Source organism: Notolepis coatsorum, assembly GCF_963971535.1.
Source record: "Notolepis coatsorum genome assembly, chromosome: 12".
Classification (NCBI taxonomy): domain Eukaryota; kingdom Metazoa; phylum Chordata; class Actinopteri; order Aulopiformes; family Paralepididae; genus Notolepis; species Notolepis coatsorum.
In genome coordinates this window covers 65,153,968-65,226,056 of record NC_140176.1, presented here as the reverse complement: position 1 = coordinate 65,226,056, position 72,089 = coordinate 65,153,968, and the positions used below count along the sequence as shown (strand labels likewise).

General features: G+C 44.7%; 1 protein-coding gene across 1 annotated transcript; it reads left to right on the top strand.

The window, feature by feature from the left end:
- Positions 1 to 40,228: 40,228 nt before the first annotated feature.
- Positions 40,229 to 66,825, top strand: aqp7 (aquaporin 7). Its single transcript, XM_084326088.1, has 6 exons — positions 40,229 to 40,421; positions 47,960 to 48,086; positions 55,530 to 55,667; positions 56,235 to 56,353; positions 60,739 to 60,956; positions 65,546 to 66,825. The coding sequence occupies exons 1-6, from the start codon at positions 40,284 to 40,286 to the stop codon at positions 65,739 to 65,741; spliced, it is 936 nt and encodes a 311-aa protein (XP_084182214.1). The 5' UTR covers positions 40,229 to 40,283; the 3' UTR covers positions 65,742 to 66,825.
- Positions 66,826 to 72,089: the final 5,264 nt, after the last annotated feature.

Here is a 72,089-nt window from a genome sequence, read left to right as displayed (position 1 = left end):
AAATACCGGTAATTACCGGCTAACGGAAACGCTGGTCTCTTCAGCTTGCTGGGCTTCAGGCTCGAGTTTGCCAACTTTTCTCCACAAATCACACACTCAGGTCGTTTGTCTGGTCCCTCAGTGAAGCCCATGGTGATGTAATTTTCGCGATTGCTGTAGGTCCTAACTTTTTTTGCAGATGAGCTGCCGTCATCTCCTTTTCGTTTGTCACACATTTTCGCCTCTGGCGGCTGACTGCAGACGAGCCGAGAAAGTTAACTAGCGTGCTAGGCTAGCTACAGAAAGTGATACAGTCAACTGATTCGCGTTTTAGCAGCTACCCGGTAGCCTACTGTTAACGTTCAAAAATCATGTCTAGATGTTTATTTATTTATCTTATTCTTTTATTGTAGTGGAGAGACTATTCATGCTTCTGATGATAAAAATATGCAAATTAAATATTTCTCTGAAAAAAAATTATAAAAAAAAAAAAAAAAAAACTCAAATCATCTGTGGTCTGGCGGACCCCCTGTGCCCACTGGCGGACCCCCATTTGGGTTCTACACACCTTCCCTCGCCACCCACCGTAACATCCTGCTTCAAGAACAGAACGGACCAATAGAGCCTGATCTGGATTTAAACATGGAATCCACTTCTGTATTTAAACATGAAATCCACTTCTGTATTTAAACATGGAATCCACTTCTGTATGTAAACATGGAATCCACTTCTGTATTTAAACATGGAATCCACTTCTGTATTTAAACATGAAATCCACTTGTGTATTTTAAACATGAAATCCACTTCTGTATCATGAAATCCACTTCTGTATTTAAACATGGAATCCACTTCTGTATTTAAACATAAAATCCACTTCTGTATTTAAACATGGAATCCACTTCTGTATTTAAACATGGAATCCACTTCTGTATTTAAACATGGAATCCACTTCTGTATTTAAACATGGAATCCACTTCTGTATTTAAACATGGAATCCACTTTTTTTTGATTTTTGAAAGAGAAAGAGAACGGAAAAAAGAGTGAAAATGGAGAGGAAAAAAAGTGGAAAAAATATTTTGTATAGTTGAATGTTGTATTAATGATTGTTTTGTGTTTCAGATGCTATGTTTTGTGGTGGTTGCCTCCTGGGCAACCATCTTTAAGGGTGGGCATTGGGCATGTTACGTGCCAGGCTGTTTACTGACCTGTGTTGCAGCAATTGGGAATTGGGAAGCTGCCTGTCTGGGCTCAAAAAGCCCTCCCCCGCCCCACACACTGCCACTCTACTGCTGGAAGACACTGTGGGAGCAGTTCAGTTCAGAGTAATGTGACTGTGGATATATTCATCTCAGTTAAGAAGAGTAATGTGACTGTGGATATATTCATCTCAGTTCAGAGTAATGTGACTGTGGACATATTCATCTCAGTTCAGAGTAATGTGACTGTGGATATATTCATCTCAGTTAAGAGTAATGTGACTGTGGATATATTCATCTCAGTTAAGAGTAATGTGACTGTGGATATATTCATCTCAGTTAACACATTCCCTGCCACGCAATTTGAGCATCTTATACCACTCTCTGCCACCACTTTAAGTCTATGGAGATGTTCACCTTCTTTGCAGGGCTATAACTTTTTTAATTGTATTGCTAAATTGACATTACTATGGCCCATTCAACATCGATTATCTATCGTTCAGGATGTGGGAACGTTATACTTTTTCATTCATACGAAAATACCGTCTAGAATATAAATATGTTTTTATCGTTTTCTGCAGTAATTCCTAGAACGTGAGATATAGGCATAAACGCATATATAGATCATCAACTGCCGTTTGTTGCCGATCCACGCTATATAAAAAATTTCAACTGTACATGATCTAAACGTTATGACTTATCATGCACGGATGAACCATTCGGATCCACTTCGGCCATTTTGGAAAGCAAGATGGCCGCCACTACCTTTCCTCTGCTCAGGGTTTCCTGAAATACTTTACAATCCTTTAGAAATCACCAAAATACAGTGCCATCCATACAGAATTAAATCACCACTGATGGCAAAGTAATGTTTATTTCCAGTTTTTGGGTAAATCTTTGCAAGTTGGTGTATTTTGAACAAGGACATTGTTAAAGGCCTGGGAGCAGCACATGGTGGTTTGAAACATAGTAGCATCTCAATAAGCCTTTTTCTTTGTCTACTTGTGACCGGCTGGAGCAAAGATGACTATGACGATAAAAAAACTGGCAGAGGAATTTGAAGAATTTAAAAAATCACTAAATTTTATGTCTGAGGAGATCAGCAAAGTGGTAAAACAACATGGTGACATCATGAAACTAATGAAGGAGGTTCGTGAGTTGAAGGCCACAATCAACAATCATGTAAAACCCAGATTCGGCTCAAACAAGGGACTAAACACGTTTCGCAATTATGCCACATCAATGTGGAACGCCCTACCTAAAGCTGTAAAGGAATGTGAATCACTACCCACTTTCAAAAACACTCTAAAAAAACACCTACGTGAGACTGCAATTCGAAACTGGCCCCTACAAATGTCCTAACCTAGTTGTACAGTAAATGACCAAGTAAGGCTTTGTCAATATTCCAATGTACAGTGTAAAATGTGTGTGTGTCCCCTACCCAACCCCCCCCCCACCTCCAATGTACAGCCCTCACCCAACCGACCCAACCCCACCCCACCCAACCAACCTCCTCCAATGTACAGTTTCTACGCCAAATGTATATACACTCCTTTTCTGGACACTTTTGTATCACAAACAGTACTGTATTTGCAAATCTGATATGTCATAAATGTATAGATGTAGCAGTACTGTCTATCTGTATGTCATGTATGTCATATATGTTATGATGAATTTATAAATGGGGGACCCTGATGTAAACAAGACGAAAGTCTTTCTCTGGTCTGCATCCCCTTAACAATTGTATGTATTGAGCTGTACTGTACTGTACCCATTCTGCAATCTGTTAATAAACTTTTCAATCAATTCAATCAATCAAACCAAAGGGACCAGAAGATCGAACTGATGGAACAAAGGATTGACGACTTGGAGCAGTACTCTCGTGCTGATGACCTTATCATCACTGGGCTGGAAATCAAACATCGCAGCTATGCCAGAGCAACAGCCGGTGACCGACAAGGTGAGGATGCACCACCTGAGGAACTGTATACAGTAGAGCAGCAAGTGGTTCAATACATGAGAAGTAAGAACATTCCCTTAGAGAGCCAGCACATCTCGGCTTGTCACATTCTCCCAAGCAAGGACAAAAAAAACACCAAGACCACGATTGTTGTCAAGCTTGCAAATCGAAAGCATAAGGTTGAAGTGTTGAGACAATCCAAAAACCTTAGAGATACTGGAGTGTATATAAACGAGCACCTAACAAAGAAGAATTCTGAAATAGCTTGGTATGGCCGTGCCCTCAGAAAGCAAAACAAGATCCAAGCAACCAGGGCCCTGTTTCTTGTACCTGGATAACTGAGTTAGCCGGATAACTTTAGCTGGATAACTGGGTTAGCCGGACTTTCCGGTTTCATGTACCTGGATTTTCCAAATCACCATGACAACATATCCAAAAGTTTGAGCCTGGTCGAAAGCAGAGTTCAAGTTCAAGTTAGCCTGAACTATCGCCACGCCCCCGCAAAGAAGTGACAGCCCGTTTCCTGAAACTATTCCCACAGTCTACGATCTGCATTATACCATTCTGAATTACGTTTTTGTGCTCCATTCTTCCAGAGGGGGCTTTTAAAATGTAAAATAGACCCAAAATGCTGATATTAAATTCACTTTGTCCTAAATAATGCACGTTATATATACCGTGGCGACGGTGGCGCTCGCTCGTGCGATGTACACATGATGTGGTTATTTTAATTGTAACTGGGATTAAGATGTCTGATGAGATGCGCTGTTTGACGGATTTGAGAAATTGAATGAGCCGTTGACGTCACATTAATGAATGAGGATAAAGAGATAAACTTCATTCAAAACAAAGGATATTCTAAACACGGGTCTCTCGTTCATTAATGTATAAACAATGAATTTATCCCATCTGGCCCAGTGGCCCAGCGGTAGTGCTCAAGCCTGCCAATCCAGCGACCGGGGTTCAAATCCCGGTGTTTCCAATATGATTTTTTTGAATATAATATTAATGATTATACGCCAAAGTAGCCTGGTTTTAAGTTAAAATATTATAAATCTACATGCATTGAGGATGTCATTCTTTATATAGCTCTCAACGTGCACCGAATTGAATTATTCCTATATTGCAAAAAGAAGGAAAAGACTAGGGTCTTGAACCCCGGTCGTCCGTGTGAAAGTCAAAAGAAGAACCCGTTACACCACAGAGAAGATAAGTAAAAGATTGACTATACATCAATCAATGGGAAGAGAGCCGTATCGTAATTCTGTATAACAGTTAACTAATAATTTTCGCTAGCAAGATCTCATTTGATTATTCAATCCAGCAGGCAAGTTTAAAGAAATATAATCTGATTGATTGAGGTAATGAGGGACTTAGAATTAGCCTATAGATAACGCATTTAACTTGTCGGCGAGGCGATTGAGCCGTATTGCAATCTGTCAATAAAGTCTTAAATCAATTAATCAATCAATGCCGTTGAGAATCAGGATCTCTGCCATCGATACGTGCTGGCTTTTCACCTAAAACGGCCGCGCGCATTTAGCCTGACTCGCAAGTCTGGCTTGAGTTAACGAGACTGAATCCACCTTTGTGAAACAGGAAAATCCCGGCTTCGAACATCGGGTTAACTGAAGCTGGATAATGGACATCTTGATCGACTTAGTTGAACCACGTACATGAAACAGGGCCCTGGTCAAGAAATGGAAAAGTATTTATAAAGTTAAACGGACCACCAGAGCAAGCCAGGGTGGTTGCGGTACGAAATCTGAATGATCTGGAGCAATACAAGTGACAATGCCTAAATATATATTTTTTGGGACCGATGACTTTGATTTCATTCATGCTGTTTACCTTATTGACTGAGTTTTTTCTGGTAGGCCTGTATGGCCAAGATGTTTTCTGTCTGGACATGTGGAAGATATGTTTTTTTTTATGTTTTTTTGTTCTTTGTTTTTTTGGCTTTTTCATTTTCAACTTTATGGCATTCTTTGGTTGGCATAGAACCTATGGTCTGAAAGAGATATCATGGATTATTTTTTATCGATACTGTCTATTGGGATTCCATTTTATTTTTTTTGACTGGGATTCTGTTTCCTACCGCATGTTGAATGCATGGATACTACAGACTGAAAGAGAGAACTTGAATTACTTTTTGCTCGACTATGGACAATCATGGACTATTGTTTTCAATTTTGGATCTGGGTGTGTATATATTTTCCACGGACAGTTATGGCATGGACTACTTTTGTGGAGAGGCATTGTGGACAACTACAGCATGGACTATGGAGATGTGTCTTGGGCAGCCAAGGGCTCATGTTGGCCAGCTGTATGGTATGGTCAACTTGGGTGGAATTGTATTTGGAGATACATACATGGGTGACTTTAAAAAAGTAGGCTCACTGGAGCCCGGAAATCAAGTACATAACCACAATGTCGGATACGGAAGAAATATATGATTTTGAATATGATGTTGATCCTGAGACCCATGTGTTTAATGCAATTAATAATACCTGTAAATATTATACAGATGAACAGCTTAATGACATTGTTAAACCAGAAAATAGGTTTTCGTTGATACACCTAAATTGTAGAAGCCTTTATGCGAATTTCACCAAGATTAATGAATACTTAAAAACATTTAATAATAGATTTTCAGTTATAGCATTATCTGAAACGTGGTTAAAGCAGGATAATTGTGCTGATTTTCACTTGGAGGGTTATGAGCTGTATCACCTGGATAGAAACAACAAAAGGGGAGGGGGCGTGGCCCTGTATGTGGACAGTGACTTGAAATGTAAACAAGTGCAAAGTATAGTAATCGATGACTTAATGGAAGGTATAACTGTGGAAATTGAAATGGATAAGGTGAAGAATATTGTTGTTACTTGTGTATACAGAACACCAGGGTCAAGCATAGAATCATTTAAAGACAGTTTGGAAGAGTTATTGAATGGGTTAAATGAGAGCAAAACATGTCTGATTTGTGGAGACTTTAACATTGATCTCTTAAAGCAATCTAATCACTGCACGTCAGATTTTGTGGATGCTCTATACGGCAGAGGGTTCTACCCACTGATCACAAAACCCAGTAGAGTAACCTCAACTTGTGCTACATTAATTGACAATATTTTTATAAACACTTTGGAGAACAATAGTAAAAGCGGACTTGTGATAAATGATATTAGTGACCACTTACCTATATTTGTAATATATGACTGTCAAATTAAGACAAAGAAGGAAGAAAACTCCCTTAGATACACAAGGGTAAGAACTGATGACACAATAGCCAAGTTCAGGAATGATCTGGTTAATGAGGAGTGGAAAGGGGTTTATGTGGAAGAAGTAAATGCTGCATATGAGGCATTTTTGGACATTTACTTGTCGCTGTATGAAGAACACTGTCCAATGGTAGTACGGAAGCAAAAATGTAATTATAAAATAAAACCCTGGATGACAAAGGGTTTACAAAATGCAAGTAAAAAGAAAAACAAACTATAGAGATTTTATCAAATTAAGAACAAAAAAGGCTGAAAATCAATATAAAGCTTACAAAAATAAATTAACTACTATAATTAGAAATGCAAAGAAAGAACACTATAATAATGTCTTAAAGGGAAATATAAATAATATCAAAGAAACTTGGAAGATTTTACGAAATGTCATTGGAAGCAAAGCTGTATCTGCAGATTTACCCAATTACTTCATTAATGACAACAATACGGTTATTAAAAACGTGAATGAAGTGGTAAATGAATTTAATTCATTTTTTGTAAATGTAGGCCCAAACCTTGCTAAGAATATCCAAAGTCATAATGAAGGGAAAGCAAATAAAGACTGGACAGGGGAAAGTAAAGTGTTGCAGTCTATGTTTCTAGGACATGTGAGTGAAAGACAAATTATAGAAATAGCATTAAATTCAAAAAATAAGACATCAACTGACAGTGATGGAATTGACATGATAATTGTGAAGAAGACCATTGATTGTATAATTAACCCCCTGTGTCATGTTTTTAATCTTTCCTTTCAAACAGGCACCTTTCCAGACAGAATGAAAATAGCAAAGGTTATTCCTCTATTTAAATCTGGGGACAAACACAGCTTTACCAACTACAGACCAGTGTCTTTGCTTTCACAATTTTCCAAGATTCTTGAAAAAGTGTTTGCTCATAAATTAGATAGTTTTATTGAAAAGAATAACCTGCTGAGTGAGAGTCAGTATGGATTCAGGGCAAATCGATCAACAGCCTTAGCCTTAATGAATATATATGAAGAAATAACCACAGCAGTAGATGAGAGGAATTACACAATAGGGGTGTTTATTGACTTAAAAAAAGCATTCGATACGATAGATCATCACATTTTAATTTCTAAATTACAAACATACGGTGTGAGAGGGGTGGCGATGAACTGGTTAAGTAGCTATCTTGAAAATAGACAACAATATGTACAACTCTCTGGTTACACATCTGAATGTATGAATATTGAATGTGGTGTCCCTCAAGGTTCGGTCCTGGGGCCCAAACTTTTTATTTTATATATTAATGATATATGTGAAGTGTCAAACATATTGCAATTTGTTTTATTTGCTGACGATACAAATTTCTTCAGTTCAGGAAAATACCTTAAAAAATTTGCAGATGACATTGTAAATGAAATGTGTAAACTTAAGATATGGTTTGATAACAATAAGCTATCCCTAAATTTGGAAAAAACGAAATTTCTGATATTTACTAATCGAAAGAAGGACAATGTGGCATTATGTATTGACGGAGTTAATATTGAAAGAGTATCTGAGTTAAAAATTTTGGGTGTTATGTTGGATGAGAAATTGACATGGAAGCCACATATAATGTACATAAAAAATAAGGTAGCCAAGAGTGTTTTTGTTTTGAACAAGGCAAAGAATGTGCTTGATTATAATTCTATGCGAATATTATATTGTTCACTCATCTTACCATATTTGAGTTACTGTGTGGAAGTGTGGGGTAACACGTATGAAAGCAACATAAAGCCATTATTTATATTACAGAAGAGAGCAGTAAGAATAGTTCACAATGTAGATTCAAGAGAACATACCAACGAATTATTTATTAAATCCAGACTATTGAAACTTAAAGAGTTAGCTGAAATACAGACTTTATTAGTTTTGTTTAGAGCAAAATGCAGAGTATTACCAGCAAATATACAGAGGTTGTTCGTTCCCTGTCCAGATGACAGCAGAAGGAAATTAAATTTTAAACACCAATTTGCACGAACAACCTTAAAACAAAGGTGCACCTCAGTTATAGGTATCAAACTATGGAACTCCTTGCAGAACGATGAAAAGAGTTCCAATAATATATTTCACTTCAAAAGGTTGTGCAAAGAAAAGATACATAGACAGTATAGCACAGTTTAGTATAATATTGCAGTTTAGCGTGTCAGGATGACGTAGCATAGAGTTGTAGTGTAGGCCAGTATGAGTATAGTAATATAGTATATAGCAGCGTAACATAGAATAATAATATATTAAAATATTGTATAATACTGTACCAATATGGTGTAGAATAAATAGTATGATTTAGTTATATTATAATAAAATAGAAATTAGATAGTATATAGAAGTATAATACATTATATAAGTGTGTGTGTGTGGGTGTGTGTGTGTGTGTGTGTGTGTAAATGAATGAACCTAAATATGTAGTTTGACTGATAGATAGACAAAATGGGTTTATTTATGTTGATTTAATTTGGTTGTGTTGATGTTAAATTTTTATTTTTTTTTGCAAATGGGTATATTCTGTTTGGTTTTACACAATATGTCTATCGGTGTGTTGTGTGTGTGTAGGGGCAGGTATATATAAGATTTTTTCTTCTTCCTGTTCCTTTCGGCCATGGTATTTTTGGTGAATTATATGAATATGTACTGTTGGACTGTGGTAATTCCATGTACGAATAAATAAATGATGATGATGATGATGATGATGATATATTGATCAGAGCGGTTTGCATTGATAATAATAAACAAACAGGCTGAAAGTAACGTCAGCGTCCTCTTACCGTTCGCCGATGAGACTGGACGAGAAAGATCCCACTTATTTGACGGCGATCTCCAAAATCCATTTCCGGTTTGTATCATCATAATAAACGGCCAAATCGTATCGATTATTGCGTTATGGCAGCGATCGCTACACACGGACGTGTGTCTACAGTCACGCAACAATATGCGAGTGCCGGACGCATTTGTCAGATGCACCGGGATCACAAGAGATCCAATTCCGGTTGCAACTCGCCGATCATCCACCAGGCGGCAGTATTGAAGCGTTGCAGAGTTGTGCATGCTCCCACTGCATCAGACCAGGCTCCGTGAGGGAATTATGAATAACATGGCGAAAAAATCAGCAGTGGTAAATACTCCAAGAGTTACGGTAAAGAGAAGCAGCAGAGGTAAATACTCCAAGAGTTACGGTAAAGAGAAGCAGCAGTGGTAAATACTCCAAGAGTTACGGTAAAGAGAAGCAGCAGTGGTAAATACTCCAAGAGTTACGGTAAAGAGAAGCAGCAGTGGTAAATACTCCAAGAGTTACGGTAAAGAGAAGCAGCAGTGGTAAATACTCCAAGAGTTACGGTAAAGAGAAGCAGCAGAGGTAAATGGGCTCCAGGAGGGGCCGATAGGCTTAAAATAGTTAATATATAAACCATCTGTAGTGTGGTAGTGAAAGGGTTTAAGAATTATGGTGATTCGTCTGTGATTATAATACGAATTAATGATGTCAACAACACTCCTAGACTGGCAGAGGTGAGGTGTCTCTGTCATGACCTCTCTCTCTCTCGGAGCGGTAACTAGGGCGAATTATGGGGCAGGTTGCTAGGCGACCTGGCTCTGGGAGTCATAATATGCATTCCTTAAGATAACGGATGGAGGAGAGCAGAGGGTGAATTGTCTCCAGTTGAATGAGCAACGGAACGAGAGAGAGAGCGAAGCAGGAGAATCTGATCAATGGACTTTTATTAATGGACTTTTATCAATGGACTTTATTGCACAAAACTGTCGAGACTGTCAAGGAACCCACATCATTCCTGTGAAACTCTCCTGTTTGGTTGAATAAACGTTCTTCCTGATAACTGTCAACTGCACCGTGTGAGAGGTGTTCATTCTGCCCGGGGATAACCAGATGTTTCTGTGAGCACGAAAGAGGGGTCATCAAATAAACACAATGCAGGACACTATCGGTGTAGCCATCACTCACTGGAATTATCGGAACATCTAACAGGGTTAACGTAAGGTTATGTATATAACCAAGTTCTATGAATTCTGGTGACGCTCAGCGTCAGTCTGCACGCACTTCACTTCGTGCACGAGCACTGAATAAAAAATTCCACAATGTACCTTTACATACCAACATTCGTCTGGCCACACCCCTATCCGCTTAACTTCATAAGCAGGTGTGTGGTCACCTACTCGCCTCCTTCCCAAACTTTCACCACAAGGCGAGATCAAGGGCCGCAGCGCCGTCCTGACGCTGAGCATCACCAGAATTCATAGAACTTGGTTATATACATAACCTTATGTTCTATTTCATTCTGGCCTCCGCTCAGCGTCAGTCTGCACAAGAGGAGCTGAGCGGAAGCCAGAAGCTCGACAAATGTACCCCGCTGAGGCCCCCCACAACCATCAGACCGGGGAGGACCGAGCCCCCCGACCCTCCCTAATGGAGGGATACCCTCCCTATTGGAGGACGGGAGGGAGACGGATCCGACCGTGCGAAGAGGAACTCAAGCAACTCAACGCACAGGGTGAGCAGATCGTGGCTTGACCCCACGACTACGCACAACCCGCATGCCACCAGGGAACGAACGGAAGGAACAACCCTTGTTACTGCCCCCAAAATCACAGGGTCAAGAGCAAACTCAACTCCGTGGCAAGGCCGTAGCAGCGGAGCGCGAAGGAAGACCCAGACCCACTGAAGGGACTGGATCCCCTGGAAAAAGGGGGCCCGGAGAGGTCAATGACGCCAGGCATCAAGACCCCACCAGGCGTTCACTTAGTGACACCGCCCCCCACATCGCCAGCGTATTCGGACAGGGCCCTCCAAGAACGGGCCCTTTCCCCCCAATAGTACACCGCCTGGCACACTGACCCTGCAACACAGGCAGTCAGCATGGCCGTAAAGCACTCAAAAGGTTAACCAACGGAAGCAGGCAGCGCACCGGGGAAACCAGGCAGCAGGCTGTAGACCCGAGCCTGGAGCACTGCGGACGAGACAGGCGCCAAAGGGGTCAACTGAAAACAGCCCCCCGGCGGAAGGGGCATATGCTGGCATTGTTGCGCACCATGACAAAGCCTCCATAAAAAAAAACCCACCCAGAGGGGTCGAGGCAGAGAAGGCTGACACGATTGGCAGACGGCATAAACGTGCAGGGGCACACTCAACCGGGTAACCCGGGAGTTGACTCTGCTCCAACACACCAGGGAATCAACCGCCCTCTTGGTACCACATACGGTGGTTGTTCCTATAACCCCTCAAGAAAAAAGGGTTATCCCAGGCCTACGGTTTCAACGAAACATTACTTCGGACCGGGCCCGGCGGCTCGGGAAGCACACAGGGTTACCAGAGGAGGTCCAGAAGACCACCCCAACAGCCCCCTCTTCGCCATGCGTGAGAGAGGAGCGAAAGAAAGGAGAACCAGCCCCTTAGGATAGTGCCAGGTACAACGTGTACCCAACAAAGGGTCTCCATAACGCCTAACCCTGTGACACCCGGGCCGACCCGGCATTTTTCCCCCCGAAAAAAGCACAAGTCCCTCAGGGTACCAGAACAGCAGATCTGCATCCCCAGCGGACAACGGGTTAACTGACCTGGACCAGCGCGACCAGAACCAGCCCTGTGCCCTAACCACGCCGACATGCCCACTCCAGAAGAGGGGGTAGGTATGCGTGTCGATCTAATGAAAAGAGGGCACCACCCAGACGGTCCCATTTGTACCGCGCTCAGTGGCCCACCCCAAGGGCGTGAGACCCCTCTACCTATGTTCTGATCTATTCCGTTAACATCCCCCAGATATGAACGAGAATTCATCGAGACAACCTAGTAAACTGGCGCTTGGAAGAGACAAAACTCCATCCCAGTTGCCCTATAAAAACGCTGTTTTAATAACGAGCAACCAAGGCGTACTTAGCCCCCTGCGTGATTCTTAACAGAAACACCCCGAGCCAGCACTATGTACGCGTCGAGACCCAAACACATCAATGGATAGTCTAGCAAGACACCAGACATTGTTCCTCCAAGTCGCCTGGGAGAACGACACGGAGCCGTCGTGCTTCATGTTCTTTCCTCTTTTTATTTAAAAAAGAAAGAAACACAGACTGACATAAATCCCACGTGACGCAGCTGAGGGTAAAAATTGATTACATTTTTACATCCCGCCACCCTCGCCACAGGGAGGAGACGGAAATCCCCAGAGAGACTTCCCACGCGAGCTGTATAGATTGAAAAGAATATATTGCAACATTGAGCTATGTAACACTTGGGTTAGAGCTCTCCGAGGAGGAGGCACTGAACCAATACACACTCAATAATCGAATTGAATCGAATACACACACAATAGAGCAGAACTCGTTGTTTGAAGTTCTACTCACCTTGACAATCTGAGGAGGAGGCTTTGAACTCTGAGGAGGCTCCCTCACTGGGAAGGAGAGTCCGAACTCACAGAAGCCACTTCTCCCTGAGGAGGAGCTTCGTGAGGAGGAGCTCTGACAACTCCCTGAAACAGATCCATAACATGGACCTGAACAACCCACGGAAATCTTACAAATAGAGACGCGCTCAGTGACGTACTCTATGGCGGGGGAATTTCCCCGGTGCTCACGCCCAATCTTCCAGGGCGTGGGACCAGGAAACTCCCCCCCCCCCCCCCCCTTACCCTGTAACGTGCCGAACAGCAACATGACAGGAACCTTGAAGGACAGGTGGTTTTAACCCCTGACCAATCAGAAAAGGGGAGGAAAGGATTACCAGTTCACCCCTTTACGACCCCTCACCCATGATACGATGTAATGACAAATAGAGCATGCCACAGTCATAGCATGCTACATGAAGCATCTAACAGCCTCACATAGCTCATGCTCTAACCTGCTACCTGAGTTTTACTACGGAAAAACACAGAACAGAGAGGGCCCCTTTAAGAGCCCCGGTCCAGACTTACACATGTGCTTCTGTGGGCCAAACCTAACCCAGTTGTAGATCACAAGACACACACAACCCTTCATCACAACAAAAAATGGCAAAAGTACACTCTTACTACAGAGGAACGCCGTTTTTCATAACGAGAGAAGACAGAAGTCCTCGATTATGCAATGGCCACAGACCTTGCTAAGCACACATGATAAGTGACCAAACAACCTTTTCTTTAGGAATAAATAGTTTCTCAAGCGGAAAGCACAACCCCAGCAATTAAGCTGAGGGTTACATCGTATCCCCACAAACACAGTGACACAATATATTGTAACCAAACATGTCTGAGAGGAGGGGGGGGAAGCCCCAGGGAAACCGGGGGGTCATGTAACAATAGGATTGTTCTATTTGCACGTAGGACGCTTTTAGAGGTGACACCGAGGGTTCGCTTAGGGTGGAACCAAGCTTATGTTGTAACCATAACAACTGTGAATAAAGTACAAGTAAGCAAGTCTGCTTTAACCCTTCATTGTGTACAGTCGGGACACAGACAGAACACAATGAAACAGGTCACCCCTCCTATCTTACCCTTGATACGACCAAGGCGAACATGCTGTTCATTGTCATCACAGGCTGAGAAAAAATATTAATTCCTCAATCACATGTCACTAAGCATAGCTTTACAGGTTTAATTAACCCTCTTAGTTGTGAGTTCACCCACGGTACAACGTTACATGAACACACATTGTGCTTAAGGGTCTGCAATTAGGTAAAATTAGACCTAAGATTATCCCCCTTTAAGTTCACCAACCTGTTTAATATGTGGGAGTTAAGTTATTTATTTACCACATAATGTTTACACTGTCTGCCTACTGATGGCATCTCAGGTTATATGACGGTGCTGCCATCTAGTGGGCCAGAGGTGGTAGTGTTCCCTCGTAAGTGCGTCACTTCCTCTAGGATACGTGGTATTGACGTTGTACTTGCCCCGACATGTTTAGAGAACCAGTCGGGAGAAAGGCATCCAGCGTTGGTCTCGTAACGTTATAGTTTGACAGTGACCAAGGATGTAAAGTTGCTTACCAAGCGGATATTATACCACCAAGAGAGAGTGAGTTTTTAGTAACCAGCTAATTCGATGTTTAGTAAACGTCTGGGATTAGCACATTACAGCGGACTATAGTATTCCCCATTTATCGTGAACAGTTAGCCGAAGCTAGCTAGCTCGGTGCTAATACCTAAAGTAGCTCCAGCCCATGGGTTGATAGCTGCTCTATACTGGGACATATCAGACGATAATAGCACAGACCAGAGGACATTTAGATAGGGTCTGTGTCGAAGGGACGCTGTAAAAGGACACAACTAGTCTTATGTAGTAGCCACTAGCAGTAGCCTGTGGTACAGAGGGACCAGCGTGTCTTCAGTAGCTGTCGGCGTGCGCCGTGCAGCACCACGGAGCGGAGCGAGACACTCGGATCCACCACAGCGGAGCATCTGGTCTGCAGGAGCAGACTGGTGGCGCCAATCGGACCGGGCAGCGTCTTCCCGCCCTCATCACCACGCAGCGGTCTACTACTCCTCGTTACAGAACCCATCCGGGTTCTTTCTCACCACCAGGATTACTAACTCTCTCCACCTCTCTCGTACTGTAGAGGGAATTGTTTCTCTGCTACAGTGGTAACCGCGGCAACGTTTGGCCAGAACACTTTAATAGAACCAATTGGGCGCCCATCTAAATTTAGTTATAGTATTTAATTAGGCATTGTGTAAAGTGATAATAATATTTGTATGTATGTTTTTTCCCCCTTTTTGCTTATATAAAAATGGCATTATGATTCAAACAGTTTCCTCGCTCTTTCTAGTTTAGGTGACTCCATTTTAAGTTATTCACTCAGTTGTGTATTTGGTACAATTAGTTTAAGAGTTAAGGCATCCTACCACACCCCCCTAAGGTGACAATTATATACAGTCCTCTAAGCTCCCGCACACACATGTTCTCATCACAACCAAACCAGTTCATTTTACACACGTAAAAAACAACAGCGATTTACTACAGAGAGAAAAGCTATACCAGTGACAAGACAATTCACACACAACACGCGTCGTATCCTCAATGTATTGCAGCAACACATGTTTTGGAAACATCGTTATTACAAAACATTTAGAAGGGAAGAAAAGAAGAAGTGTTTAAAGTCCGGAGGACTCCTACCTTCACCCTGAACGCAGGCAGAGAGAACAGCAACACTGGTTAACGGGACACCGAGTTGAACCCAGCATCTCCTGCGCCGGTGACGAGGGTATGTCCGCAACGCCACCCAGCCGCCGTTCTCCATGTTGACGAAGTCCTCGCTGGCACTGGCACCCGGGTGTAGGGTCGACTAACATCCTCTGTAAAAGATGACGTCGTAGTCAGAGTGTTTAAGGCATGTTATAGTCACAGTAACGTTTCAACAGTGTAGCATTAAAGGGGAACTATCTTATAAATGGCCTTTTTCAGTGTTTAGCATTGTTTCCTAGCTATGTGGACTTATATTAATATGATCTATGTCTCTAATTCTCATATTGGCGCATTCTTCCAATTCTCCTCTCACAATATTCACCCTCACTGAACTGAGTCATCTGAAAATGTGCTGATTTGTGATGTCAGAGAGACTCAGCTGCATGATAATGTGGCCCCATGTGCTGAGACTCACACCCACTCCACACAGTCAGCTCAAAACGGCTTAAGATCTTGAGGTAGAAAAATGCTGTTTTTGAGGACTTGATTAGAAATACAAAACAATGAATTAAAAAAAAAAAAAAATTACAGAGGTGTTCCATAAACTCACAAAAGTGCCCAAACAGTGAAAGAAATAGTAAAATAGTTCCCCTTTAAGCTAACAGCCGTCCGACTGATAGCAACAAGCTAACGTTTACTAGCCTGGTGAACACAACAAGCTAGCACCGCAGCTAACAGCTGACTGGCTAACAACAGTAGGCCACAACTAGCACGCCAGCTAAGCAGCTATCACCTGAACTGTACACAACGACATAACAAGCCACACTTCAGACAGGCCGCTGTCCAAGTCCCACCCCATCCTAAGAGGGAAGAAAAAAAGAAATGTCAAACACAGTTTTCAACTGTGATTTACCAGACATACAGCGGAGCCAGCACAATTCCCATCCGGGCTGCAGCCGACTTTGAGCATGGAACTCCCGATAAAGAAGATCCTATGCCCACATTTCCTCGTTAGGGTGTACTTCCACATTTATGTGAAAGATGGGGCCTGCACGGGACAGAAAAGCATCCGCTTGTCCAGAGAATCCTGGGTTCACCAGGTCCCGGTCGCGGCCCATTAGAATGACCATCATGGGCGTCAGACCAAGATCCTCCGTCCGCCGCTTAAGAAGCCAAGCAGAGGACCCAAGTCCGGGGTCGGCGTTCGTAAAATTGTCAGCTAACCCCCATAGCATAAACAGACAACCAGTGCTCGCAAGCAAAACAGTACTTACCCCACCCGGAAGCAACCGATTTCTCACAACAGCCGGTGCTTCCCACAGTCCAGCTGTATGACCGGAGGGCCAAACCCATCCAGCCGCAGCAAGGAGGACTGCAGTTGGGGAGTATGTCAGCGGCGCGAGCCCCTAATACGAAAAAGCCGGTGGAGGTCAGAATGATCATCATCTTCCAGACACTCCAGTGACAAAGACAATATCGCCGTATTTTCTCGAAATAGTGAGAGAGAAAATAAAGATATGATGTCAACGTATCTTCCCGTTCTTTTGTTTTCCAACTTTCTTCAACTAACAACCTCGTCAAGTGTGGGTATCTACCGAAGGCACTTCCTTGTGGTGAAAGTGAAGAAGGAGGCGAGTAGGTGACCACACACCTGCTTATGAAGGTTTTTGATTTTGATTTCTGAGGCCGCTGAAAGACACTAATTAGTGACGCTTGTTTGGTTCACCGTTTCACTGGGAATTGCGCGGAACGTGGACACTCTGGACCAAGACGCGCCAGCACCGTGTGGATGAGCGGACGGATCGGGAGCTGCCCACCACCGTCAAGGAGTGGACGGACCACCAGCTGTCCCAGCACCGTTTGGGCGAGCGGACGGACCAGGGAGCTGCCCACCACCGTCAAGGAGCGGACGGACCACCAGCTGCCCCAGCACCGTTTGGGCGAGCGGACGGACCAGGGAGCTGTCCTGTGCGCAAGCAGTTTGTTGAATAGCGCTCAGACAAGGAGCGCTGTTTGAAGTTGAATAGCACTCGGACAAGGAGCGCTGTTTGAAGGCTTTTCGAAGTTCAAAGAATAAAGTCAAACAGTCCCGACAGCGCTGCGCAACGAACAGGTATGTAGCGCGCTACTAGGTATACCTTATGGCCATATAAAAAATAAATGTGTGCACACAGGGTCAATTGAGAAAAATATAAAAAGGGAAAATTCCAATGCATTGGTGGTATATGGTTGCGCAACCCGTTTGTGTGTGTGTGTCTATTAAGGTTTGGTTAAACGTTTAACCATGTGATGATTAACTGTGGGTTTTGTTTATTGTGATTTAACCAAAGGTACCGTTTCATATTGAATCTGTTGGTCTTATATTGCTGATATGGATTCTGATAAAGGTGTTCAAAATCCAGAGTCTAGCGTTATGCCGGTTGAACAGCCCGCCACGGCTGAAACGCATTGTAAAGAACCTTCATTGGTTGAAAAGTCACAGCCCACACCCACAGTGGCTAAAATACAGTCCGAGGTGGACACAGGTTGTTATGGTTTGTAACCGACCTCAAACGCAACGGCACAGAGAGGAAGTTCAGAGTTAGCCAAAAGCTAGGGCGTATTTATTTACAGAGTCACAAGATGGATGAAGTACAGCAATCGAACAAACGGGGATCTGGCATGTGACGATGTAGCGGCTCTGCAGATACTCCCAGTAGGTAATGGTGAGGAATTGGCAAGTGACGTTGAAGCGGCTCTGCAGATACTCCCAGCTTTCACTCCCGGTGGAAACGGAGAGAGAGAGAAATCAGAGTTAGCCCAACGAACACACAGAGGCAGAGAGGTGACTGGTCCAGTATTAATCCAAGTGACTTGATCTTCGGTGTACCACACACAAGTTAGCTGAGTCCAGAGAAAAACAATACGGTAATCCTCAGTGTTAATCTAACACAAAAATAGGTGAGTCCAGTACAAACAAAAACGGGATTTCTTCGGTGTTCACCAAACACACAAAAAACTGATAATCCAAAAAGACTGTATCCAAAAACTCACCAGAGCGCAACGCGAAAACCGGGCAGATAACGAGGCGCAGCTCCGAACGGGGAACCAGGTTCTCCACAGCGGTTCTCCACAAAAGGTCCTGGAGAGCAAAAAACAGGAACAGCGACGGGGAAGGCAGGTATATGCAGGTGTATTTCAGAACGACCCAACATCGATAGTAAGGAGGTCTGTGTATATAAAGCCTTCAGGGGCGCTAATTACAAGCTGTGACAGCTGCGGGATGAGATTGATACTTGCTCCAAAAGCGTGTGGCGGGGAAAGCACCAATCAACACGGCACCTTAAAGGAACGGAGCGCGTGGCGGGGAATGCATTAATCAACATAGTACCTTAAAGGAACGGAGCGTGTGGCGGGGAGCGGACCAAACCTCACACAGGTCAAATCACACACAATGTTGATACCGGTCAGCAGGTCACAAAACGCAAGAGCAAATTAACACCAAAAGCCCTATTGGATAAAATTGACACATTACATAAATTACATAAATCTAAATTTAACAAGGCTTCTAACTTGCAAAAAACTATTTTGGGGTTAATGCAAAGTGGATGCAAACAGGAGGTGCAATGCGCATTTATGCAATATCTCCACATATGCAAGGAAGCAGCAGCAAACCAGGAGGCTCTGTTGCCAATAGTAGCCTACCTCCTGAGGAAAGGGGAAAACATGACATTTGGTTCAAAGCCAAAATGATCAATGTCAATGACTTTATTGATCACATGAATGCATGGACAAAAATGACCAAACCTGTGGAAAGTGTTAATGAGGATGAGGAGGACGTGCAAAATCTAATTAATCCAAATGACAGCATTTCTAATGTGGAAAGTGTTAATAAGGATGAGGAGGACGTGCACAATCTAATTCATCCAAATGACAGCATTTCTAATGTGGGAAGTAAAAAATCTGCTCACAAAGGTCACACAAGGTCTGGTACCAGCAGGTCCAGCAGGTCCAGCAGATCTTCTACCTCAGCAGCTCGCTTACAGGCCGAGGCAGATAGAGCTTCACTTGTGATTCGCGCTGCAGCGTTAAAGGATAAACACGCTCTGGAGGAGCAGGAACAGATCCTGAGAAAGGATAAACATGCTCTGGAAGAGCAGGAACAGATCCTGAAAAAGGATAAACACGCTCTGGAGGAGCAGGAACAGATCCTGAAAAAGAAAAAGGAAACGATGGAGCTTGATGCACAACTGGCAGCTAGCAACGCAAGACTAGCAGTATTACAATCCCCCAGTCATCAAGCTCTTTCACTCACACAGTCAGATGGAATGTACTCATACTACAGGAAAGGAACAAGGTTAAAGGAACCCTCAGTCACTCTCAATCCTCATGCAAAAGAATATACCGTCTATGCAACCGTCTATGCAACCACCAGAACTGCAGCAACCATCTGCACAGCAATCATATGTGCAACAACCATCACTATGGAAACCACAAGCTATGCAACAGCAACAAGCACCCATTCAACAACCACCACCCTGGCAAATACCACAAGCTATGCAACAGCAACAAGCACCCATTCAACAACCACCACCCTGGCAAATACCACAAGCTATGCAACAGCAACAAGCACCCATTCAACAACCACCACCCTGGCAAATACAACAACCTATGCACTTGATGCAGCCAACACCCATTCAACCGCCCCCATTTTGGCAAAGACAACAATCTATGCTGTTACAGCCAACCCTCATTCAAACACAACCGCCATCTTTACAAAGACAACATGTGTCTTGGGATGGAGAACAGGACAATACAACTCACATGGACCCTCCTGTGCAGCTAACGACCCCAACTGTAATTTCACCTCAAAGCAATGAAACCTCAGTTGTATGCAACCTATTAAAAAGGCAAAATTAGATAACAGCAATGCTAGTGGAGCAGCAAACCACTCACTTACTGCCACCAAGAGAGATTCCATATTTTGATGGGGATCCTCTGCAGTACAGAACCTTTGTCAGAGCCTTTGTTCATTGTGTGGAGAAGAACACAAGAAACAGAGGTGATTGTTTGTACTTCTTGGAGAAGTACACCAGGGGTCAGCCCAAAGAGCTTGTGCGTAGCTGTCAACACATGGCTCCAGACAGAGGCTATGATATGGCAAAGTACCTACTTGAACAACACTTTGGAGATGAATATAAAATCACAGCAGCTTACATGGAGAAGATGCTCAACTGGCCGCTAGTGAAGGCTGAAGACATAAAATCTCTTCAAGCCTATGCTCTTTTCCTTCGGGAGTGCTATAATGCTATGGAGAATGTCCAGTACATGAGGGAACTCGATATGCCAGCGAACATGAAAGTATTGATTTCAAAGCTTCCATACAAGCTCAGAGAGAATTGGAGAGTCTCTGTATGTTCGATAATGGAAAAACACCATCGCAGACCACAATTCATGGATATTGTCACATTCATTGAGCGCCAGGTAAAGATTGTATCAGACCCAGTCTTCGGAGACATTCAAAATACACCACCAAGTACTGGAAGTAAACCTATGAACATGAGCAGAATGAAGTCACAAATCAAACCCAAATTCACAGGAGACAGTTTTGCAACCACAGTTACTATCGAAACCCCTGCAAAGCAAAGAAATGCATGTGCTCACAACACCAACACTTGTGTATGTTGCTCTAAAAACCACACTCTGGATCAATGTCCTCAGATGGAGGAGAAGACACACAGGGACAAGATTACTTTTATAAGGCAAAAAGGAATCTGTTTTGGCTGCCTTCGCATTGGACATCTTAGCAGGAATTGCGAGAAGCGCTTGACTTGCAAGGTGTGCAGCCAAAACCATCCCAGTGTTCTTCATATAAATCAGAAGGAGAGAGCAAGCAACACAAACCAGCCAAAGAAACCTTCGGTGAGTAACGCACAGATCTCTTTGCAGACATGTGGACAAACAGGGGCCGGGGCAGCAATGGGGCTCTGTCAATCTTGCCTGTACAGGTGAAGTCCAGCAAGGGAGACAACATCATTACAACATATGCATTTTTAGATCCAGGCAGCACTGACACATTTTGTTCAGAAACCCTAATGAGAAGGCTGAACCTTACAGGAAGGAAAACACAAATCAGCTTACATACCATGGGCCCAAAGGCATCTGTGTCCAGCTACATGCTGACAGACTTAGAGATCGCCAGCCTCACTGGGAAACAGTTCTATGACCTGCCCAAGGTCTACACCCAGAAGAGGATGCCCGTAACCACAAGTAACATCATTAGCAAAGAGGAGTTGGCTAAGTGGCCATACTTGGATGGGGTTGTCCTTCCTCGGGTTCAAGCTGATGTGGAGTTATTGATAGGTACCAATGCCTCCAAAATGCTTGAACCTTGGGAAGTTGTGAACAGTCGTGGCAATGGGCCATATGCCATTAAGACCCTATTGGGGTGGGTCATTAATGGTCCCCTTTCAGGCTACAGTGAGCAGCGGAGTGAGAGTGTCTACCCCGCTGCTATTGTTAATAGGATCTCTATAACTAATCTGGAGGACCATGATTTTAATGAAAGGTCATCAGAAGGCAAAGAGGAAATGTCGAGGGATGATATGAAGTTCATGGAAATCATGACTGATTCATGCAAACTTCAGGACGGACATTACACCTTGGAGCTTCCCTTTAAAAGGAAAGAAGTGTCTCTGCCAAACAATCAGTTTGTTGCTAGGCAACGCATCCTTGGACTGAAAAGGAGGTTTGGGAGAGATGAGAAGTTCCACCGAGACAGGATTTCTGCCATCCAAAGAACATCTGATGTCACGCAGTGGAGGTACATTCATACCACTCAGAACCCTGCTGACAAAACTTCAAGGGGAGTTAAGGTGGATGATTTGCTGACCAACAGAAGGTGGATTGAGGGCCCTGAGTTTCTTTGGAAACCAGAGGAAGAGTGGCCAGATGGTATCTTGGAGTACAACAATTTCTGCTGATGACCCTGAGGTCAAAAAGGATCTCAACATCAATGCAGTAATTGCCGATGCACCAAGTGCCACACACCAACTGAACTAGAAAAGGTTGAAGGGGTCAGTTGCTTGGATCCTGAAACTACGAAAGACTCTATTGGAGATGAGTCATAAAAGAAACGGAGTCATGAGGATGCAGACGTGGAACAGGAAACACTGGCTGAGAGAATACTTACCTTTGCTATAGGAGCGGCAGAGGTGGAGTAAGGAGAGACAAAGTCTTGTCCCTGGAGACATTGTATTGATCGCAGACGCTACAGCCCCATGTGGTTCCTGGTTACTTGGAAGAGTCTTGGAGACCTATCCCGACAGGAAAGGACTGGTGCGTTCTGCACGAGTGTAGACCAGTAACTAAACTTTGCTTGCTTCAAGAAGCTGCAATTTAATAGACCAGTAACTAAACTGTGCTTGCTTCAAGTAGCTGCAATGTAAAGCTTCTAATTCAGAGAATTGTTTTTTGAGTTCTTTTGTATAAATTTATTGGCTCCATTATGTAAATATTATTTTGAATTGTTCCTGGCCTCCTGCCATTCTCAATTAGGGGCTGACGTGTTGGAGCCAAAATGCCCTTCTGTTTATTTAGTTTTATTTTTACTCACGGTGCAGATTTTTTATTTGATTCGATTTTATTAGGGATCCCCATTAGCTGGTGCGATAGCAACCAGCTAGTCTTCCTGGGGTCCACACACAAAAAAACACACAAAAACAATCACTATTGCAAAAAACAAAATGATTAAAAGTCAGTACACACAATGCATAATGAACCTACTGTAACAATTAATATAGCTAAAATTACATTAGTGTAAAACAAAAACAAAAAATTACTTTACAGTGTTAAAAACAATTTAAAAACAATTTAAGATTCTTTTTAAAAGTGAATCTACAGTAAATGCAGCAGAGGTTCCGAGGCAGGCCATTCCACAGAGTTAATGCTCTAAAAATAAAAGATCTCCCCAGAGCGCTGGTTCTAGGACCTGGCAATTCAAGCTGCCCACTACTGGAACCTCTAGTGTAATGCTCGTGCACAGTATTACTAAAAACAATCTGATTATGTATAAAAACAGGAGTCTTACTGCTCATGACCAACTTGAACAGCACAAGTATATTAAAAGACAATCTATTTTCAATGTTAAGCCAAGAGAGGCGGGCATGCATACGGCTCACATTAGACCTTAGTGAGCAGCCCAGTACCAACCGTGCTGCCCTGTTCTGGACCACCTGGAGCTTCCTGAGGTCACCACTGGCAGCAGATGACCACATCGCAGAGCAATAGTCAAGATGACATAAAACTAAACTTTGCACTATCTGACATAAAAGGGGACGGGCAACAAAAGAAGCACATTTCCTGGAAATACCAATTGCTCTTCCCATTTTTAAAACAATATAATTAATATGCTGAGACCAAGACAGAGTGCAATCCAGCATCACTCCAAGGAGTTTAGTACTTTCAACTTGTTGAACTGCTGAATTACACAAGTTTAAATGAAGCTTTGGATTTGTAGATAACCTGTGCCTTGTTCCCAGCACAATACATTTAGTCTTGGAGATATTAAGGACAAGTCTATTACATACTACCCAGTCATGCACAACTTTAAGTTCTCTACTCAAAACTTCATTAAGTACATTGCATGATGGTGCCGCGTAATACAATGTTGAATCATCTGCATAAAGAACTGTTGTAGCACATTTGGTAGCCCAAGATAGGTCATTCGTAAATACAGAGAAGAGCAAAGGTCCTAGGCAACTTCCTTGCGGCACGCCACACTCTAGACCTCTGCTACTGGACAGGCTGCCATTTAAATAAATAACAAATAACTTAGTATCCACTTTAAAGCAGAAGAGTTAAAACCATAACATTTAAGTTTATCAACCAGTAGAAAATGGTCCAGCACATCAAATGCTGATGTGCTGAGGTGTGGCATTATTAGTCACCATGGCAACCACCACAGGGGGTGGTTACCCATATATACTGATCAGTGGGTGACGAGCCCCAGGTGCGCAAGGGGAATAGCCAAACAGTTTTTGACCGTGTCTTGTCGTGTTCGTGTTGATGTGCCGTATAGGTCGGCGTTCAGTGTTATTAGTAAAAAGAGTTTTTGTATATATTTTTTGGTTGATAATGGTCAATAAAAGGATTGGCATATCGAAAATGATACGAGCACTCTGGACATTGAATTCTTCAAGCACGCGTCTAACTCAAGCCAGCCCACTTGCCCCTCGCAGTAGGCTTATAGGTAATGGCTCTACACACAGCATGGAGCTGGCAGACGGGAAGCGCACTTACGGGTTGGCGCAAGGGAGAGGAGTGAGGGGCGCCGGTGACGTTAAAGAACGCTCTCTACATACCCTCGTTCCCACAAGAACTATTCTCTGTAAAATCTGCTAATGCGAACGGTGCCAAAGTGTTCTTCAATGAAGGTAAAGATGTTCTTGTAGAGCCTGACGGTACGCGATTTAACATAGAGGTGTACAAGAGAATGTATTATCTACAAACAGAGTGTAATGACAACGACAAGTGTAATAATAATGATATGTGTAATGTGACTGTCAGTCACGATATTCAGACATGGCATGAGATCATGGGTCATTGTAATTACGAGGATTTACTGAAACTGCAAGCAGTGACAGAAGGCATGCACATTTAAGGTGAAAAGAGTAGACCTGACAAAGAATGTGTAGTGTGCATAAAGGGGAAGTTCATTCAATCGAGAAACAAAAATCCCACAGAAAAAGTAAAGGTACCACTTGCGCTAGTTAACATAGATCTAGCCGGTCCAGTAAGCAACGAGTCCATAGGAGGCTTTAGATATGTACAGTCTTTTACAGATGTGTGTACAGGGGCAGTGTTTGTTTACTTTCTCAAAGCAAAGAGTGACACACTCCAGGCCACAGAGAAATTCCTGGCAGATGTAGCCCCTTATGGCAACATAAGATGCTTGAGGTCCGACAACGGAACCGAGTTCACAAATAGAGAGTTCCAATCACTGTTGAGAAGGAACAAGATAAGACACGAGACGTCATGGCCGTACTCCCCACACCAGAACGGAGTGGCAGAGAGGGAAGGACGTACTCTTTTCGAAATGGCTAGGTGTAAGCTTATAGCTGGTAACTTACCTAAGAGTCTATGGCATTATGCGGTACAAGAAGCCGCTTACACCAGAAACTGGTGTTTTAATAAGCACACGGGCACCACCCCGTATACAGCACTGACAGGAAAGAAATGTAATCTAGCTATAATGCACAAATTTGGATCAGTGTGTTATGCTTACCAGCAGGACAGAGGGAAGCTCGAGTCCAGATGTGAAAAAGGACTCTTTGTAGGGCACGACAAAGGAAGCCCCGCTTTCCTAGTCTATTATCCCGGTAAAGGGAAAGTGCAAAAACACAGGCTAGTCAAATTTGTCACAAAGACAACATGTGAGAACGAGACACAGACAGAGGAGCCAGAGCTGGACTCCAGAGAAAGGTGTGAAGAAACAGAGACACCTCAGCCTAGTGTACTTAGCACAGTCGTGCAGACAGACAGTCAGCAACCCCCAGAGGACGATGACGAGGAGCACCCGAGGGTGACGTCACGTGCCCCATGCAGTGGGAGGTATCCCTCACGGGAACACAAACCCCCAAAGTATCTGAAAGACTATGCCCGGAGAGAAAGTAACGAGGATGACAGTACACTTACCAGCATTGATTACTGCTACAGAGTAGTGAGTAAGACCTTTAAAGAGGCCATAGTGTCCCCTGAATCAAGTAAATGGGAGAGAGCAATGGATGAGGAGATGAGGTCCCTAGAGGACAACCACACCTTTACTCTAACCAAGTTACCAGAGGGCAGACAGACAGTGGGAGGAAAATGGGTGTACTCAATCAAGGAGGGTATTGAAGGCCACGACAAGTACAAAGCCAGGTTCGTAGCTAAGTGTTTAAATACAGAAGGAGGGTAGCTACATGTTTAAATACAGAAGGAGGGTACTCCATGTTTAAATACAGAAGGAGTGGATTCCATGTTTAAATACAGAAGTGGATTCCATGTTTAAATACAGAAGTGGATTCTATGTTTAAATACAGAAGTGGATGATTTAATCATCGTAGCGGACAACACAAGAAACCTAGAGCAGGTTAAAGCATTTTCTAGGCATGGACTTCGAACAGTCTGCCAGTTGTGTACAAATATCCCAGAAGAGATATGTGGAGAACATCCTGAAACGTTTTGACATGCAAGAATGTAGAACAAGGGAAACACCATGTGATCAAAAGCTAGACTACCAAGAGGATGCTCAGAAATTGACAGATGTAAGAATTTACAGAGAAGCTGTAGGTAGCCTCATTTATTTGACAACATGTACTCGCCCTGACTATGTTTTGTAGTGAGTAAATTGTCACAGCATTCTGCTGACCCCACAGAGGAACACTGGATTACAGCAAAACATGTTTTTCGTTAACTCAAATGTACAGCAGATAAACAGCTTTGTTTCAGAAAGAGCAGCGAGGGCTTAGGGGTTAAACCCTACAGTGATGCAGATTGGGCGGCAGACACCACAGACAGAAGAAGTACCACAGGGTATTGTGTGAGTTTGAACACAAACAGCTCACTGGTTTCGTGGAAAACAAAGAAGCAGCCCACAGTGGCATCAACTTGTGAAGCCGAATACATGGCTCTAGCTATGACAATACAGGAATGTATTTATCTAGAACAACTGCTCGAAGGAATGGATACCTATGTATATAAGAAAACTGTTGTTTATGAAGACAACCAGGGAACCATTGCAATTGCGAGAAACCCTGTGTGCAGACAGAGGTGTAGACATGTGGATATAAGATATCATTTCATCAGATCTGTCATCAGGGAAGAAAGGATGACACTTGTTTATTGTCCGACAGACGACATGGTAGCAGACGCTATGACGAAGCCTGTTTCCAAACTGAAATTGAGAAGATTTGCAGAGTTCATGTTTGGTGTGTAAATATTGCCTGTTATGTAGTATTGACTGCCATATTCTTTTTGATGCTCTGAACTGTATTACTTTCTTTGAAGATTGTTTTTGAAAAGTTTTACAGTATACAAGACAGCCGTAAGTGGGAGTGTTAAAGTTATGTGATGTATACGATTGCATGTAACTGTCTAACTGTTTCCACAAGAGGGCGATATAGGCGGAGCTATTAATGCTGGCGCCAGGTAAGAGATATAAAAGTAGATGTTAACTCCCCCTCTGTCTCTTCCCATCTACCTCTCACTGAGAGAAGGTCTCATGTACTGTTGGGTGCAATGTGATAATAAACCACGCCGATTAATGGCTAAGTGAGAAGACCTTGTCGTCATGACCAACTTATTGTCGCCCCATAAGTGACTCTGTCAACAAGGACATATTCCAACTAGGGCTGGGACTTTATCGTATTAATTTAGATTAATTAACTACAGAAAGAATTAAAAGTAAAAAAAAAATTATGCATTTAATCGCATGATGATTTTTCTTTATTGTGTAAGAATGTTACCTTTCAAAGGAGACCAGAGTCATGCATGTGCTGTAAGTATAAAGTATAATAAATCGCAAATTACTTTTTTTTCTTGGTTTGTTCATAAAAATAAAAGATTTAGAGAAATTGAGATTAATCAAGAGTTTTTCTTTTTCAATGGTCAACTGTTCTGGAATGTACTTGAAAGTACTGCGTTTAACTTTTACCTCAAAAGTGCTTGAGTTTACAAAAGGTCCTTTGCGCTATATATATATTATTCCTAAATTGCTGCACTGTTGGTCTGTGTAGTAGCTAAAACAGGATTTATCTGTTAAACGTACCTATAATGTATATTCCTTGATTCACTCGTATACCAAAATTCATTTGAATTGAAAAATGTAGCTTTTCACATCAAATATTGATATGCGATTAAAATGTGATTCATTTAGATGAATTAACTATAACGTCTCAATTTAATTTGATTAAAAAATGTTATCGACTCCCACCACTAATTCCAACACAAAGACAAGAACACTAAGCCTTCAGAACAACGTCAGTGAGCCTTCAGTTCAGTTCTGAGTATCTGTGATGACATACCATTCCTCCATGACAGGGACATTTACCAACCCCCCCCCCCCCCCCCCCCCCTCTCTCTCTCTTTTTAAAATTAGATTAGAACTAGATACCAAGAACATGCAAATTGACCTTGTAGAAGTGGAGCAATCTTCCATTTACTTGGGCATGTACATTTCTGAAAATAGGGCTACAGCTTAACAGGTTAAACACGTTTTAACACTATATGCCATATTTTATCTATTTATTACAAAAGGATATGCACTACATCCATACCTCATAAAAAAATATTAAGTTTGCATTTTGTACTTTAGGTTGTTCTTTAGTTTATATATTTTGTTGTATATTGTATATTTTGTAGAGTGGACTTTATTCTTTTTACCTTTTTTTCTATATGAAGCATATTAAATGGCTGCATTTATATATCTCTTTTATCCAAAGCGCTTTACAATTCCTCACATTTTACGCATTAACTCACACAAACTATTTCAACTCGAAAAATCATTGAGGACACGCCCTCATTTACAGTGATGTCGAGCATACAAACATAGGACTGTAACATACGACCCCTCAGGTCTAAGGATAAAGGGCTGTAACATAAACGTTTGTTGATGGAAAGGACGGACCAGGTTTGTAAACAAATTATATTTATTGATGTAAAAAGGAAGCACATGTAACTCAAGGGTGAGCCAAGGCCAAAACAACAAACAAACACCACTATTCTCCAACATAAACCAACCTAATCTATGATTAAATAAATTACTGTAATGGGAAATATTAAAGGACTAAACGATGAGCTGTTTACAAATCATTCTGAGTCATTATTAATGATAAGAAGAAAGTTTATTAACAATAAGAAGAAAGTTTATTTCACCGTGGCCACGTATGAAAGGACCAGGGGCGGAGCTATAGGCGCGGCTGGGGAGGCAGCTGCCTTAGGGCCCGCCCACCGTCTGGCGGGAGGGGGGGCCCGGGCCTGAACGGAGTTGCCGTTCGAGTGTGGGACTGGATCGAACACAACTGGTGGTAACGGCAACTGGGACTGGTGCGTTTGTTTTGATTCTAGGCTCCTCCCGTTTTGCCAGTACTGTGGTACGAGTACGACTGATAGCGTGTGGTTTAGGAACAGGGCGTTTTGCACAAATCCAGCGCTCCCTTTCCTTGGCTGTGACGTAGCCACGTAAATCTCACAAGCAGCGCGGAGGTGATATTTTTCTCTGATGTCGCGTTCACGTTACGTGGGAAGAATCGGAAGAATCAGCTTCCGACTGGGAAAAACCATTCACGTCAGCCTCCTAGTTGTAATTCCTACTAGGACATATGGGATTTTTTATAGACCCCGATATCTCCCACTTCGCGTCACGAATTGCGGAAGTATGGATGTGGGCGTTTTGATCGAGTCAATGCGTGAAGGCTTCCTAGTTGTAGCAACGAGATGTCCTCTGGTTCTTCCGCTTCTTCCCACGTAACGTGAACGCGGCATTGCAGCGCGGACGTAAACAACAAAGATGCCGTCGGTACTAGGAATAGTTTCAGAGGAAAAAGATCGCTTGCTATTTGTAATAAATGCAATGCAGAAGTTCCACGAGGAGGGAAAGGGGCAATAAGCTATAACACATCCAACATAATAAGTCACCTGAAACATCACCACCGCTACCATGGTGTATTAAAATCCGAAGACGCCGAGCAGCTAAAGGGGACATTTACCGAGGACCAGCACAAAGTGTGGATATATTATGATTTAACAAGTCTTATCTGTCCAGGACGATGACAACATTATTGCAGGTAAGCTAACTAGTACTACTAACGTTATCACGCTAGCTTGGATGCTAACTAACGTAATGTGAATGAATGAATGAATGAATGAAAACTTTATTTAACAGATTGCAGAATGGGTACAATACAGTACGGCTCGTTAAGGGGATGCAGACCAGAGAAAGACGTTTGTCTTGTTTACATCAGGGTCCCCCATTTTCAATTCATAGTGATCATAGAAAACATATACGTTACCACCTAGCCACAATCTATGGTATTTCTAGGTTACCACATGGGTGGCGCACGTGAACACTTTGTGAATTATGTGAGGGTGTATCATGATGATGGTAATTTGGCACTTAACGAACGTTACCTATCTCTTTGCCGTTTTGCATAGTGCACTGCATAGTACCAGAGATAACAAAAGTTATGTGGTAACATAGGTTGCATCACTGCCAGTAGTCGGCATATTACCCAATTCTGACTCTGGTATTAGTCAACTAACGTACTGTTAGCCAGCTACTGTAATAACGAAACTGAAATATCTAATGATGATAGTCAATCATAAAGACAGAAAACACTCTCATCACAGACAAGCTGGATCTGGCCAAATACCTAAACATGTCATGGTGAATGAATGAAAACTTTATTTAACAGATTGCAGAATGGGTACAATACAGTACAGCTCAATACATACAATTGTTAAGGGGATGCAGACCAGAGAAACACTTTCGTCTTGTTTACATCAGGGTCCCCCATTTTCAATTAATTATAACATAATGACATACAGATAGACAGTAGTGCTACATCTATACATGACATACCAGATTTGCAAATACAGTACTGTTTGTGATACGAAAAGAGTCCAGAAAAGAGAGTATATACATTTGACGTATTATTATTGTATTGTGATATGTTTTGTTTCATGTTGGATTTTTTTTTTTTTTTTTTTTTTTTTAATAATACAATAAATATCGGGGGGGGGGGGCCGAGCTGTCAATCTCGCCTCGGGGCCCGTGGGGCATTCCAACCGCCACTGGAAAGGACAGTCTACAGTCAGAGACAATATGTTAACCCACTAGCGTCTGACCCAGAGCGCTGTTCACACGTATGTTAAATACACAGTTGTCAGACATAACATAATATATCAGATATGATGACGAAGGTAAACAAAAATGGTTCTCAGTCAGTGGGAACAACAACAAAGAAGTTATGGCTGGCGAGATGTCAGTCCATTGGAGTCTTCTTAAAGAGACATACACACATTAACGTTAGGTTATGACTATAACCAAGTTCTGTTAGTTAGGGGCGATGCTTGGCATCACTACTGCACTATCTCGCGTACGTGCACGCGTACTGAATAAACCACAAATGTACCTCTAATACCAGTATTAGTCTGACCACACCCCTCATCAGCTTACCTTCATAAGCAGGTGTGTGGTCACCTGCTCTCCTCCTTCCCAAGCTTTCACCACAAGGTGAGGACAAGGGCTGCAGCGGCCGTCTGATGCCAAGCATCGCCCCTAACTAACAGAACTTGGTTATAGTCATAACCTAACGTTCTGTATCGTTAGTGGCTTAGCTTGGCATCACTACTGCACAAGGGAGGCCAAGCGGAGCCACTTGGCTGACAAATACACCCCGCTGACAGCCCCCCAAAACCATCAGAACAGGGAGGGCCGAGCCCCCCCGACCCCCCCTAATGGAGGGTATCCCCCCTATTAGAGGCTTCACGGGAAGGCGACGGACCCGACCGTGCGAAGAGGCACTCAAGCAACTTAACGCACAGGGTGAGCAGACCGTGGCTTGACCCCACGACTACACACACGCACAACCCGCATGCCACCCGGGAACGAACGGAGGAACAACCTCGTTACTGCCCCCAGAATCACGGGGCCAAGGGCAAACCCAACCCCGTGGCAAGGCCGTAGCAGCGGAGCGCGAAGGAAGACCCAGACCCACCAAAAGGACTGGACTCCCTGGAATGGGGGCCCGGAGAAGTCCATGATGCCAGCATCAAGACCCCACCAGGTGGGCACGTAGTGCCCCGCCCCCCACATCGCCAGCGTATTCGGACAAAGGCCCCTCAGTTACTGCACCTGGTATTCCCAGGCGGAACCCCATCCAAGTACTAACCAGGCCAGAACCTGCTTAGCTTCCGAGATCGGACGAGATCGGGCGTGTTCAGGTTGGTATGGCCGTAAGCCGAGCGGGCCCCGTCCCCCCAATAGTACACCGCCTGGCACACTGACCCTGCAGAACAGGCAGTCAGCATGGCCGTAAGCACACAAAAAGGTTAACCAACGGAAGCAGGCAGCGCACCGGGGAAAAACCAGGCAACAGGCTGTTAACCCTAGCCTGGAGACTGCGGACGAGACAGGCGCCAGAGGGGACAGCTGAACACAGCCGCCCCGGCGGAAGGAGCGTAAGCTGGCGGTGTTGCATGACCAAGCCTCCATTTAAAAACCCCCACCCAGAGGGGTCGAGGCAGAGAAGGCTGACACGATTGGCAGACGTCATGAACGTGCAGGGGCACCCTCAAACGGTGAACCCGGGAGTTGACACTGCTCCAACACACCAGGGAATCAACCACCTCGGTGTTACCCAATGCGGTGGTTGTTCCTATAACCCCTCAAGAAAAAACTCCAAAACACACCTGCGGGCATACACCGGCTATACCGCAGTACAAGTGTTTCAGTTTCCAAAAAGGGTTAACCCAGGCCTACGGGTCGCAAACATCACTTCGGACCGGGCCTGGCGGTACGGGAAGCACAGGGTCACCAGAGGAGGTCAAAAAACCACCCCCACAGGCCCCTCTTCGCCATGCGTGAGAGAGGAGCGAAAAATAATGGAGAACCAGCCCCTAAGCACACCGTACCTGGTATTCCCCGGCGGTCTCCCAACCAAGTACTAACCAGGACCAACCTGTGTAGCGGCCGAGATCCGACGAGATCGAGCGCGTACAGAATGGCATGGCTGTAAGCCATGACGACAGTGCTGAGTAAAAACATACCCAACCAGGGTCTCCATAGCGCTTAACCCTGTGACACCCAGACCGACCTGGCATTTTTCCCCCTGAAAAAAGCCCAAGTCCCTCAGGGTACCAGAACAGCAGATCTGCATCCCCGGCGGACAACGGGTTCAACTGATCTGGACCAGCGTGACCAGAACCAGTCCCGTGCCCTAACCACGCCGACATGCCTACTCCAGGAGAAGGGCAGATATGCGTGTTGATCTTAACATGAAAAGAAGGCGCCACCCAGACGTTCGGACGAACCGCGCCTGGTGGCCCACCCCAAGGGCGTGAGACCCCACTACATATGTTCAGATCCATCCCGTCATCATCCCCCAGACATGAACGAGAATCCGTCGACAACCCACCCAGGTCATGGGATGTGGTCGTCGGAAGAGGAAAAACCCCCATCTCAGTTGCTTTATAAAAACGCTGTTCCAACCACAAGCAACCAAGGCGTGCCAGCCAATCGCCTGTTTACAGCGAGCTAGCACTATACGTGCGTCGGGACACACCCCCATCAATGAACAGGCTATTTAGACCTGTCATTGAATCCCCAAGGCGCCCAGGGGAACGACAAGAGGGGTGTGACACTCCCTAACTCCAACACTTCTGGAATAGAAAGAAGGAAGCATCAACAGTATGTATCCCAGTCTACACAGCCGGGGTAAAAAATGTTCACATTTTTACATCCCACCACCCTCCCATAGGAAAGAGACGGGGATCCCCAGAGAGACTTCCCACGCGAGCTGTACAGATTGAAAAGAATATATTGCACCTTGAGCCATGTAAAAAACTGGTTTTAGGGCCTCCGGGGAAGAGGCACTGAACCCATACACACTCAACAAACGAATTGAATCGAATATACATACAATAGAAAAGGACCCTTCTAGAGGGTCCACTCACTTTGACAATCTGAGGAGGAAGGCTCTGTACTCTGATGGAGGCTTCCTCACATGGAAGAAGGAGTCCGAACTCACAGAAGGCCTGAATAGGCGCTTGGTGAGGAGGAGCCCTGACCACCCCCCCTGAAAACAGATCCATCACATGGACCTGAACAGCACACGGAAGTCCTACCAACAGAGACGCGCACGGTGACGTACTCTATGGCGGGGGAATTCCTGCGGTGCACACGCCCAATATACCAGGCCGTGGGACCAGGAACTCCCTCCCCCCCCCCCCCCCCCCCCCCGTAACGTGCCGAACCGCCACGTGACGGGAACCTTGAAGGACAGGGGGTGTACCCCTGACCGACAGAACAATGGGGAGAGGAAAGGTTACCAGTTCACCCCTTCACGACCCCACACCCATGATACGACGTAACGACAAAAAGAGAATATGACACAGTCATAGTCAGCTCTATGAAGCGTTTCACAGCTCCACACAGCGCATGAGCTAACCTGCTATCTGATTTTTACTAAGGAAAAACACAGAATAGAGAGGGCTCTAAGAACCCCGGTCCAACATACACATGTGCTTCTGTGGCCAGTACAACCCAGTTGTAGGTCACATGACACACACAACCCATCATCACCTACAAAAAATGGCAAAAACACTCAACAGAGGAACGCCGTTTTTTTCACAATGAGAGAATACATCATTCTTGATTAGTATCGACCACAGGCCTTGCTAAGCACACATGACAGCAACCAAACCAATTTCCCCTTAGGAAATAAGTTTCTCCAGCAGATTTAGCACAACCTCAGCAATCAAGCTAAGAGTTACATCGTATCCCTACCACACAAAAGACACAATTAATGCACAACATGTCTGATAGGAGGCGATAAAGTCCCCAGGGAACCGGGGGGGAAAACACAATCCTCCTATTTTACCCTCAATACGGCCAGTTAAAACAGGAAAACCTGTTAATGTGTGAACACACTGTTCATTGTCATTACAGTCTGAGAAAGAACATTCTTTTACTCACTTGTCACCAAGCATAGCTTCATAGGTTAGTTGCCTTAGTAGTGAGTACACGGTACACATAAACACCATGATGTTTCTCACACAACAACCAGATCAATACATCACGATCTGCACGGAGAAGCTAACTGCCAGTGACAAAAACAGCTCACACATAACCCGCAACGTATCCCAAATGCATTGCAACAACACACGTTTTGGGAAAAAACACCGTTATTCACAATACATTTAGCAAAGTAAAACCAGAAGACGTGTTATGAGGTCTGGCCAACCCCGTACCTACCCGGAACGCAGATCAGCGAAGTGCAGTCACAAGACACCGTAGAACACAGCCGACCTGTGTTGTTCGATCCGGGCAGCGTCGCCGCTCCAACCAGTCGCTACAGTCCTCTTTGTTGACGCAATCCCCGTCCAGGCTCAGGGCAGGGTCGACGAAACATCCCCTGTCAAGGATGACGTCGCGGTCAAGAGTGTAAAACATGTTAAAATCAAAGCACGTTCAACAGAATAGCATCAAGCCAACAGCGATCAGAAGCGAGCTCCGGCGGCGCGCGAGAAGCTAAGCTACCCCGCGCCAGCCATGGCCCTAGCAGCAAGCTAACGTTTACCCAGCGACCACGACATGCTAGCCCCGCAGCTAACAGCTGACCGGCTAATAGTAGGCCTTAAGCAGGCCATGCAGCGATCCAGCAGGCTAACGCAGCAGTTAACAGCTGACTGGCTAACCGTAAGCTATGAACATGTAAACAATGACATAACACTCACCCAGACAGGCCGCCGTTCTGAACCTCTCCTCACTTTTTAAGAGAAAAGAGAAAACAAGACGTCAACACCGCTTCACAACGGTGAACATCCGGCGGAATCAGCACAGTACCAACTGGCCTGTGTAGCTGACTTCGAACATGAATCTGCCGCTATCGCACATTACATGCACATATCCCCTCGTGAAGGAATACTCTCATTTGGATATGAAAGATGGGGTCTTAACACGGTGACAGAGAGAATCCACTCGTCCAGAACACACAGGGATCACCAGTGTCAATGGTCGCGGCCCACTAGTTAAAACTATAATGGTCTCCAGACCAAGGCCTTCTGTCGCCTAGGCGGCTAAACAAAGGACCCTAGCCTGGGGCCGGTTTCCATAAACTTTGTCAAGTAGCCCCCATAGCACTAACAGACAAGTGGAGCCCGCCAGCAAACACTACTCACCCAACCTGGAACGCACCGCTCCTCACAACAGCGGCATGTCCGACAGTTCAGCTGTGGCCTGACAGGTTTCACCCCAACAAACACAGCAAGGAACTGCAGTTGAGAAGCATGCAGCGGCGTGCTCCCAATACGAAAACCGGTGGAGGGTTTTTAGAATGATCATCATCTTCTAGACACTCCAGTACGAAGACAATATCGCCGTATTTTCTCGAAAATAGTGAGAGAGAAAATAAAGATATGATGTCAACGTATCCTTGTTTCCCAAGCTGTTCCTAATCCAATTTCTTCCATCATGGTGTCAAGTGTGGGGATCTACCGAGGCACTTCTTCCTTGTGGTGAAAGCGAGAAGGAGGAGAGCAGGTGACCACACACCTGCTTATGAAGGTAAGCTGATGAGGGGTGTGGTCAGACTAATACTGGTATTAGAGGTACATTTGTGGTTTATTCAGTACGCGTGCACGTACGCGAGATAGTGCAGTAGTGATGCCAAGCTAAGCCACTAACGATACAGAACCAGTCAACCTGGTCACACTGAAAGTCAAGCTGTATAACATGATATCTCAACACAGATCTATAAGGACATGATAATATATTCCACGACATTACATTCCCTAAACTACCCTTACCTAACAAAAACAGGAGAAAACAATATCCAAAGGAAATGGCAGCTCACCCCATCCGTGCTTCCTGAAAAGGGAGAACATAACACATATTAGGGATACACACAGGACAGGTAAACAAACTAAACATATAACAAAACAATATATAGCTCTCTATGGCCACACACACACAAAGGCAATTTCACAAAGGCACCAAAAATACAACCAGGCCTAGCCTCATGTCAGAGAGAGCATAGATATCTATATATCTATGAGAGAGAGAGTGAATCTTCTTCTTCTTTTTATTTGATTGGCGGTTGGCAACCAACTTAAGGTGCATTACCGCCACCTACCGGACTGTGTGGAACGCTTGATTGACAGGGGGGAAATAAAAATGAAAGAAATAAACAAATTGGGGAATCATTTTAAATGAAAAAAATAAACAAAATGGGGGGGGGGGGTATTAAATCCTATCTATTAATCCGGTTTCTTTCAAATACAGTATTAACTGACTGTATATTATAGCTTGACTTTCTGAATGGCTGATTTCAGTGACTTTCTCTGTCCCTCATATTTATTGCATTCCAGTAACACATGCTGAACAGATTCCGGGTTATTGCAGTGTGCACAAATGCCAGTTAGGTGTTTCCCTATTCTATAAGTATAAAGTGTGTCATTCAATCCAGTGTGACCTATCCTGAGACGGGTAATGACTGTCTCTTCTTTCCGGGTTCCTGCCCATCCTACTTCCTATTCCAACTTTCTTCTGAATGTTGTGCAAATGTCTTCCTGTTTCATTTCTGTTCCAGTTTTCTTGCCATAATTCCTGCATGTGTGTTTTGATGATTGATTTGAGAGAGTGAATGAAGTGAGATTCCAGGTTTAAACAGGGTGTGGTGATCCAGGATTGGGTGGTGGGTGATGGTTCATGATTGGGTGCAGGAATCCTGAAACCGATCCACCAATCGGTGATGTGGTGCTATGTAGTCCACCAATGGTGGAGGACGGGTTCATACTGAACGGAGGAAACAGGAGACAAGACAAACACTGGGAAGCAAACACATTGGGATGTGCTATTATTTTAACACGTAGACCACTTATTCTTTTTTTATCCACTTTTTCTCCCGTTTTTCTCTGATTTTCTCCCATCCCAATTTAGTCATTATGCCAATCCCCCCCCCCCTTTCCTGGTCATTGCTCGCATGTGCTCCCCACTGGTCGGTCTAGGGCAGGGGTCGGCAACCTGCGGCTCCAGAGCCGCATGCGGCTCTTTAGCCAATCAGCTGCGGCTCCCTGGCCCAAAAAAAATCATAATTTTTATTTTAATCTTTTTCTCTCTCTTATTTTGGAGATCGATGTCATACTGTGACACTGAAATGAAAAAATATTTCATCAACTAAAATATTTAGTCAACAAAAATATTTCATCAACTAAAATATACAGTACGTCACACCATGCGCCTCTCCCTGCCGTCTGCAAGTGGCTATTCTTGAGTTTCCGACCCCCCAGTAAGCTAACCATGGATAAATCCAAAAAAAGGAAAGTCTGAGGAAAATAGAGGGTTTAATTCAGCGTGGACAGATTAATTTGCTTTCACGACTAACGATGCAGGCTTACCTGTATGCCTGATATGTGGTGCGAAATTTGCGAACAACGAAAAATTTACTTTTTATTTTATAGATTTTCCACAAATAAGGGAAGGACTCAAATAGAGCTGCATAGTTCAGGGTTTTATTTCAAAGTAGGTCTACAGATGCCAGTGTTTTTTCTCCTTTTCTGTGTTTTATTTCAAAGTAGGTCTACACATGGTAGTCTTTTTTCAAAGTGGACTACTTTTTATTTTATAAATGTTCCACAAATAGGGGAAGGACTCAAATATACCTGAATAGTTCAGGGTTTTATTTCAAAGTCGGTCTACAGACACCAGTGTTTTGTCTCCTCTTCTGTGTTTTATTTAAAAATAGGTCTACACAGCCAGTCTTTTTTCTCCTCTTCATAAGAGTTTGAGGTTTTCCTTTGTTATAACAGGTAAAAACAGCAATAAAAAGTATTTTTTTTTCTTTTTGTTGCTTTATAATTCCATTAATGCAACAAACTGTGTGCTATAAGTATAAAGTATAATAAATCGCAAATTACTTTGGGTATGCAATTGTCAGGCGTTTTATGCTAAATGTGGGGTATGCTTGGGGATATATAAAACGTTATACACTGTGTTATCTTCATTTTAAGGGTAAATAGGTTGTGCGGCTCCCTGAGCATTTTATTTTGTGGGAGGGGGGAAAAGTGGCTCTTTTGATAGTAAAGGTTGCTGACCCCTGGTCTAGGGAGTCCTGAAGTCTATCAGATGCTTCCTCCGTCACATAGGAGACAGCCAGCAACCTCTTTTCACCTGCCAGCGCGGACTCTCATTGGTGCAGTGTAACGCATGGGAGGTCACACTACCTTCACCATATCCCTTCTTTGCTGTGCAGGCGCCCTGACCGACCTGTAGGAGTCGCCGTTTACAACAACCAGAATACCACCCCACAGGCTTCCCTCCCGCTGACTCTGCCAATTGAGCCAGTATGACGGCCGGCCAAGCCGGAGGCAGTGGTGCAGTCGTGGTCACACGCGGTTACACGCAGTGTTACTAGATGATCACTGAGGCAGAGTGATTACACTGCTGATGGTCAGTGACGCGCACACATATGCACGCACAGTGTTACCAGTTCCCATATTACGACTGCACCACTGGCCGGAGGCAACGCTGACAGCCGGATTCGATACCGGTGTCTCTTGTGTTGGTGACGAGCGCTTAGACCGCTGCGCCACCCAGCCGCCTAGACCACTTATTCTAACAAAAAAACACCACTTACGGCACCTTTAAAAGATAACTTTCTCTCATGACACTCTAATTATAGAAGGCAACTGAAAATGTATCACAGGGCACGTTGATTCTTCAAGCCCACCCTCCTCCTCCCTTCCTTTTTCCGTGGAGTAGGGGGGGGGTTGGGCACAACCTATAAATGTTAAGTACCCTCATGGGGGTACGCACTACGGAGGGAGGGAAAGTAGAGAGGGACTGGAAGAGAGAAGAGCAACAGGAAAAGGAGTCACATGTCTCTATACCGACCGGAGGAAGTGGAAAAACAAGTCCTCTAATAATAAATTCTTCAGGAAACGCTGACACCCTGCGAAGGTCCGTGGGGTTGAGGTAGGTAGACTTTAGCCGAGCGGAGACACCGACGAGGACGACGGGACAGGAGGGAGAGGACAGAATGAAGGACTCTGGGCAGTCCATTGAACTTGGGATCCCTCGGGAGAAAAGGGGGAACAAAGGGCAATTCAGGCTTTGGTTAAAGAACGAGCTCGTTCGAGTAGGACTCGCTGAGACCCTCTGCACGTATGTGATGATGGTAAGAGACAGTGATACAACATAACAGTACATGTAGTTTAATCGCCTGTACATTGTATATTACTACTGTATATTACTATGTTTTATACCCAGTTTAATCACCTATACATTGTATATTACTATTGCACTTTACTGTTAGTTTTGCACTCTGGTTGGATGCCAAACCTCTTCTCTTTGTACTGTACTTGTGGTGTATAATGAAAATGTATCTAATATTACTGTTTGGTATTATACCTTAAAATGTTATGCAGCAAATAATAATAATTTATATAATAATTGAACCCTTGCACTGGAAAGCCATGTAAAATTATTGGACAGCTCATGCGTTTGCAGTTGTGAAATCAATCCAAATCACTTGGGAGTGTGAATGTGGTCACATGAAGGTTCTCAACCTCTACTCTACTGTCTTTAACTCAGTGAATCAACACAACACTCCATCTTTAGATAATACAGTTTGAAAACATTCTTCCTCCGAAGACGGACTCATTATGTCTCTTTGTCTCGAGGTACTGAGGAAGTGTTACGTGTTTGACTGTTAACACACTGAAATGTGTGGAATGATAATCTTTAAACACCATGTGCTATTGATTACGTGGGTCATGCTCTTGACCAAATGACCCCCCCCATGTGGAGGTCAGTGGATAACGATTGGTGCACAGCAGGGCGTCGCCACGACGACCATTCAATGGTCCCCGGCCACATGTCACCCACCTGTTACAACAAACACTATTCTTAGAAGGTGGCGCGTGTGGGCGGTTAGGTGGCGTAGCGGAGATTGCATTCGTCACCAACCACGGAGACGCTAGGATTCGCCTGTTCGAATCCAGCTCACAGCTCCGGGGTTGTCACCAGCTTGGCTAGCCGTTCACACTAATACAATTGGCAGTATTAGAGGGTGGGAGAAGCTGGCGGGGTGGGTCCGGGTCGTTGTAAACAGCGACTCCTACAGTTCGGTCGGGGCGCCTGCTAAGCGCGGATGGGACCTGAGTGGGATAGTGTGATCCTTCCACACGCTACGCCCTCTCAGAGAATATCCGCGCTGCCAGGTGAAAAGAAGCGGTGATTGGCTGGACGTGTGTCGGAGGAAGCACGTGGTAGCCTCCACTCTCCCAGACCGACTGGGGGGTAAGTGCGCAGCGACCAGGAAGGGGGTTGGGAATTGGCATACGACTAACATTGGGATGGGAGAAAATCGGAGGAAAATGGAGGAGGAAAAAGATCAATAAAAAAAAAAAAAAAAAAAAAGTGGCGCGTGACCATGGCATGCAGGTGACCACTAGGGGGCGATTCATCCAATTGTATTTTCAATTACGATTTAAATGGCTGCATTTATATAGCAGCTTTCATCCAACGCGCTTTACAATTTTGTTCCCTCACAACTTACCCATTCACTCACACATTCACACACCGACGGCGGAGGCGACCATGCAAGGTGGTGACCTGCTCATCGGGAGCAATTAGGGGGTTAAGTGTCTTGCTCAAGGACACTTCGACACACTGCCCGGGAGGAACGGGAATGAAACAGGGAAACTTCCAGTTTACCAGACGACTGCTCTACCTCCTGAGCCACTCTCGCCCGTGATAAGAGAATGGACCTTTAGCCTGGTCGTGTCTGTGAGCAGGGACAAGCCTTTGAGTCATTGTTTGTTTTTCAGTTTAATTATATTTATTAGGTTCAAGGAAATCCTCTGGGGGCAGCGGTGGCCTAAAGGTTAGAGAAGCGGGTTTGTGACCGGATGGTCGCTGGTTCGATCCCCCGGACCGGCAGGAAAAATCGGGCTGGGGAAGTGAATTAATAACTCTCTTCCATACCCTTAACACCAACCGCTGAAGTGCCCTTGAGCAAGGCACTTAATCCCCAACTGCTCCAGTGGAGTTGCTCAGTGGCCAACAGGTGTCAGACTGTGGTTGTACTGGGCAGCTCCCAGGTGTGAATGGAACTGTGTGAATGTGAAGCAGGGCGTAGCTGAAAAAGAGCATCCGTGCTCAGAGAACAATGGGTAAAAAAAATAGGTTTTTGAATTATTTCTTTATTTTTTAAAGTTCAATAAATGCATGATGCATGAGGAGTCATCGTGTTAAATAATTGTGTTCTCAATATTGACCAACATAATGATGTTTTTTTCCATAATGAAGCAGCCCTAGCGAGCACACACACACACACACACACACACACACACACACACACACACACACACACACACACACACCAGGGCTCGGTACTTGGTCCGATTTTATTTTCACTATATTTGCTAGGACACATTATTAACGCTTTTAAAGGCATCTCCTACCACCTTTATGTGGATGATATCCAGCTGTATTGCTCTTTTAACCCTGATTGCCCTGATGATTTTAATTCAAATTTTATTGTTTTAAATGAGTATCTGTCGGCCATTAAGGCCTGGTTAGCTAGCAACTTCCTCCAGCTAAATGAGGCCAAAACCGAGGTGCTCATCGTGGCCTCTGATGGCGTTGCATCTAGGGTGGCTGGTTGCCTTGGGCCCCTAGAAACTAATGTGAGCCCCAACCTCAGGAACCTTGGGGTAAACTTTGATCAGGCCATGCACCTCGACACTCATATCAAGTCGGTGACCCGCACCTGTTTTTTCCATCTCAGGAATATTGCTAAGCTCAGGTCGATTGTTTCCCATTCTGACCTAGAGTTGATCATCCATGCCTTCGTTTCTTCTCGTCTAGACTACTGCAATTCGGTTCTCACCTGCCTCAATAAATCATCCATAGACCGCCTCCAGTTCATCCAAAATACTGCTGCAAGACTGCTAGATCAAGCAGAAGGTGTCACATCACTCCAATCCTAGCCTCCTTGCACTGGCTTCCTATACATCTCAGAATTAATTTCAAGGTCCTGGTGCTCACTTTTAGAGCTTTGCATGACCAGGCACCAGAATATTTAACGACCTGCTGGAACCATATGTGCCCAGCAGGACCCTGAGGACAGCTGATCAGGATCTGTTGGTCATTCCGCACACCAGGTTGATCACCAAAGGTGACGGAGCCTTTCAATCTGTAGCGCCTAGACTCTGGAATGCCCTTCCTCGTGGCCTAAGAGATGTAGCGTCTGTTGACATCTTTAAAAATCAGCTAAAAACATTACTGTTTAAACAGGCCTTTGGGTAATGTTTGAGCTTCTCCTCCAGGTACAAAATATGTCTTTTGTTTTGTTTTGTTTCTCTGTGATGCATTGTGTTTTGTTCTGTCTCTTATCTCTTGAATGGTTCTTGCTTTTTATTTTAAATTTATTTAATTTCTGCTGTATGTAAAGCACTTTGTGAGTTGTCTCTGTGAAAAGTGCTATATAAATAAACTGTACTTACTTACACACACACACACACACACACACACACACACACACACACACACACACACACACACACACACACACACACACACACACACACACACACACACACACACACACACACACACACACACACACACACACCTGCAGGATAGCAGACAAGCATGGAATGTAAGCAAACAGGCTCCTTTTTTGGAACTGTATAGGTGTATATATAGGTGTAACTTTTCCTCGTGGCTTACTGACCTAGAAACTGCATAGCAGCTTAAAGTGCTTCAGCAACCAGGCTAGTTGCTCAACCTAAATACACACTTTCCTCAAGAGGAATCCCGTTTTTCTAGTGCGATGTCGATGTGAATGGACTCACGATCCCCTTGGGGGAATTCGGGCGTCATAGCAGCATGGGGGAGGGGCGAGGGGAGGTACAGGTGTGGGCAGGGTAATAGTAGAAAGACATAAAGCAATAAAATGTTATATGAATATAAAGATATGAGAAAAGATAAACTGTGTAAACAATATAATTAACTTTGAATATAAAAATATAACTGCAGATGAGGGTCTGTATGCCCTATCGGTTATATTATACGTTACAATAAATATAGGCAATAGATCATTTGAATCTGAATGTATACTATGAGTAAGAGTAAAAGTAAACAGTATACACAATGTACCCTAACTGGCATGATATACGTCATACGTTGTAGTTCATGCAGGTGTTGGTGGTTAAGAGTCAGACACACTTAGACATTCCTAGTAGTTCTCGAGTAGCTGGCATGATATACTTCATAATGAGAGAGAGAGAGAGAGAGAGAGAGAGAGAGAGAGAGAGAGAGAGAGAGAGAGAGAGAGAGAGAGAGAGAGAGAGAGAGAGAGAGACTCAAAACAGACATCATGAGAGAATTTTAATCTGAATATACTATGAGTAAGAGTGAAAGTAGCTTGCATGATATACATCATAATGAGAGAGAGAGAGAGAGAGAGAGAGAGAGAGAGAGAGAGAGAGAGAGAGAGAGAGAGAGAGAGAGAATTTGAATCTGAATATACTATTAGTAAGAGTGAAAGTAGCTTGCATGATATAGGTCATAATGACATAGCGAGAGAGAGGGAGAGAGAGAGAGAGGGAGAGAGAATTTGTATCTGAATATAATGCTATGAGTAAGAGTAAAGGTTTGATTGATTGATTGAAAACTTTATTAACAGATTGCAGAATGGGTACAGTACAGTACAGCTCAATACATACAATTGTTAAGGGGATGCAGACCAGAGAAAGACTTTCGTCTTGTTTACATCAGGGTCCCCCATTTTCAATTCATTGTAACATATATGACATACAGATAGACAGTACTGCTACATCTATACATTTATGACATACCAGATTTGCAAATACAGTACTGTTTGTGATACGAAAAGAGTCCAGAGAAAAAGTATATACATTTGACGTAGAAACTGTACATTGGAGGAGGTTGGGTAGGTGGGGGGGGGGGGTGGGTGGGGGGGGGGGAGGTTGGGTAGGAGTGGGGTTAGGACATTTACAGGGGCCAGTTTAGAATTGCAGTCTCCCGTAGGTGTTTTTTGAGAGTGTTTATGAAAGTGGGTAGTGATTCACATTCCTTTACAGCTTTGGGTAGGGCGTTCCACATTGATGTGGCATAATTGCAAAAGGTAAACAGTATACACAAGGTGCAGTATACACGAGGTCGAGGTACCCTAACTGGCATGATGTACGTCATATGTTGCAGTCACACACACTTAGTGGTCAGACGCTCCTAATAGTTCTCGAGTTCTGCAGCCGTTAGTTCTCCAGCTGCTTCTTTCTAAAAGCTCTGTGTACGTATTATTGTTTCACACTAGCACAGCCGACAAGGGGTCACATGACCCCTAGGCATTTTCAATAAATGTATCCTCGTCACTCACTCGGTCGAGCTCCAGCTCTGTCACTCAATGACTTTTCCTAAAAGTACCCGTTTTATCTGGCACGGTTTCTGAAATTTCAAAATGACTTCAGGAAAATGTAATTAGAACGTTATTCCACATATGGGCCTTTGGAACAGACGAAAGTCACAGCACTTTGCGAGCGTCTAGTGCAGGGGTGGGCAACCCGTGGCTCACAAGCCGCATGTGGCTCTTTGCCGGTCAATGTGTGGCTCTTCCATCCAAAAAAAATAAATTATAATATATATATTTTTTTTTAACTATTTTTTTTACGTCACTCAAACCTACATTTCATTGTGGTAAACCTCATATTTTTATATTCAGAGGTAATTATATAGTTTACAGTTTATTTTTCTCATATTTCTCATATAAGCTGTCGGGTTCGCAGGAATTAGTGGCATTTTCTCCATGGCTGTGCTAGTGTTAAATGATCACTCTACGTAATTTTTTTTTATCTATAGCACCTTTAAGGTTATGGGATATAGGTTTGTTTATTATAGGTGAAATGATGCCGCTTTGCAGCTTGTCCATCAAGCCTCTAGCCAGGTCACAGTTGTCCGTCCCTTCAGGCCATGGGGTCTAGACACAACACATAAAGGCTGTCCAATCAGGAACGTGCAAAAACACTAAGGATCGTCAAATTCCACATGGGCAAACAAGACAGGCAAAGGGCCGGACACCGAGTGTCTAATTAGGGAAAGGCATTCATACAAACTAGCCAATCAGGGACAGGTAAACATACGCGCTGAGGGACAGAAAAAATAACAGCATTCCGGAAGTTATTGGTTTTGTGTGAAGAACAGGTGTTTCAGTCAACAGGGTTCCAGGAAAAAAAGGTCATTAGGTTTAGAAGGCTGGGAATTTAAAATGCATTCAAGTGACAATCTGTGTGTCTGACTCTTAACCACCAAACCCTGCTCAGACTCTTACTCATAGTATACATTCAGAATACAATTCTTTATTGACATATTTATTGTAAGATATAAATCAGACCCTCATCTGCACCTTTGTTTACACTGTGTATTTGTTCTCATATCTTTATGTTCAGATCGAACTTCCCCAAGGGGATCAATGAAGGAATGAATATCTTATCTTATCGCTTTCCCCACCAAAAAAAAATAGATTCATGAATTGATGATTTAAACATTTTTGGTGAGTCCAAAATGAATTTCCCCCACGTGGAATGCACCCGATTGGATAAAAGACACGCTATAGTGTGACATCTAGTGGCTGAATGTTATCTATAGTGACCTTTAACGTGACCAGGCACGGCCGTCAAAATCATCCGGGGAGACGGGATCCCGACACCAACACGTCTTACCTACAGTGAGCTGTCCCGTCTGTGTGTTTGCTTGTCTCCAGGGGTGTAAAGTACTTGAGTAATTGTACTTTGTTACAATACTTAAGTACTGTTTTTGGGGATTTGTACTTTACTCAAGTATTATTATGTTTGTATACTTGTACTTTTACTCAATTACATTTCAGAGAAAAAAAACATACTTTTTACTCCTTACATTTAAAATGCAGACCTACAAAGTACAAATCTCGCAGGTCCAACTATTTTAATTAGTATATTTGTTTCTCTGGCCTAACGCTACCATTATTAATCCTGCGGCCGCGCTTTATTTAAAAACAGCCAATCAAATCCCCATCAATGGAAAATTAACCCGCCCATACCCATGCTGATTGGTCCTTGTGCAAGACTAGAAAGCGGGGATCTTTGATAAAACACCTGCTATCAGAAGAATAGACAGTCAGAAAAAAAGTTTTTACTTTAACTTTTTAGTACTTAAGTACATTTAAAAGTAGAAACTTTTTTACTTTTACTCAAGTGTGTTTTTAGCCAGACACTCTGGGCTAGATCCACAAAGAATGAATTGCACGGTGCTAATTGCACCCTTACTTACAATTCATTATGAATTGAAAATGGGGGACCCTGATGTAAACAAGACGAAAGTCTTTCTCTGGTCTGCATTGTACCCATTCTGCAATCTGTTCATAAAATGTTCAATCAATCAATTACCTGCGCAATTATTATTATTTAATAATAATGAATAATTAATCATTATAATTATTAATTATTATTATTTATACATATATAATATTATAATATTGCTATTATTTTGCAATTAGCACCGTGCAATCCATTCTTTGTAGATCTAGCCCTCTGACTTTTACTTGAGTACGATTTTGAGACGGTAGGCTACCCATACTTTCACTTAAGTATAATTTCTGGGTACTTTTTACACCCCTGCTCGTCTCTGACCCGTGGTCTCTGCTGTGTCCAGGTGTTCGGCCTTGGCTCTGTGGCCCAGGTGGTGACGGGACGCGGGGCGTTTGGACAGTACATCAGCATCAACCTGGGCTTCGGGCTGGGCGTGGCCATGGGAGTCCACATCGGAGGGAGGGTGTCAGGTGAGAGAACAGCCTCCGTTCTGACCAATCAGCTAAGGCCATGACTCTCTTTGTGTGTGTGCGTGTGTGTGTGTGTGTGTGTGTGTGTGTGTGTGTGTGTGTGTGTGTGTGTGTGTGTGTGTGTGTGTGTGTGTGTGTGTGTGTGTGTGTGTGTGTGTGTGTGTGTGTGTGTGTGTGTGTGTACTGCTCCGAGAATGGAGGGGTGTTGGGAGGGAGGAGGTTTCATGAATGAAAAGACAGAGGGAGGGAGGAGAGGAGGGTGGAGGCTGAGCGCTATAGGTCAGAGGTGTGGGATTAGAAGGGGTGGGGGGGTGTACTAGTATGGGTGTGGACTTTGGCTCAGACGTGGGTCATGGGAGTTCACTTTGATCCCAGAATTCGGTGGGGTTGTGGTTTGGGGGGCGGTCCTTAAGACTCTGTGACTGAAGTGATCGTATAAAAAAGGAGAGGTAATAATAATAGAACATAGAACAAAGTAATACTGATAATAACAGTAGTAGTAGTAAACAGTAGTGAGTGGCAGGATTCAATCATTGATTGATTGAATTGATCAGACAATAGTAATAGTGATGATGGTATACATGGTCTATCATCAATAAGTTTAGTATTAAGAGTCAGATAGTCCTAACAGTGTTTATTATAAGAGTCAGATAGTCCTAACAGTGTTTATTATTAAGAGTCAGATAGTCCTAACAGTGTTTATTATTAAGAGTCAGATAGTCCTAACAGTGTTTATTATTAAGAGTCAGATAGTCCTAACAGTGTTTATTATTAAGTCAGATAGTCCTAACAGTGTCTATTATTAAGAGTCATAGTCCTAACAGTGTTTATTATTAAGAGTCAGATAGTCCTAACAGTGTTTATTATTACAGTAAGAGTCAGATAGTCCTAACAGTGTTTATTATTAAGTCAGATAGTCCTAACAGTGTCTATTATTAAGAGTCATAGTCCTAACAGTGTTTATTATTAAGAGTCAGATAGTCCTAACAGTGTTTATTATTTGTGAAGGGCCAGATTAAACCGAATATATATATTTATTTATATATATATATTTAATTGTATTTGTATATTCTCTAATATTCCCTGATATCCCTTGTATATTCCTTGTACAATATGCATTGAATATCCATTCTAGCCTACTGAACATCCCATAATAGTCTCCATTCTACTATTGGTCGAGACCTTGGTGCCAGGCTGCCATACCCCTCAGACCCAGTTCAAACGTACCGCTCCACATGTACGAACAAGTCCTAGTTCCACGTAGGAATCTGGCTACCGCACCACTAATGGGACTATTTGTTCATAGTGCGTATATATACTGCGCTACTAAAGTAGGACTTTCTTTTCAGTCCAGTTTCTTACCCTCCAATAGAGTCACAGACGTAAAGCCTCCCCGCGACGCCACGTGTGGGAGTAAGGCCAAGTTCGCCTACCATCGGTATTGAGACATCGTGTATATTAATATTTGAATAGTCATATTTGGCACTATATCGTCGAGTTGGACGTAGTCTATTAAGCTAATAATAGTCTGTTAATATATAGTGCTTCGTGCGGTGAGAATACTACCGTAGTCAGTACCCCATCGTTTCGGGCAGAGAACTGGCTGCTTACCCAGGGTGGTTGACCCCATGTGAAGCTGCACCCGAGGAGCCCCAGAGCCGACGAGCGAGTGGACCTGTATACCGGATTATTCTACCGACGACAGCCCGCCTTCCCAGGCACGGATTATGCTTTGTATACTTTGATTATTCCATGGATAAAGACCCCCGACACTGCCGTGTGTTGGAACCCCCCCCCCCTGGAGAGGACGCAAGGTGAGGAGACGCTCTGCAAGACGAGGTCGCTTCACGTCTCTCCCCCGTGGACCGGAGAGAGCCGGCCCACAAAGAGTCCACCTGCTTTCATCTGTGGTCCAAGGATCGCCGGCGCATTGAACGGCACTACAGTGGGTTCACCTGGGATACCCTTGGCCGGACGAGGCAGCCGGATTCTACCCCCCCCCCCCTCCTACTCCTGTCGGCTTACAAGCGACCGGATTAACCCCCTCTAGTGTATCTAGTATATAATCATTAAAGTATCATTGCTGTTATTCCTTAACTATTCCAGGTCGTATATTTGCCACCTGCGCCTTCAGAGATTGGACATTTTCTATTGATATACCGACGAATACTCTTTGCCATAAAAGTGCATACTATTTCAATTCATAAATGTAATTAAGTGATTAAGTGCTTGTTCTACACACCATCGCTGTGTAGAAATAAAGACCTGTTTCGACTTCGTACATTTGTGTTAAGAACGGAAAGAAAGACATTCGCTCTAAAGATGACATTTACACCATTCACCTCCTCGAGACAGGGACCAAGAGAGTCCCGGTCAACGGCGTGTTGAGATACGCCACGCCACTCCTGCGGCGAGAAGGAATGCCTACTTTCCACGCCAAGACAGACGCCACAGAACGGTACCTGCTGAACACGGAGCGGCGCTTAGCCAAGAACCCCGCCCAAGGGAGTGTATACCGCGCTGAGATTGAGAAGCTCATCACAGCGGGACACGTCACAAAGATGGACATTAAAGAGGCTGACCAGACCACTGAATCGTGGTACGTGCCCCACCACAAGGTCCATCACAACGGTAAAGACCGCATAGTATTTAACTGCAGCTACCAGATCGGATCCCAAAATCTGAATAAAGAGTTACTGCCCGGTCCCACACTCGGCCCCTCCCTACTCGGCGTTCTACTCCGCTTCCGCCAGGAAAAGGTGGCCATCAGCGGGGACATTAAAGGAATGTTCCTGCAGGTGAGATTAGTAGAGGCGGACAAGCCCCTGTTACGGTTCCTATGGAGAGAGAAGCCAGGAGATGAGCACCCAGCCATCTACCAATGGGAAGTCCTCCCCTTCGGAACGACGTGCAGCCCCTGCTGTGCGACATTTGCACTACAGAAACATGTAGCAGAGGACCCAGCAGCGGACGAAGAGGTCCGACACAGCGTAAAGAACAGCTTCTACGTAGACAACTGTCTACAAAGCCTTTCAACCCAGGAAGAAGCCGAGGCTCTCCTGATTAAACTCCGCGCCTCATTGATCAAAGGCGGCTTTGATCTCAGGCAGTGGGCCAGCAGCGATCCGCAAGTACTGCGCAGCCTCTCCTCCGAGGACAAGGCAGCCAGCAGCGAGACCTGGATGGCTACAATCCCGGGAGAAGCCCAGGAGATGACCCTGGGATTGGTGTGGCGATTCAAAACAGATTCGCTTCACTACAGACACAAGCCCCTGACTACGGAGCAGGGAAGGCCGGCGGCGGCGCCGACCACCAGACGGAGTGTGTACACAACACTCGCCCGACAATATGACCCGCTAGGATGTATTCTACCGTACACCACCAGGGCAAAAATGATTGTACGAGCATTGTGGGACAAGGACCAGGGCTGGGACGACCCCATTCCTGCACACCTTGCCTCCATCTGGAGAGAGTGGGAGATGGAGCTCCACTCACTCCCAGGCGTTAATATGCGCCGAAGCTACTTCCCACCCACGGTGAGGCCAGAGACATGTAAAATGGACTTACACGTCTTCAGTGACGCCTCAGAGGTCGCATACGGATCAGTAGCCTACTTGCGGGCCCAAGACCAGGGGGGAGAGATCTACACAGCATTTGTCCTCACCCGCTCGAGAATAGCCCCACGCAAGCAACAATCTATCCCACGTCTAGAGCTCTGCGCAGCCCTAGCCGGAGCGCACCTAGCCACGCTCATCCAACGTGAGCTCACCATACCGGTGTCTAGAACAATCCTGTGGTCAGATTCCACGACGGTACTCGCCTGGATCAAATCGGACTCATGCAAGTACAAAGTCTTCGTGGGAGTCAGAGTCACCGAGATTCAAGACTTAACCGAAGAGTTAACCGGAGAAACAGAGTGGCGCTACGTTGATACAAAACAGAACCCAGCTGACGTCATCACCCGGGGGATGCCCCTGGATGACCTCACCCGTCGCAATGTCTACAGTGACGGCCCCGCATTCCTAAGACTCCCGGAAGGACAGTGGCCCATGCCTATCCCGAGGGAAGCAAGTCCAGAGGAGCTGGAAAATAAGAAGTCTGTGTTCTGTGGATTGAGCACCGTAGCCTCCACCGACCCTAACATAGACGATTGCACGTCCATAGAGAGTGCACAACAAAGAACATTCCTGCGGTACCACCCGGAGTGCAAGTCCCCCGCTGATATGTCAGCAGCTAACTACGAGGAAGCAGAATTGCTTCTACTGCAGCGAGCCCAGAGAGACTCGTTCCCCGATGAATTGGCCTGTCTACAGGGAGGAAAGCCCGTCCCATCCGACAGCAGATTAATTCACCTGGCCCCCGAGAGCGACGCTCATACCCTCATCAGAGTGGGTGGTCGCCTACGCAGAACCCCCAACACACTCCTGATGGGGCGGCTAGATCCTGCATTACCCCAGACAATGTACCGGCCTGAAGAAGCGAACGGCCGACGAATGTGGAGGTACAGCCAAGTATTAGCCGACAAGTTTTGGAACAGTTTCCTACTGCACTACCTACCGTCTCTACAGACCCGCCAGAAGTGGGTAAAGGAGAGAGACAATTTGACAGAAGAAACAGTCGTCATGATTATTGATCAATCACTGCCCAGAGCTATGTGGCCGGCCGGCCGCGTAAGCAAAGTGATCACCGGTGCCGACGGCAAGGTCCGAGCAGCTGAAGTGCTCGTCCAGGGTCGCACTTACACCCGTCCCGTGGCGAGGCTCATAGAACTGCCTCGACTCCCAGACACAATCGATGATGACCATGACCCTACAACCCTATGACTTTGTGAAGTTGACTGACCCCTACAGCAAACCCTTATGTGTAAATAGACAACGCGATTAATCTGTCTCTGTTTAACTGATTAGGTCTGGGACCTATTCAGGGGGTGGCTGTTGTGAAGGGCCAGATTAAACCGAATATATATATTATTTATATATATATATTTAATTGTATTTGTATATTCTCTAATATTCCCTGATATCCCTTGTATATTCCTTGTACAATATGCATTGAATATCCATTCTAGCCTACTGAACATCCCATAATAGTCTCCATTCTACTATTGGTCGAGACCTTGGTGCCAGGCTGCCATACCACTCAGACCCAGTTCAAACGTACCGCTCCACATGTACGAACAAGTCCTAGTTCCGCGTAGGAATCTGGCTACCGCACCACTAATGGGACTATTTGTTCATAGTGCGTATATATACTGCGCTACTAAAGTAGGACTTTCTTTTCAGTCCAGTTTCTTACCCTCCAATAGAGTCACAGACGTAAAGCCTCCCCGCGACGCCACGTGTGGGAGTAAGGCCAAGTTCGCCTACCATCGGTATTGAGACATCGTGTATATTAATATTTGAATAGTCATATTTGGCACTATATCGTCGAGTTGGACGTAGTCTATTAAGCTAATAATAGTCTGTTAATATATAGTGCTTCGTGCGGTGAGAATACTACCGTAGTCAGTACCCCATCGTTTCGGGCAGAGAACTGGCTGCTTACCCAGGGTGGTTGACCCCATGTGAAGCTGCACCCGAGGAGCCCCAGAGCCGACGAGCGAGTGGACCTGTATACCGGATTATTCTACCGACGACAGCCCGCCTTCCCAGGCACGGATTATGCTTTGTATACTTTGATTATTCCATGGATAAAGACCCCCGACACTGCCGTGTGTTGGAACCCCCCCCCCTGGAGAGGACGCAAGGTGAGGAGACGCTCTGCAAGACGAGGTCGCTTCACGTCTCTCCCCGTGGACCGGAGAGAGCCGGCCCACAAAGAGTCCACCTGCTTTCATCTGTGGTCCAAGGATCGCCGGCGCATTGAACGGCACTACAGTGGGTTCACCTGGGATACCCTTGGCCGGACGAGGCAGCCGGATTCTACCCCCCCCCCCCCTCCTACTCCTGTCGGCTTACAAGCGACCGGATTAACCCCCTCTAGTGTATCTAGTATATAATCATTAAAGTATCATTGCTGTTATTCCTTAACTATTCCAGGTCGTATATTTGCCACCTGCGCCTTCAGAGATTGGACATTTTCTATTGATATACCGACGAATACTCTTTGCCATAAAAGTGCATACTATTTCAATTCATAAATGTAATTAAGTGATTAAGTGCTTGTTCTACACACCATCGCTGTGTAGAAATAAAGACCTGTTTCGACTTCGTACATTTGTGTTGGATCCGTTTCATCTACGTGAGAGTGTTTATGATAATATATTTATGCCGTGTACTGGGTGGCCGAATATTAAGTACAAAGGTAGTGGTAGTAAGTATCATATCTAGTAATACAGTCAGGGAATTGTACCCCTCAGTTACAGTAAGAGTCAGATAGTCCTAATAGTGTCTCTCTCTCTCTCCATGTCACATGTATGTCTCTCTCTCTGTCACATGTCTCTCTCTCTCTCTCTCTCTTTCTCTCTCTCTGTCTCTCTCTCTCTCTCTCTCTCTCTCTCTCCCTCTCTCTCTCTCTCTCTCTCTCTCTCTCTCTCTCTCTCTCTCTCTCTCTCTCTCTCTCTCTCTCTCTCTCTCTCTCTATGTCACATGTATGTTTCTCTCTCTCTCTCCATGTCACATGTATGTCTCTCTCTCTGTCACATGTATGTTTCTCTCTCTCTCCATGTCACATGTATATCTCTCTCCATATCACATGTATCTCTCTCTCCATGTCACATGTATGTCTCTCTCTCTCTCTCTCTCTCTCTCTCTCTCTCCATGTCACATGTATATCTCTCTCTCTCCATATCACATGTATCTGTCTCTCTCTCCATGTCACATGTATGTCTCTCTCTCTCCATGTCACATGCAGGGGCGTAGCTGTAGATTGTGGGCCCCATGAAAGAATGTATCTGTAGGCCCCCAGTGAATGCGAGCACGCGTAAGCATTTAATTTATTGATGAAAACGCATAATATGGTTTTTACCTATACATTCGGATCAGCAGTTCAGCACCTGCACTGTTGGTGGCTGAGCCTAGTAAAGGATGTCGCATTGCGTTCATCTTCAATTAATGGACCAATGCAATAGTCTACCAAAGCGCCCCCCCCTCTCTCTATATACACACACACACACACACACACACACACACACACACACACACACACACACACACACACACACACACACACACACACACACACACACACACACACACACACACACACACACACACACACACACACTTCAGAAACAAACATAGTATCAATGAGAGCATCAATAAATACACCTGAGTGATGTCTACTAAATGTCTCTCTCTCTCTCCATGTCACATGTATGTCTCTCTCTCCCTCTCTCCATGTCACATGTATGTCTCTCTCTCTCTCTCTCTCTCTCTCTCTCTCTCTCTCTCTCTCTCTCTCTCTCTCTCTCTCTCTCTCTCTCTCTCTCTCTCTCTCCACCAGGGGCCCACATGAACGCAGCGGTGTCGTTGACCATGTGTGTGTTCGGCCGCCTGGCTTGGAAGATGCTGCCGCTCTACGTTTTCAGCCAAATGCTCGGGTCGTTCCTGGCAGCGGGGACGATTTACACCATTTACTATGGTGAGACACTGTTTACTATAGTGAGGAGTAGGGATGGGCATTTAATAAAAAATATCGATTGATAGCATCTCTAATTTTTCTTTTTTTTTTACTTTATTTTGTTCATTCACGTATATGTTTAATGAACCCAACAAACAGTTATAATCTTACACATACATGTGAAACAAATATGTAAAAAAATATATTATAATAATAATTTTCATATTTTTTTCATACAAATTATTAATAATTTAAGATCGAGTTTTTTCATAGCCGTGAGCAACCAATCTTTTTTTTAAATTCTTTTTTAACATTTTACAATTTTTCTTTTTTCTTTCTTCTTTTTAATTTTTTCCGTTGAACCCGCAAGCGGTAGGAACCGTCCGCCCAAACACCGGCTGTTAGGCCAGCCGGCGGGGGCCCTACCAAGGCGGGTCACGTTTTCCATTCGGTCGTTTACTATTGAACAGTTGAGACACTGTTTACTATGGTGAGACAGTGTTTACTACAGTATGGTGAGGAGACACTGTTGATTTGTAGTCGTACGTCTACCAGAATAACCGATGTGGTGGGTTCCTTCCACGTCAGACGCCATACTGGACTACAGCGGAGGGAACCTGACGGTGGTCGGCCCCAGAGCCACGGCCGGCATCTTCGCCACCTACCCTGCCCCCTACCTGTCCATGCACTCTGGCTTCATCGACCAGGTAACCTGCCCCCTACCTGTCCAGGTACCCTGCCCCCTACCTGTCCAGGTACCCTGCCCCCTACCTGTCCATGCACTCCGGTTTCATCGACCAAGTTTCAAGTTTCAAGTTTCTTTAATAGTTGTCATACAGAAGTACAGAATACTTTTGTACAAAATGCTTCTTACTGTTGCGCCCCAGAGACTGTGCAAGACAAGATAAGTATGAAATAAAAACATAGTAAAATTAGAAGTAAAAAAAAGAGGTCACAGTGTTCAGTTTAGACATATGTACAATGTTCGATGCAGAATAGACGTAGTTACCATACAATATACAATACTGTGCAGTGTACTAATATACAATACTATATAGTGCAAGGCAGAAATGGAGAAATGGGACGAGGTGCAATTTAGGTACAATTCACAGTAGGTGTACGAGTTGTAGTGCAAATCCTTTATCAATAAATATAAAGTGTAAGTGTGTTTGTGTGATCTAAAGTGTGGAGAGTGGGTGCTGCAGTGTGTTGTTTGTTTGAGTGAGTGTGTGCGTGTGGGTGTGTGTGCTGTGTGCATTTGATGGTTGTTGCATAGTGATTATTGTTCGTTTAGCGATTATTGTTCGTTTAGCAGCCTGATGGCCTGGGGATAGAAGCTTCTTCTGAGTCTTTCTGTGCTCGCCTTAAGACTCCGGTATCGCTTGCCTTACCGCAGCAGTTCAAAGAGGCAGTTGTTCGGGTGGCTCGAGTCCTTAATAATTCTCTTAGCCTTCCCCTTGCACCGCTTGATGTAAATGTTCTGGAGGGTGGTAACCAGGTAACCTGCCCCCTACCTGTCCAGGTAACCTGCCCCCTACCTGTCCAGGTACCCTGCCCCCTACCTGTCCAAGTAACCTGCCCCCTACCTGTCCAGGTAACCTGCCCCCTACCTGTCCAGGTAACCTGCCCCCTACCTGTCCAGGTAACCTGCCCCCTACCTGTCCAGGTAACCTGCCCCCTACCTGTCCAGGTAACCTGCCCCCTACCTGTCCAGGTAACCTGCCCCTTACCTGTCCAGGTAACCTGCCCCCTACCTGTCCAGGTAACCTGCCCCCTACCTGTCCAGGTAACCTGCCCCCCACCTGTCCAGGTAACCTGCCCCCCACCTGTCCAGGTAACCTGCCCCCCACCTGTCCAGGTAACCTGCCCCCTACCTGTCCAGGTAACCTGCCCCCCACCTGTCCATGCACTCCGGTTTCATCGACCAGGTAACCTGCCCCCTACCTGTCCAGGTAACCTGCCCCCCACCTGTCCAGGTAACCTGCCCCCCACCTGTCCAGGTAACCTGCCCCCTACCTGTCCAGGTAACCTGCCCCCTACCTGTCCAGGTAACCTGCTCCCTACCTGTCCAGGTAACCTGCCCCCCACCTGTCCAGGTAACCTGCCCCCCACCTGTCCAGGTAACCTGCCCCCCACCTGTCCAGGTAACCTGCCCCCTACCTGTCCAGGGCTGAGCCCAAACGTTCGAACCTTCGTTTGTTACGTTGGCATTCGAATTCTAAATCAACATTCGAATTAGAATATTTTTTATTAAATAAATAAACTTTTCTTTTATGTGCTATTCATTCTGTTTAAACCAATGGGTGTTTTCTTCACAGTTGCAGATAAAGATTAGGCTACACTAATATTATAGTATTAAAGAGTTGATTTAATCAAAAAAAGACTCATTTACATTTAATCAGATTAATCACTTTATTCAAATTGAGGATTTAGTTTGAGGATATTTATATATAAAAAAAATATTAATAAAATATTTCTTTTAATTAAAAACGAAGGTTCGAACGTCCGTTCAAAAAGCCCTGACGAAGTTCGAAGCCCAAAAACAGGCTTCGGGGACAGCCCTCCATCTATCGACCAGTTAACCTGTTTTATGTTAGGACTACAGGTGGAAATTAGCCTTGTGGTATTCCCGGCATATTTACGTCCCTATCATGCTGTGATGTTAACACTTTCAATGCCAACGAGGCTATATGTCGTTTGTTTATGTCGACCGTTTATTGCCAACGACGCGATATAGCGTATTTTTTTTATTAGCGATTTGAATTCATATCATCAATCTAGTATCACGTCAGTGCTGCAAACTCTCTCTGAGCTCCATTGGGAAAATACCGCCCCCTATCGTCTCCCAGATGGTAATGCACCCTTTTGGAATGGACTCAATGAAAATTGATGAGAAAAGAAAAATCCGGAATCCACATTTTACTTCTCAGGCAAGTAATCCGAGCCCATCGGACTCATTGTGGACTATCAGAACAGTGTGGAATACATATTTCCAGTACGCAGCGTTGGATAAAAAAACCCAATCGATATTTGGAATGGCGATCAGCCAAGCCAATGGCGATCAGCCAAGCTCAGGGACCTGGGCTTGGGCTATGACCTCTGCCAGTGGGTCTTGGACTTCCTGACTGGCAGACCCCAGGTGGTGAGAGCAGGCAACTGCACCTCCTCATCCATCACCCTCAACATAGGGGCCCCCCAGGGCTGTGTTCTGAGTCCCCTCCTCTACTCCCTGTACACACACGACTGTGTGGCTCAGCGGAGTAGCAATACAATCGTCAAATTTGCTGACGACACAGTGGTGGTGGGCCTGATCTCTGCCAACGACGAGAGGGCCTACCTGGAAGAGGTCAAGGTCCTGGCGGGATGGTGCCAGGAAAACAGCCTCTCCCTGAACGTCAGCAAAACAAAGGAGATGATTGTGGACTTCAGGAGGTCGGGGGTCAAGGACTACAGCCCCCTCAGCATCGACGGGGCACCGGTTGAGAGAGTCAACAGCTTCAAGTACCTCGGAGCCTACATATCCGAGGACTTGACATGGACCACACACATTAACAGTGTGGTGAAGAAGGCACGACAACGCCTCTACTTCCTCAGGCGCCTAAGGAAGTTCCAAGTCAGCCAGAAGATCCTTAAGAACTTCTACTCATGTACAATAGAGAGCATCTTGACCGGCAACATCACCTCCTGGTTTGGGAATAGCACTGCACAAGACCGAAGCAGACTACAAAGAGTGACACGTTCAGCCGAACGCACAATTGGAGGGGGGCTCCCCACCCTCCAGAACATTTACTACAAGCGTTGCAAGGGCAAGGCTAAGAGAATCATTAAAGACTCCAGTCACCCGAACAACTGCCTCTTTGAACTGCTGCGGTCAGGCAAGCGATACCGGAGTCTCAAGGCGAGCACAGAAAGACTCAGAAGTAGCTTCTATCCCCAGGCCATCAGGCTGCTAAACGAACAATGAATGAACACTACACAACAACAACCACCAAACGCACATAGCACACACATCCACACGCACACACTCACTTTAAACAAACACACTGTAGCACCCACTCCACACACTTTATAGCACACACCCACTTTAAACAAACACACTGTAGCACCCACTCCCCACACTTTATATTTATGGATGAAGGATTGCACTACAACTCGTACACCTTACTGTAAATTGTACCTAAAATTGTACCTCATCCCATTTCTGCTTTGCACTAGATAGTACTGTACATTAGTACACTGCATAGTATTGTGTATTGTATATTATATGGTAACTCAGAACATTGTACATATGTCTATACCGAACACTGTGACCTCATTTCTTCTTCTAAATTCATGCTATATTATGTTATTATGTTATTTGATACTATCTTGTCTAGCACAGTCTCTGGAGCGTAACAGTAAGAAGCATTTTGTATGAAAGTATTCTGTACTTCTGTATGACAACTATTAAAGAACTTGAACTAAAGAACTTGAACTTGGAATAATCTTTTTGGGGAACATCTGATCTGAGATAAGGAATCTATTTTACCAGTCTTGGGATAATCAGAGCTGTTTTCACAGAGATATCAGCGTTTGCCCTATGTGTGTGTGTGTGTGTGTGTGTGTGTGTGTGTGTGTGTGTGTTGTGTGTGTGTGTGTGTGTGTGTGTGTGTGTGTGTGTGTGTGTGTGTGTGTGTGAGTGAATGAATGAATGAATGAATGAATGAATGAATGAATGAATGAATGAATGAAAACTTTATTAACAGATTGCAGAATGGGTACAATACAGTACAGCTCAATACACACAATTGTTAAGGGGATGCAGACCAGAGAAAGACGTTTGTCTTGTTTACATCAGGGTCCCCCATTTTCAATTCATAGTGACATTTATGACATGCACAACATATATGACATGTGTGTGTCTCCGTGTGTGTGTCTCTGTGTGTATGCCTGGTGTGTGTGTGCCTGGTGTGTGTGTGTGTGTCTCTGTGTGTCTCCCTGGTGTGTGTGTATCTGTGTGTGTGCCTGGTGTGTGTGTGTGTGTCTCTGTGTCTCTGTGTGTATGCCTGGTGTGTGTGTGTGTGTGTGTCTCTGTGTGTCTGTGTGTGTGTAGGTGTTTGGCACGGCCCTGCTCCTGCTGTGTCTCATGGCCCTGTCGGACCAGAGGAACCTGCCCGCGGCGGTGGGCAGTGAGCCGGTGGCAGTGGGCCTCCTGGTGCTGCTGATCGGCATCTCTCTGGGCAGCAACAGCGGCTACGCCATCAACCCCAGCAGGGACCTGCCGCCCAGGGTCTTCACCGCCATGGCAGGCTGGGGGCCCGACGTGTTCAGGTAGGAGGGGGGGAGGAGGAGGAGGGGTGTGTGGAGGATGAGAACATTAACTCATTGAGCGCCTAGATGTCGCTGTTTACCTTGTGGTAAGAAGGCCATCGCTTTAAATAATAGGGGTGGGTGCGGTGTTTGCAGGGCTAAAAACTAAAAACTAAAAACTGATCATTTTTTCATACATACATTTCCGTTTTATACCGTGGTGAATATGAGTATAGTTTTAGAGTGATCCTGTCGAATACCAATAAACTCCAGCAAATAACGCTTCAATGCATTTCCTTAGAAATCGTGCCATTTGTCGCTTGATTTATGAATCGTTCTGAAATAAACGCTAGATTATTGGTATTGTTTCATCATGCACGCACGGAAGCGGGGGAGGAAAAGACGCCCGTCCGTGCTTCGGCTGCAGCCAACGGCAGGCACACACACACGTTGTGTTCGCTGCGGAAAAAAACATTGGATCAACCCAAGATTGGTAACATATAGAGTCCTTATCCTCATATCTGATGTACTGCAAAAAGAATAATCCAATCCAATAATCCAAAGCCATTCCAAATATTGATTGCGGTCGTATTTTCCAACGTTTATCAACCAAAACACATGAATCCATGGTGTCCAGTGTCCCCAAACTGTGTGTTGTAACCGCTCCCCATGCCCAAGAAGGAAAACCCGGACCGTACTTCTTAGATCGATGCACAGCCCAAACCAGATCGGATTCCGACCGCAAGGCGTTAGGCGGCGGTATTGGCCGTTTGCAATCTCAGAGCCATTCCCAATGATAACATCAGGCTGGATGGATGGATTATGAATGGATATAGCGAATAAAAGAAATAACGATTAAAACCAGACTTTTCTCGTGATTGGCGCTCAAGCGATGGCGAGTTAACCCGACTTATCTCCGGTCTGGCGTCCAATGTGTTAAAAAGCAATGTTCCATTTCTCACATTTCAAAGTCAGGGGGGGTTAGGGTTATGGTTATACTTAGGGTTATGGTTATACATCCTTACTGTACCCTCACCTGTAGTTGTAATGGACAGAAATAAACAGTGAAGCGACAGTGAAAAATACTGTAAGTGGTATTTTGTTGTCTACATGTTAAACAAGTGGTCTACATGTTAAAATAAGTGGTCTACATGTTAAAAAAGTGGTCTACATGTTAAAATAAGTGGTCTACATGTTAAACAAGTGGTCTACATGTTAAACAAGTGGTCTACATGTTAAACAAGTGGTCTACATGTTAAAATAAGTGATCTACAATCTACATGTTAAAACAAGTGGTATATGTGTTAAAATAAGTAATCTACATGTTCAAATAAGTGATCTACATGTTAGAATAAGTGGTCTACATGTTTAAACAAGTGGTATATGTGTTAAAATAAGTAATCTACATGTTCAAATAAGTGTCTACATGTTAGAATAAGTGGTCTACATGTTTAAACAAGTGGTATATGTGTTAAAATAAGTAATCTACATGTTCAAATAAGTGATCTACATGTTAGAATAAGTGGTCTACGTGTTAAATCAAGTAGTCTACATTAGTCTACACATAATAATAATAACTTTATTTGTATAGCACTTTTCATACAGAGGTTGCAGTTCAAAGTGCACATGTTAAAATAAGTGGTCTACATGTTAAACAAGTGGTCTACATGTTAAAATAAGTGGTCTACATGTTAGAACAAGTGTCACTGTCTACATGTTAAATCAAGTGGTCTACATGTTAAAATAAGTGGTCTACATGTTAGAACAAGTGTCACTGTCTACATGTTAGAACAAGTGTCACTGTCTACATGTTAGAACAAGTGTCACTGTCTACATGTTAAAATGAGTGGTCTACATGTTAAAATAAGTGGTCTACATGTTAGAACAAGTGTCACTGTCTACATGTTAAAATAAGTGGTCTACATGTTAAAATAAATGGTCTACATGTTAGAACAAGTGTCACTGTCTACATGTTAAAATAAGTGGTCTACATGTTAAAATAATAGAGTGTCTGGTCAGTAACATGGGTCACCCAGTCCCTCCACTCTGCAGTAAACACAAAATACATTTCCTGGTAGCCTGAATGCCGTCTACAACAGAACTGTGTTTCCGCGTGTCTGATTGGCCAGGTCATTTCTGGTCATGTGACATGTACGCCCAATCGTGGGACCGCAAGTTTCTACACTGGTTAAGCTTAGGCGCTCGTTCGAAGTTGGTTAAGGTTAGAGTTTGTCTTAGAGCATGGCGATAGAACGCCTGCCCTGATTCCAACGGTTAAGCTTAGGCACTCTTTCGAAGTTGGTTAAGGTTAGAGTTTGTCTTAGAGCATGGCGATAGAACGCCAGGTAGTTTGCAGGCTGTTAGACCCGGAAATAGGCGCAGAACTTGCTGTCCCACGATTGGCGCAGATGTCACATGACCTGGCCAATCAGAGCGCAAAACTCGAACGCGGAAACGCAGTTCCATCGTAGAAGGCATACACGCTTCCTGCCATCCCTTCCAACTTTATCCAATCAGGAGAGAGAACTCCACACTGCAAAACATTTCTGACAAAAATAAGAAATAAAAACGAATTTTAAGCAAATGTGCTTGCAACAAGTAAAATCAACCAGTGCAGGAAGTACACATTAGGCTTGGCAAGATTTCTTGAAACAAGTTAAAATAGCTAGGGTTTTCTCTCCTGATTAGATAAAGTGGGAAGGGATACCAGAAAATGCATTTTGTGTTTACTGCAGAGTGGAGTGACTGAGAGATGCATGTTACTGACCAGACACTCTATATCAGTGATGGCTGTTTACTGCAGAGTGGAGGGACTGGGAGACCCATGTTACTAACCAGACACTCTATATCAGTGATGGCTGTTTACTGCAGAGTGGAGGGACTGGGAGACCATGATGTTACTGACCAGACACTCTATATCAGTGATGGCTGTTTACTGCAGAGTGGAGGGACTGGGAGACCCATGTTACTAACCAGACACTCTATATCAGTGATGGCTGTTTACTGCAGAGTGGAGGGACTGGGAGACCCATGTTACTGACCAGTGACCAGACACTCTATATCAGTGATGGCTGTTTACTGCAGAGTGGAGGGACTGGAAGACCCATGTTACTGACCAGACACTCTATATCAGTGATGGCTGTTTACTGCAGAGTGGAGGGACTGGGAGACCCATGTTACTGACCACACACTCTATATCAGTGATGGCTGTTTACTGCAGAGTGGAGGGACTGGGAGACCATAATGTTACTGACCAGACACTCTATATCAGTGATGGCTGTTTACTGCAGAGTGGAGGGACTGGAAGACCCATGTTACTGACCACACACTCTATATCAGTGATGGCTGTTTACTGCAGAGTGGAGGGACTGGGAGACCCATGTTACTGACCACACACTCTATATCAGTGATGGCTGTTTACTGCAGAGTGGAGGGACTGGAAGACCCATGTTACTGACCACACACTCTATATCAGTGATGGCTGTTTACTGCAGAGTGGAGGGACTGGGAGACCCATGTTACTGACCACACACTCTATATCAGTGATGGCTGTTTACTGCAGAGTGGAGGGACTGGGAGACCCATGTTACTGACCACACACTCTATATCAGTGATGGCTGTTTACTGCAGAGTGGAGGGACTGGGAGACCCATGTTACTGACCACACACTCTATATCAGTGATGGCTGTTTACTGCAGAGTGGAGGGACTGGGAGACCCATGTTACTGACCAGACACTCTATATCAGTGATGACTGTTTACTGCAGAGTGGAGGGACTGGGAGACCCATGTTACTGACCAGACACTCTATACCAGTGATTGCTGTCAGAATGTAGAGCTACACAGATAATTTAGACCAAGCCAAGTGAATTGCTTCATCCGACCACTTCGAAACGCATTCAGCACACTTGAGGCATATCTTGTGCCACTTCGTGTCAGGGACCCGATCGACATCAATACTGGAAATCAGACAATTGGAATATTCTTTTTGGGATACCTCCTAGTAAAGGTAAGGACTATATGACATCAATTCCACCTTGGTCCTACAATGATTTCATATCGATCCGGCCGATCAATGCATGTAGTATTCAAAACGAATGCCGTTACTGACGATCAAAGCATAAAGAAACGCCCCCCCCCCCCCCTTTCATGCATTCATGATGAAACATAATACCTATTATATACCTTTGAATTGGAAATAGTAGCGTGTCCAGGCGAGCAACGCGAACACTTTTAGCAAAATGCACGTATTGGTCCATAACACAGTTACCAGGAATTAGCCAGGATCACTCTGAAACTATACAATATTCACCACGGTATAACACGCGAACGTATACATGAAATATATATTTTTTTTTCACATGTTGAACGATGGATAGTTAATGTCAAATTAGCCATATTATTGTCTCCATAGCTATAATATAGAATATAGATATATCCCTGCAAACACCGCAACGCACAGTGAAAATCCCTATACTTTACAGCGGTGGTACACTGAGTACAAAGATGGCTAAAGCGGCTGGCGCTCAAAGTGTTAAGGACATTCCTTTCGGAGACTTTCTACGACACTCAAAATGACCCGTCCTTCTCTCTCCTCCTCTCTCTCTGCAGGGCTGGGAACGGCTGGTGGTGGGTGCCTCTGGTAGCGCCCTGCCTGGGAGGAGTGATAGGAGCGGCCGTCTACAAGGCCTTCGTGGAAATGCACCACCCTGACCAAAGGAGGGCGCTAGAGGGAGAGACAGAGGAGGAGGAGGAGAACGCCCCCCTGGAGAAACAGAAGAGCATCTGTGCTGATGTGTGTGTGTGAGACATCTGTGAGTGTGTGTGTGTGTGTGTGTGTGTGTGTGTGTGTGTGTGTGTGTGTGTGTGTGTGTGTGTGTGTGTGTGTGTGTGTGTGTGTGTGTGTGTGTGTGTGTGTGTGTGTGTGTGTGTGTGTGTGTGTGTGTGTGTGTGTGTGTGTGTGCGCGCGTGTGCGCGTGTGTGTGCGAGCGCGGGTCTTGTCTATCTATGCGAGTACTGTATATATGAGCACAGCTGAAACATTCCACGAGGGATAACAGATCAACATGAGATGGAAAGATATGGAAAAACAGGAGAATAGTCAAATAACATTCTATATTAGATGAGATATTCCTTTATTGATCCCCTTGGGGAAATCCGGGCATTCCGTGTAGTTCTGGAGTTCTGTAGCCGTTAGTTCTCCAGCCGCTGGCAGCTAAGTCAGCATCGAGTCAGCGTCACTACTAGGCTACGTTCAGACTAGGGATGGGTACCGAATCCGGTACTTTTAAGGGTATCGACCGAATCACGTTGGTACTACAGAGTACCGATTCACGTGAGATCCACCGGTGCCACATTTCGGTACTGTAAAAAGTAAAAAAAAAATCTTCTTTTTTCTATTTAAATTTTTGTATCGATGACATCAACGTTTAGTTTACCGCAAAACAAAACCTATGAAGTGTGCCGTACGTTCACACGCACAATACACACTTACCTAGGATTTGACTTGAAACACTTCAACAACAAAGCAGTTGGGGCAATGGCAAGCCGAAAACTGTCGCAAGTGTGGTTACACTTTACACCAATGTGAACGGTACCCAATCCTAGTTCAGACTGCAGGAAAAAGTGGTCCAAATCAGATTTTCTTGCTCATATGTGACTCAGATCTGTTTCATGACAGTGTGAACAACACAAATCACATGGAATCTGATCTTTTCTGATTTGGACCACTTTCATAATATATGGTCCTGATTCAGATACAGGTCTGATCTTTTTGCAATGCGACCTCAAGTCTGAACAGTCATGCGACTTTCACGTCTAGAAGATGGACATTCGCCACCATTTTACATCCATCTTCTTTATTGTCCATTTGGACGTGCGTGTGTCCAGTTCAGGAGCAGCGACCGGTTCACACTGGAATCTGATATTGGCCAGAGCTTTGGCCTGCAGTGTGAACGCAGCACTAAGGCCTGCAGTGTGAACGCAGCACTAAGGCCTGCAGTGTGAACGCAGCACTAAGGCCTGCAGTGTGAACGCAGCACTAAGGCCTGCAGTGTGAACGCATCACTAAGGCCTGCAGTGTGAACGCAGCACTAAGGCTGTCAGTGTGAACACAGCACTAAGGCTGTCAGTGTGAACGCAGCACTAAGGCCTGCAGTGTGAACGCAGCACTAAGGCTGTCAGTGTGAACGCAGCACTAAGGCCTGCAGTGTGAACGCAGCACTAAGGCCTGCAGTGTGAACGCAGCACTAAGGCCTGCAGTGTGAACGCAGCACTAAGGCCTGCAGTGTGAACGCAGCACTAAGGCCTGCAGTGTGAACGCAGCACTAAGGCCTGCAGTGTGAACGCAGCACTAAGGCCTGCAGTGTGAACGCAGCACTAAGGCCTGCAGTGTGAACGCAGCACTAAGGCCTGCAGTGTGAACGCAGCACTAAGGCCTGCAGTGTGAACGCAGCACTAAGGCCTGCAGTGTGAACGCAGCACTAAGGCCTGCAGTGTGAACGCAGCACTAAGGCCTGCAGTGTGAACGCAGCACTAAGGCCTGCAGTGTGAACGCAGCACTAAGGGGGCTTTCACACTCAGCCTTTTGTATCGAATCACCGTCCCGGAGCACGGGGGGCAGTGTTCTCACTCACCCCTTTTGGGGTGCGAAACGCGGCTGAATCGTTTTACCCCCCGCTGAACGGGACCAGCTGGCAGAGGTGGTCTCGGGGTCGGTCCCGGGAGAACGGGGGGTGTGGCTTTGCGAGCTTGTACCTTTTCACGGGCGTGGCGCCTGGTGCTGACATAACGTCATACATTTTGTTTGCCATTGCTATGTCTACATTGTTCGAATGCATTTATTTCTATTAGACCAGTGGTGCCCAACCAGTCGGCCGTGGTCGACCAGTAGATCGCTCAAAAGCGGACTCTACAACACCACCCATTCGTGATAAAATGGGGTGGGTTATATTGACACGGCTTGACAACAGAGGTTCAAATATAACTTCATATTTATTGGCAATTTGTTCATTTTATATCAACATCCAGAGTCCGCAGTCGTGTTAAGACATTCCCGTTTACATTTTCGGTCGACCAGTAGATCAATGACATTCAATATAATCGATGCGAGCTAGTATGTTGCATGTAGTAACGTTAGCGTTAGCCGTTAGCTTAGCGTTATTGTTAACCCTGCAAAACGATCAAAAGCGGACTCTACAACAGAGTTCCATTCGTGAGAAAAGGGGAGTGGGTTGTATTGACAAGGCTTGACAACAGAGGTTCAAATATAACTTCATATTTATTAGTTATTTGTTTCTTTATATCAACATTCATTCTCCAGTCTCCGTGTTAAGACTTCCTGTGTTTACATTTCGAGCGTGACATCATCGACTACGGCAAGCTTACAAGCTCAAACGCAAACCGTAAACAAAACCCAGAGCGCACCCAGACTGAAGTGTGTACACAAACTAGAGGGGGGAGAGGGGGGGGGGGGAGTTCGAATCAGATCTCGGTACGGGCAGAACGGAACGAAATAGAAACGAATAGCGTGAGTGAGAAAGGGCCCTAAGGCTGTCAGTGTGAACGCAGCACTAAGGCCTGCAGTGTGAACGCAGCACTAAGGCCTGCAGTGTGAACGCAGCACTAAGGCCTGCAGTGTGAACGCAGCTCTAAGGCCTGCAGTGTGAACGCAGCTCTAAGGCCTGCAGTGTGAACGCAGCACTAAGGCCTGCAGTGTGAACACAGCACTAAGGCCTGCAGTGTGAACGTAGCACTAAGGCTGTCAGTGTGAACGCAGCACTAAGGCCTGCAGTGTGAACGCAGCACTAAGGCTGTCAGTGTGAACGTAGCACTAAGGCTGTCAGTGTGAACGCAGCCTAAATTGAGGGCAAAGTTAAAGAATTTCCGACCTAGGAAAGAACAACAATTCTCTCGACGGTTCCATGTAGGTCGTTCGCTTTATTGAAGCCGTGTCGGCTTACAAGAGCAACAGGGGAGGATTCTGTACATCATCTGACATAACAGTGAAGGGAGCAGTGTGTCTGTAAAATAAATAAGCATTATAGTAATACGACACATAGCAAACTGATAGAAAGTAGACTGATGGCAGCAGGAGGTGACGGCTCGCTGGGTCAGCGGTACAACCAAACATAATAAACATGTCCGCCTGTTTCTCACATGTAGCTTGGAGCCTGAGGACCTTCTAGCTAACTTTACACAAACACTAAATACTCCCCTTCACACTGAAGGTCATAATTCTAGCGTTGCGCTTTTGATATAAAATCATCACGAGCTTTACTCGGGATCCCTAAAACCAAACCATTGGCACAAAATGTCACTTATAAGATAAGTTATTTCCTTTATTGATCCCCTTGGGGAAATTCAGGCGTCATAGCAGCATTGGGGGAGGCTTTCTGGCTAGTGCCAAATATGCAATCCTTAAAGGAACATTTTGGGAAATTAGCTTACTGTCTTCTCCAGAGAGAGACAAGAAGATAGATACCAGTTTCCTCTCTGTGCGTTCAGTAGAATCTGGCTGCATGTTAGCCTAGCTTAGCACAATGAATAGAAGCGGACATGACCGGTTAGCCTAAGCATTGTTCAACTAACACCTCTCCCGAAGGCTAAACGGTCATGTCCGCTTCCATTCATTGTGCTAAGCTAGGCTAGCATTCAGCCAGATAGCTTTGTACTGAACGCACAGAGAGGAAACTGGTATCTATGTTCTTGTCTCTCTGTCAGGCTCAACTAGAGGGTGGAGTGGAGGGGGGCTGAGTCACAACTAGGGGGGGGTCTGGAGGGGGGCTGAGTCACAACTAGAGGGGGGTCTGGAGGGGGGCTGAGTCACAACTAGAGGGGGGTCTGAGGCTCAACTAGAGGGGGTCTGAGGCTCAACTAGGGGGTGGTCCGGCTATGCCCCCCCCCCCACCGTCCAGGAGGCAAAGAAATGTGCAGAAAAAATTTAAATAAGCCATTTACGGTAATTTCCGGCAACTTAAAAACATAATTTCAATAAAATAGCAAACAAAAGGTTCCAGATGGGTTATTTGCTTAACCCTTTCACTGACGCACTACCAAACGGTTAACCCTTTCACTGCGACAATACACAGGTTAACCCTTTCACTGCCACACGACAGCAGGTTAACCCTTTCACTGCCACACTACAGAAGGTTAACCCAGTGTTTCTCAAAGTGGGGGGCGCGCCCCCAGGGGGGGCGCAGAGGCATGACAGGGGGGGTCTTGAGATTTATAAAAAAAAAAAAAAAACGTTTTTTTTTTTTTTTTTTTTTTTATATTATTCCAGAAAATTATCACTAAAGTGCTATCTGTTGCAGCTGCACTGTTCTCCATGAAAATACCATTTCTCAAAATCTGAAAATCATTATTTAATAAAACACAGAAAAGGATCACCAAGTTACTCTGGATAAAAAAAACCTTTACAGACAACATTGAGACAAAGCTTCCTGACACATCTCCATCCAAACTCTTGGAAGAACTCTTTGAAATCTCATCTGATACCACCTAGAGAGCTAGTTTCAGAGTGTGGTGCTGAGTACCAAGTATCTCATCTCATGGCCCACCAAGTATCTCATGATGCAGCAGTTAAGGTGTTGATACCATTCAGCACCACATACAGTATCTGTGTGAACCTGGCTTTTCATCCATGACAGCTCTGAAAACAAAATATAGGGCCAATTTGAAAGATCACGATATTGGTGTTATTTCAATAAATTTAAACATGGCCCATTTCATGACTATTTTGTTGGGGTGAGGGGGGGGGGCCCAAAATATTTTGGTCCGCCAAAGGGGGGCCTGACAGAAAAAGTTTGAGAAGCACTGGGTTAACCCTTTACTATCACACTACGGTAGTGTGATAGTAAAGGGTTAACCTTCTGTAGTGTGGCAGTGAAAGGGTTAAGTGCAGTCAGTGTATAAGGTATGAGTTGGCCCAGAGCGTTCACTGCAGAAAGAAAAGAAAAACACATGGTGGCATTTCATTGAACAGTGTTTTATTTAAGGAAACTGTTGCTTAGGCAACGGTCTGCGGTAAAGTGACATCTTGTGGTTTCACTGTGATATATTAAGCAGTTTGTGATAAAAACAACAATTCTTTCAAGTGTTTTAGGTGAACGTTTTCTGGGAAATTTTTTCTCAGAATCCTATTGCTATTCTAACGGCCAGTGGACATCATTTAAGACTTTTTTAATACCACTTAGCAAGATTTAATACCAATTTCTAGCTAAAACTTGCGGCGCCAATTTAAATTCTTGCACGTTTCCATACAAGCTTCTTCGCCAGATGCACCAAGCTCCCGGTACCCCCGCAAAAAACAACATAAAAAAACATATTTTATATTATTTCATATCCGACAGCCGGGCAGGCTGCCTGCCCCCCCCCCCCCCCCAAGAATGTAATACCTGTGCAAATTAAATGTAAGACTCTTTAATAACTATAAAGGCCTTAAATTGAGTATTATTACTTTTTAATAGCCTGCGGATACCCTGTACGCGTCTATTCGAAAGGCAACCGGTTCATGCGTTTTGCGAATCTGATTGGCCACTGACGTTTCTGGTCATGTGACATGTGCGCCCAATCGCGTGACGTGCCCATTTCCGCCTCGACCAGCAGCAAACTACCTAACGCCTAGTTTATCACTGGTTAAGCTTAGGCGACTCTTTCGAAGTTGGTTAAGGTTAGAGTTTGGAATCAGGGCTGGCGTTCTATCGCCCTGCTCTAAGACAAACTCTAACCTTAACCAACTTCGAAAGAGTGCCTAAGCTTAACCGGCGAAAGAACTTGCCGTCACACGATTGGTGCGACCAGAAACAGCAGTGGCCAATCAGAGCTCAAAACGCGAACGCGGAAGCATGAACCGGTTGCCTTTCGAATAGACGCGGACTGTACACCTGAAAGGTGAAAGGTCACCGCTTAGCCAGGCCATGCTTGCCGGGGCCCTTGGCGGCGTCCGCCGTGCCCTGGGGCGACTGCTTTTTCTTGCGCGTTGCCGGCTTGGCTTTGCCCCTGAAGGCCTTGGTGGGGTCCAGCTTGAGGTAGAGGTCACCGGCGAGGTCGGCGGCCTGGCCGGACTCCAGGTTGAAGGTCAGGGGTTGGTACAGGGACGCCCACTGCTGCGGAGGGGACAGGAGCAGAAGGGCGGGGCTTTCAATTGACCCAT

What these genes read in the sequence shown, in the direction of transcription:
- aqp7 (XM_084326088.1), top strand. Translation starts at nt 40,284, where the DNA reads ATGAAGGACTCTGGGCAGTCCATTGAACTTGGGATCCCTCGGGAGAAA. An exon ending in TCTGCACGTATGTGATGATG is followed by an intron (nt 40,422 to 47,959) that starts GTAAGAGACAGT and finishes TGCTGTGTCCAG; the next exon opens with GTGTTCGGCCTTGGCTCTGT. An exon ending in TGGGGGCCCGACGTGTTCAG is followed by an intron (nt 60,957 to 65,545) that starts GTAGGAGGGGGG and finishes CTCTCTCTGCAG; the next exon opens with GGCTGGGAACGGCTGGTGGT.